The 70,201-nt window shown below is 45.6% G+C and overlaps 3 protein-coding genes across 6 annotated transcripts; 2 read left to right on the top strand and 1 right to left on the bottom strand.

Annotated features, from left to right (window-relative positions):
* Window positions 1-32,845: 32,845 nt before the first annotated feature.
* ATP5MC1 (ATP synthase membrane subunit c locus 1) lies at window positions 32,846-35,927 on the top strand. 4 transcript variants are annotated; one of them, XM_046675972.1, is made up of 5 exons: window positions 32,846-32,922; window positions 33,499-33,546; window positions 34,690-34,767; window positions 35,171-35,352; window positions 35,710-35,927. In XM_046675972.1, the coding sequence occupies exons 2-5, from the start codon at window positions 33,508-33,510 to the stop codon at window positions 35,822-35,824; spliced, it is 414 nt and encodes a 137-aa protein (XP_046531928.1). In that variant the 5' UTR covers window positions 32,846-32,922; window positions 33,499-33,507; the 3' UTR covers window positions 35,825-35,927. The 4 variants fall into 4 exon arrangements, with proteins under 4 accessions (XP_046531928.1, XP_046531931.1, XP_046531929.1 ...); XM_046675975.1 differs by having other exon boundaries at window positions 32,851-32,922; window positions 35,174-35,352; XM_046675973.1 differs by having other exon boundaries at window positions 32,890-32,992; window positions 35,174-35,352.
* Window positions 35,928-42,848: 6,921 nt separating this feature from the next.
* UBE2Z (ubiquitin conjugating enzyme E2 Z) lies at window positions 42,849-57,891 on the top strand. Its single transcript, XM_046674938.1, has 7 exons — window positions 42,849-43,267; window positions 45,256-45,328; window positions 47,475-47,662; window positions 50,005-50,116; window positions 53,008-53,120; window positions 53,833-53,923; window positions 55,872-57,891. Exons 1-7 carry the CDS (start codon window positions 42,945-42,947, stop codon window positions 56,040-56,042), a joined length of 1,071 nt encoding a protein of 356 aa, XP_046530894.1. The 5' UTR covers window positions 42,849-42,944; the 3' UTR covers window positions 56,043-57,891.
* SNF8 (SNF8 subunit of ESCRT-II) lies at window positions 56,865-67,749 on the bottom strand. The gene is made up of 8 exons (XM_046674939.1): window positions 67,604-67,749; window positions 67,189-67,239; window positions 65,167-65,305; window positions 63,340-63,444; window positions 62,636-62,708; window positions 61,553-61,694; window positions 60,564-60,638; window positions 56,865-59,523 (listed from the first exon to the last, which is right to left on the bottom strand). The coding sequence occupies exons 1-8, from the start codon at window positions 67,655-67,657 to the stop codon at window positions 59,386-59,388; spliced, it is 777 nt and encodes a 258-aa protein (XP_046530895.1). The 5' UTR covers window positions 67,658-67,749; the 3' UTR covers window positions 56,865-59,385.
* Window positions 67,750-70,201: the final 2,452 nt, after the last annotated feature.

Raw genomic sequence — 70,201 nt, 5'->3', positions numbered from 1 at the left:
GCAGACTAGTAGAGCATCATGGTAAGGAGCCCAGATTCCAGAACCAGACAGCCTGGCAGCAACGTTAGGCAAGTTACTCAGCCTCTTTTGGCCTTGATTTCCCCATTTGTAAAATTGTCACCCACTAGTTGCCCCCAAGGAACTCAAGGACGGGTTTGGAAGCATTTAACTGTTGTTCCAAATTGTTTTATCCTTTTCTTATGTTAAGGAGACGCAATCACCAACCACCGTGAACCAGACCTCAAGAGCTCTGCCTAGGACCTTTACCTTATTTTTCATGCTAAGATCTCTCCCGGAGGAGCTCAGGCCTTATTGTCGTAACCTGCAGTGTATGTGGAAGCGTGCTTTCCAGCTGAGCCTGCAAAAAACGAATACCCACCTCCCCCTTTTGAATATTCATTCCCCATCCGAAATAAATGTGCCTGCTTCCTTTGTTGGGGGACGCCAGTACTCTGGAAATGATTCCTCGTGGCCTCCTATTTGCTGCAAATCTACCTTACTTTGTGAGACAACTCCTTCTGGTGGAGAGTCTGATTTAGCTCGCCAGGAGGCAAGCCCACTTTGGGTTCGGTAACAAAATGACAATGATAATTATAGTCCCTACTTCAGCTAGATGAGTTAAAATGTGTAAAGCATTTAGAGCAGTGTCTGACACACTGACTGTGAGTGCTCAATAAATGTTGCACTCTGCCACTCAGTGAACAGCCCCGTGGAACGGGGCAGGCCATTTTGAACGAGGTACGGCAGAGCGATGAAGAGCACCGGGTTTGAAGTCAGATGGCCTTGCCCTCCGATCCTGACTTTCGACAACTTACTTAACCTCTCTGACCTCGGTTTCCCTATCTGTGAACCGAACCTAATGAATCCACCTCTCATTAGGGCTATTGAGAGGATTAAATGAGACAGTATACTCGACCGGCTTAGCACAGGGTCTGGCCGGAAATAAGCGCTCAGTAAGCGGCCCTTGTTACTACTGTGATTAACTCCCTGAACGTCAGTCCCTTCCTGTGTAAACTGGAGACAACAGCACCCCAGGAATTCTGTAAGGCCTGAAGGACGCGCCGTGTAGTTCCCTCTGCCTGTCTCCTGCTCTTTTGGGCTGCACCACCTACTGCGTGTGCGACCCTGACTCACCTGTCAAGCCCACTCAAGATGCTAGCTCTTCCAGAAGCCTTCCTGGGTCCCACCCAGTGCTTTCGAGTCCCTGAGCGCTTCTGACTTGAATTCAGAGTCACAGACTCTGTTCTTGTCTCCTGTCCACCCCACCCCTTGAAGCAGAAGACCCAGGGGACAGGCCTCTTCCTATTCGATATGTTCCCAGTGTAGGCACTGAGGTAAGTGCGGTACCACTCCTCTCCCCTCTTACCTTGAGATCAAGGAAGATGGTGGTTGAGGGTAGCCTTTGTTACCGGCTGTAATCTTCGTGGGCTTAGGCTCCAGAGCCCTCAGCAGGAAGAGGGGGACCTGGACCTCCACAGCCTCTGCCTCAGGTGGAGGCTGAGCTAATGAGCAGTGCCCTGAGCCCTCTGGCAGGGAGTCTGGGGTCCTCTTAACGCTCCATCCGCTTTCTCCCTCCCAGGGCCTTTTAAAGGGCATCCATCGGGGCATGCTCACATCATGTCAAAAATAGTAAGATGCGCTCACACCCACAAGAAATGTAACATATACGTAAACCACGTACAAGTGGAGGTGCAGCGATTGGTTGATGTTTTGTTTTATAGCCATTTATTTAAATATTTATGAATTTCCATTTTGCAATTTTCTTTTTTCATTTTGAAACCAATAACTTTTTTCCATGTTTCAACCATAGTCCCTAGACCCTAGGCCTCTGTCTAAGGGATGGGCCGGTAGTGCCTCCAGTGCTGAAACGGGCTTGGTTAGATTCTGGGGTCCCAGCGCTTGTCAACTCCAGAGCCCCATCTGGACCACGCCCACCCGACCGATCTATCTATCATCTATCTACCAATCATCTATCTATCATCTATCTATATACCTATCATCCATCCATCCATCTATCTATCTATCTATCATCTATCTATCTATCTATCTATCTATCTATCTATCTATCTATCATCTATCTATCTATCTATCTATCTATCATCTATCTAATCGATCGAGTTACCTAGGGTAGAAAAAGCGCTTTCGGGTGGAGGTTAGAGCAGCCGCTCGTGGTATGAGACTGCCCTCTAGAGGTTGCTCCAGGAAGGTGCAGGGGGAAGCCCCTTCTATTAGGCTATCAGCCCAACCAACAGCTCGGTGACATTTATTGAGCGCCGATCTATACCAGGCACCATGTACGTGTTCTGGGAAGAAAAGATAATACAAAGAGGAGTAAAGCTCATCCCTGTCGTCCGGGAGGTCACCATTTTGTAGCGGCGACTGCAAACACGTAAACATACGATTACAGTTCAGTGCAGTAACCCCTGTAATAGATGCGTGTATCAAATTCTACGGGATCACAGCGGGAATGGGAATCAGTCTGGGGCAGTAGAGGAAGGCATCACAGGGGAGGTGATATTTAACTTGGGCCTTGAAGGATGAATAAGAGTTTGACAGGCAGCACTGGGGAGGAAAGACATTCTGGGCAGAGGGAACCACATGAGCAAAGGCAATGAGCACACTGTAGAAGTGCAGGCTTGTTGGGGGACCAGTGAGAGGCGTGGTAGAGCTGGAGCGTGCATAGTATGGAATACTGCAAGACCCATCCAGAGAGCCAGGTGGGGCCAGACGGTGAGGAAGCTCCCACTGGAAAAACAAGGACGCGATGCTCTGTCCAGGACCCTGTGCCACACAAGAGAGAGGAACCTCTCTCCATTCCCACTGCCCCGGCTTGGTTAAGGTCTTGCACTGGGCTCCTTGTTTCTCCTCCCTTCCACTCCTACCTGTCTTCCACATTGCTACCTAAGGATGTTTCTAAATCATGGGGCTGCTCCTGACTTCTCTGTACATAAATCTCTTCATTGTCAAGTCAACGTGCACAAGACAAAGGCCAGACTCTCAGCCTCACATACAAGGGGGTGAGTGTGGGGCTCTTTCAAGTAGCGAGGACTTGAACCACGCTGAAGTTATTTATGTAACGGGGGTTTGTTATGAGGCCATGTGGGGAAGTCAGGAGGACAGGAGTCTCAGCCACCAAACAGCCCGGCCATGGGGTGACCAGAAGGTGACTGAGCGGTCCACAGGGCTGTAAGGCCGCTGCAGGGAAAGCAGTCCTTCACTGGCACACATTGCACATTCCTACAAAAGTGGGTGAGAGTGTGATGTCTCAAAGTTGAGCAATTGGCTTATGTGTTAGAGGAAAGAAAGTCTGGTCCCAGAGAGCACAGATATCTCAAAATACCTAAATATGGTTCAGAAACGGAATACAATAGTGACTAAGAGTATGGGTTCTGGACTCAGACTGTCCTGGCTCCATGACCTATTGCTTATGAGATTCTAGGCAAATTAGGTGACCTCTCTCTGCCCCAGTTTCCTTTCCTGTAATAATAGCTTAGTACCCATTTCGTACATTATTGTGCAGATTAAAAGCTTCACACATGCCAAGTGTTTGTAGCCGCATCCACATAATAACCGCTCAGTACGTGCTCTCTATTGTGACTCACGCAGGTCTTGGCGGGCGAGTACTGTTAAGTACAATTATTCCCGGAAGTAGCCCATTCTACACGTTCTCCCTTTCTTCCTGTCAGAAATAGAAACCCCACCCTTCAGCCTTGGCAGGTAAGTGGTGGCCCAGCCAGAGACCAGATTTCATCGCCCTCCTTGCAGCGAGCTGTGACCACGTGGCTTCGTTCTGGCCAATGGGACATGAGCAGTAGTGAAGTGTGCAACTTCTGGGTCCCACCTTAGAAGGAAAAAAGTTGCTTGCTCTTCACAGTTCCCCTTCCTGCTGACTGAGAAGTGGCCTAGACACAGAGACGGCAGCCACATGTTGAGATGGCAGAGACATGCTGAAAACCCCAGGCTACTCACCCCTCACTGCTCCATGAGACAGAAACGGTCTGTCTTACCTAAGCCACAGGATTCCGGGGCCCTTTGTTACAGCAGTTTAGTGCGTGTCTTTGATGAATGCAGCACCTTTTTCTAAAATAATCCTTCCCTGTTAGAAAAGTGGGCAAAAGGCATGAGGAGATAGTTTACTCACACACAGAAAAGATGTACAAATGGCCTTTATATATATGAAAATATGCTCAATTTCACTCACAAAGAAGAGAAATGCAAATGAAAACCACATTGTAATACTGTTTCTCATTTATCAGATTGGCAGAAATTCAAAGTCTTGACCATACTCCATTGGCGAGGCCGTGTGGGAAATAAGCACTTTCATTTGCTGGTGTGTTGTTGGTGTGACATAAGAAGAAACATTAACCTGGGATCTCTGCCACCCCCCACACCCCAACCCCCCGCATCATTGTCATCTTTGTCGACACAGAGCTCCTAAAACCCTTGAGATTTCCTGAGTGTAGGGGTGAGAGGAGCATATTTTGTTATTCACAATAACCCCTCCCAATCTTACCTGAGCTTATGCTAATGAGATGACTCTGGAGGATGGGGCTGGTTGCCAGAGGAACCAACCACCATCAGAGGGTTGGCGCTTTCAGCCCCACTCCCCAACCATCCCCACGATGCCCCCACCTTTGGGGAGGGCAGGTCTGGGGATTAAGTTAATCACCAATGACCAATGATTCAATCAATCATGGCTACATAATGGAATCTCCATAAAAACTCCAAAGGAAGGGGTTCCAGGAGCCTCCGGGTGGGTGAACACATGAGGGTGCTGGGTGGGTTGAGCACCTGGAGAGGGCGTGGAAGTTCTGCCATCCTCCCCACACACCTTGCTCTATGCATCTCCTCTGTTTGACTATTCCTGACTTGTATCCTTCATAATAAACTAGAAATAATGTCATGTGTTTCCCTGAGTCCTGTGAGCCATTCTAGGAAATTATCAAATCCTGGGACCAGGTCATAGGAACCCTACATTTATAGCTGGTTGGTCAGGATGGGAGGCCTGGACTCGTGACTGGCGTTTGAAGTGGGGGACAGTTTTCTGGGCAGTTTCTGAGCCTTTATCCTGTGGTGTCTGCACCAGCTGGGTGGTTAGCTTCAGAATTTAATTGAATTGCAGGACACCCAGTTGATGTCTAGAGAGTTGGAGAATTGGCTGGTGTGGGAAAAAACGCCGCACATTTGGCGTCAGAAGTGTTGTTGGTGTGAGGAAAAGAAACAGAGTTTTCCTTTAGCTGGTGGGAGTACAAAACCGTGTGTCCCCTATGGAGGAGGGTTTGGCAATCTCCAACAAACAAGGTAGGCATTTACCCTTTGATCTGGCAGTACCAGTTCTAGAATTTACTCTGAATATAACCCTCCCAACAATATGAAAAAGTGTACACACACTTTTTCAGCATTATTTGTAATAGCAAAGAATCAGAAATAGCTTAAATGCCCAAACCTAGGAGATTGGCTAAAGGAATTATGGTACATCCGTGGAGTGGAGTATTATGCAGCTATATATATATATAAAAAAAAAAGAATGAGGAAGTTAGCTTTGAATTGATATACAGTCATGGTCAGGATATATTGTTAAGTGAAAAAAGCAAGGTACAGGGGGCCGGCCCCATGGCCAAGTGGTTAAGTTCGCGCACTCCGCTTGGGTGGCCCAGGGTTTCCCGGGTTCAGATCCTGGGCGCGGACATGGCACCGCTCATCTAAGCCATGCTGAGGCGGCGTCCCACATACCACAACTAGAAGGACCCACAACTAAAAATACACAACTATGTACCGGTGGGGTTTGGGGAGAAAAAGGAAAAATAAAAAAAAAAATCTAAAAAAAAGCAAGGTACAGGGGCCGGCCCGGTGGTGCAGCAGCAGTTAAGCACACTTGTTCTGCTTCTCTGCGGCCCGGAGTTCACCGGTTCAGATCCCGGGTGTGGACATAGCACCGCTTGGCAAAAGCCATGCTGTGGTAGGCATCCCACATATAAAGTGGAGGAAGATGGGCACAGATGTTAGCTCAGGGCCAGTCTTCCTCAGCAAAAAGAGGAGGATTGGCAGTAGTTAGCTCACAGCTAATCTTCCTAAAAAAAAAGCAAGGTACAAAAGAGTGTATAGGTGGAGAGTGCTACCTTTCGTGTAAGAGAAATATTCTCAACCACAAATGGGATTAAGGGCAACAGGGCATTCAACACAGGAGAGCGACAAAGGGGAAGGTGACGGTGACAGCTGGACTGCAGGCTTAGAGAGTAAGCAGTCCAGATGGAGCAGGGGGATGAAGGGCTCTTGGAGGACAGGCTTGACCTTGTGGAGAAACATGGAAAAGCCATTGGAGGGAGAGGAAAGAATTACAAGTGGCTACAAAGAAAACTAAACAATGAAAAAATGAGGCAATTAATTCCAGGCAAGCCAAAAACTTGCTTAAGAAAGGAATGTAATAATAGTACACTATGTGGCTCAGCTGGGGGTCATAGTTATATAGTCACAAAATGTAGCCATTAACATTGAATTAACCGAAAGTTATGATACGTGGAGTGTGGAGGTGTGCAAGAGGAGAAGTTGGGTGGAAATGAAGGGAGCTCTATGCTCATCTACCATGATAATAAGTAAAATAGATGATGTCTAATGTTGAGAAATTAGGATTTAACAGTATAAGCATATTATTTACAAATACGGTGGTAATGCCAGAGGAAACGTGGTTGCCTCTGGAGTGTAGGACTGGAGGTGGGGAAGGGTCAGGCAGGGAATTGATATTTTCCATCACAACCTTTTAGTACCATTTGCTTTTTAATTATGTACACATATTACTTTAACTGGAAAAAAATGTTCTTCACTTTGAAAAACGATAAATGGAAAATTGCAAACTGGAGACTCATACTAGCAGTAGTAGAAGCTACGGAGGTGTGAAGGGGATTGGAGAACCTGGCCCTGTTCCCACTCGTGTTGTCAGAACACCTTCTATCCCTCTGATTTCAGCCAAGACTGCACAAAGGAGGATCTTACTGGCAATTATCTGACCAAATCCTGAGATGCTCGAGTTTTTAGGACAAAATAACGGACTTAACTTGGCTTCCCCCAGAAGCAGACCCTGGGTCAGTTTTTGAGGACAAACAGTGCTACTGGGTGACAATCCCAGGAAGTATGGGCTGGGAGGGGAAAGAGGAAGTGAAGGAAGGAAGCCAACACGGTGGTATGTTAATGAGCAGATGACTGCCGTGGGCAGCTGGCTCAATCCTGTGTGGAGCCCACCTCGGAGTGTCCCAACGGAGAGTGAGAAAGCCAGGGTATTTATCCACCGACTCCTCCCCACCATCGCTGGAAGGCTACCCCCAGTGTGAACTCCCAACAGCCGCCCTGGGGCTGGCCGGCCCCAGCAGAGCATGCCTCCGGTGGAGAGTCGCAGGTGCTTGATGTGGAGAACCAGCCGTCTCTTCAGGGAAGGGACATAACGGGGGAACCACGAACGCCAAAGGCATACAGGAGGGACACTGACGTCGTCTGCCAGAGGCCTGAAAGGAACTGAATCTCCTTTTCTTCTGTCGAGGGGTGAAGTTTCCCCAGAAGGGGCTGGGATGTGCTATATGGAGATGATTGAGAGGAGAAAGCTGGTGAGAGGGAGCATCCGCATTAAGCATCCTCCTTTCTGAGGCCCCGGATGGGAAGTCCCTCCCCTTGTACGGTTTGAAGGGACTTGTAAGATAAAATTACTGCCTTTCTTTCTCCATATTCTACTGCTCTTTTGAGCTCCTTCATTCATTGTTGCCTCGTTTGTGTTTGGTGAAGGAAAGACAGGCCCATCATTTTATAGGGTCTTCTGTTGTAATAGCCTGGAAGCCATCAGTTTACCATCCACCTATATTTCAGTAACTGCTAGTCACCCCTCACGGTGTCAGCTTTGTCTGAGGACTCTCTTCTGTCACGGCTGCTAGGCAAGCGCAGCAGTTCCTGGCATAAATCCAGACCACAATGTCCAGAGTGAGAAAAAGGATAACTCTTTTTTTTTTTGAGGAAGATCAGCCCTGAGCTAACTGTTACCAATCCTCCTTTTTTTTCTGAGGAAGACTGGCCCTGAGCTAACATCCGTGCCCGTCTTCCCCTACTTTATAGGTGGGACAACTGCCACAGCATGGCTTGCCAAGCAGTGCCATATCCGCACCTGGGATCCAGGCCGGTGAACCCCGGGACGCTAAAGCAGAATGTGCACACTTAACCGCTGTGCCACCGGGCCGGCCCTTGAAAAAGGATAATTTATCCATCTTGTACCTCTTTCTTAGGAACCCCCTGGCAGACTTGCCCTCATATATCATCGGTCAAACATGTTCACATAGAGGGACCAACCATCCAGCCTTGCCTGGAACTGAGGGGTTTTCTTGGATGGAGGACTTTCATGCTAAAACCAGACAGTCCCAGACAAACTGGGCCAGTTGGTCACACTCGTCCTATGCTGGAGTGGCTACCATTGGTGTCCTGCTCACATCACCCTTGCTGGGCTGGGGATTTCTCTGAGGGTTGACTACTAATGACTCACAACTGTCTTCAACTCCAAAGAGTGGCCTTCAGCTGAACCGGAGCCACCTCGCTATGGTGGCTACGGCGCCGCCAGGCCTGCACCTCCTCAGGGGAGTCTGTAGCCAGTGATTGACTCACAGCGGGCTACAGAAGGTTGGCCCCTCACTCCAAGGCGGGAGCAACTGTGCAGAGCAATTCATGCTCCGGAGCCCCCAGGAACTCCGATTGAAGCTAATCACCAAGCGAGACCATAGCCTTGCTTTCCTTTTCCCCGCTTTCCTCACTGCCTTCTCCTGAAGAGACAGGCAGTCTGTCCATCAGCCACTTGCACAAGGACCCCTGGCTCAGGCCGTGAACCTAACCTAAGACACTGACCGTTGCTAAACCAGGCGACAGCAAGGGAAATGGAATTGCCATGATTCACCTCAGGTACTGCCCCTGGAACTGGGATGGAGTGCCCTTCTGCTGACACATATGACACTGTGGAGAAGGAACACCCGGCCCAAACCAGTGGACGACTAAGAAAGAAAAAGGAGAGGAAGACAGGATTATTGATAGGGCAACCAATCAAACAGAGGCGCTGTAGCAAGTAACACTCTCAGGGGAGGGAGAGAAGTAATCCCGTCACCTGTGGGCCACTCATTGTATAAGGAGCAAAGTTTGGGACTTTACGACAGTTAAACCCCAGTTTTTGCCCCCTGTAAAATGCCCCTGTATCTTTATAATAAATCCTCCCAATTTTTCAATAAACTAACTTGACTTGGATTCTGTTACTTGCAACCAAAGAGTCCTGACTGACGTAGAAATGAGCATTCAGAGCAGAGTTCATTTAATAAAGCTTGAGAGAAACTGGACTCAGCTGAGTCGGGCGGAGGGGTGCAAGGAGGAATGTGTGACCACAAAAAGGGAAGCCAGCAGTCCTTGCTACGTGGCAGTGAAGTGGTTGGTTCAGCTCTTTGCTGTTGTCTTATGGCACTCAGCCCATAAGTCCACCGAGACCAGGGCCTCAGGTGACTTGATAGCACAACAGAGCGTGCTGGTTGTTGTCTGTGGACTTCAGTAATGAGCAGCCAGAGACAAGCTGCTGTCCAGCAACGGCCCACTTTAACAAAACATGGTGACGCCAGGGCGAACTAACTGAGATTGCTGCAGTCAGATGAAGCACCAGCCTTGAATCCTGCGGGACTGCGGTGTCAGCGTCTCTGATTCTCTACACCTCCGCACACCCAAGAAGGAAATTAGAGCGTTGATCAGAAAACGTAAGATCTTCGCTGCTGGAATGAGGGCGCCGATTCATCCATTGGACAGATAGTCACGGAGCACTTCCTCCCGGTCAGGTACTGTTCCAGCACAGTGAGCAAAACAGATGAAGATCCCTGACCTCAGGGAGCTCAAATTGTAGGAGAGAGAAAGATGATAAATAGTAAAGGTAACAAACAGTTACATTTTTTGTGACTTTTTTTTTTTTTTTTGAGGAAGATTAGCCCTCAGCTAACTACTGCCAGTCCTCCTCTTTTTGCTGAGGAAGCCTGGCCCTGAGCTAACATCTGTGCCCATCTTCCTCTACTTTATATGTGGGACGCCTACCACAGCATGGCGTGCCAAGTGGTGTCATGTCCACACCAGGATCCGAACCAGCGAACCCTGGGCTGCCAAGAAGCGGAACGTGGGAACTTAAGCGCTGTGCCACTGGGCCGGCCCCGTGACTGTTTTTCAGTGAGAGTAATTGTTTGTGAAAGGCACAGTAGAATGGTATGTTAGAAGGTGCTAAATACCATGGAGGAAATAATAGAGCAGGGTAAGAAGTTTGGAGAGAGTAGGGAAGTGGTGGTTGCGATTTTAAATAGCGAGGTCAGGGCAGGCCTCATGCAAAAGGCAAGATTTGAGCAAAAACATGAAAAAACTAGGGATTGAGCTATGTGGACTTAAAGGGGAAGGGCAAGAACATGCCTGGGCGTTCAAGCAACAGCCAAAAGGCCGTGGGGCAGGAGGGGAGCATGTGGGGGAGCTGTAGGAGGGGTCAGACAGACAGTGGGGGACCAAGTGGGACGGGGTTTCGGGGGGTCGGTTTTTACCCTGAGAGAAATGGGAAGCCACTGCAGGACTTTCAGCAGAGGAGTGATGTAGTGTTCTTATATCTTAAAAGGATCTCTCTGGCTGCTGGTTGGATGGGGACAAATGACAAAGAAGCAAGTGAATGCAGGGCAAGTGTCAGGAGGTCTCTGCAGTAACCCAGACGAGAAAATGAAGGAGGCTCAGGCTAGACCAGAGCACTGGAGGTGTAGAGAAGTGGTCAGATCCTGGATGGAGTTTGAAGGCAGAACCAGCGTGGTTTCCTGGCATTGAATGTAGGCTGTAAGAGAAGCCAGCTTTGTTTAAAAAAAGAACAAACACCAAACCTTAGGTCTCCCCAAAATATCTTCCATTGAGCCCCCTCTGCTGGACAGATATGAAATTGCCTCCCCTTTTTAAACACCTTCCAGATAGTGGTGGAAGGTGAGTGCAGGGTTAACCTCCCAAGGCAGATTAGAGGGGAAAGGCTCCCATCAGACACCTACACCCTGATTATTCCCCATCCGTACCCTGCAGCTAAGACCCTTAATTGGAGAGGAATTGATATAGACGAGCAGAGCGCCCTAGGCATGCCCAGATCTGAATCTTTACCAGGCCTGGGAATCATCCAAGAAAGACAAGATTCCTGGTTTGGGCTGTACAGCAGAGATCCCCAGATGAAATTCTCAGGCCATCAAGGTGTTATGGGAATTGTAGCACCAGAAAAAAAATATGTAATGGTGGAGAACAGAGGCCTGAGATTTTCTTCAACCAATGTTGCTGGACGACTCAGTCCGGACCACATAAAAAGGAGACCAGCAACCGTAGGAAGCCGATGGCCAACCTGCACAGCTCCCTACAGGAGTGGAGCAGTCCTGAAGGATGCTGGATATGCAAGGGAGGTCCTCCAAGCAGGTAGAGCCTAGGGACCGAGGAACTCAAGCCACTGCCTAGAGAGCGAGTTACACAGTGATGCCCATGAGATTTGCTGGTTCTGTCATGTACCTGCACTGACTTGTTCAGCAAGATACAGCACAGCCTCTGGACCAATGGCCAAGTATGGTGCTTTCATGGAGGCTCCCCGTTAAGCGTTTTTCTTAAGGGTAGGTGTTATAATTGTCCTTTTTTTCTTTTTTCGTTTCCCACTATCATATACAAGTAGTGATTAACGGTAGGTACTGCTAATCAGAACTAAAGTTGGGATTTTGTTATGGTCAGTAATATACAAGGAAATATACCTTATAATTGATGCTAACAGGAGCACGGGTAGTTAGGAATATTTTGTGTCAGGAAAAATTCAACAAAATTAGATGAACACTGACGACGGCTGTGCAACAATGTGAAGGTATTTAATACACTGAACTGTACACTTAAAAATGATTAAGATGGTCAATTTTATGTTATGTGTACTTTAACACAATAGAAAATTTTCGAAAAAAGTTAGATGAACATGTCTTGATCAGCAAAATGCTGGGAGATGCAAAATTGATGTAAAAAATAGATGGTACCATTTATTTCTTAAATCATATGAGAGAGAGGGAGGAATTAGGCTGGAACTCGGAAGAACTTTGTGCAAAGATAGTGACCGGGATCCTTAGGCTGAAGATCTAAGTTGTGGATAAAATGAAATCCAATAAACGCAGGTGGTCAAAAAGGTCTTGGCACTACACCTGCGTAAATGAACCAAGTGTCCGTGAGTCTGTCCTGATCCTTGCACCGTCTGAGAACTTTGCTGCATGGAAGGAAGCCCAAGTGAGCCTAGGGGGGAGCAATATATTCATTGTTTGGTTCATAAATGACAGGAAGATGTGGAGTCACACCAAGGCCAGGTCGAGCCTGAACTAGAAGACTAGACATCAGTGGGATCCTATGTACTTGAGAAACGGCTGCCTCGTTAAGTTGCTTCTGGATACTAGCTGGACATGGATGATTTTTAGCTTTGGGAAGAAGATGAGTTGTGGTTGTCGTTGAGGCGGTTGGGTCATGCTTGGTGGAGTCATCTTAGACTATATCGGGAGAAGGGATGTGTACAGTGTGCATGCGCACATGTGCTAGGCAACATGGCCTACAATGTAGTGGAGCCCTCTTGGGTGTCTGCCTGGCTATGAGCCTTCACTTCCACTACTCTAGATACCATGCCTCAATTCTTGGTATGGACTCCAACAGTTACATTTGAAAGCTTTTCCTTAGTTTATGTCTAAATGCATGGTTTTTAATGTTTTGATTTCTTATTTGATTATATTGTGGTCAGAGAACACAGTCTGCGTGATATTGATTCTTTGGTATTTATTGAAGCTTGCTTTGTGGCTTAGTAAGTGGTCAATTTTTATAAGTGTTCCATGTGTGCTTGAAAAGAATGTATACTCTCTGATTGCTGAGTGCAGAGTTCTGTATAAGTTCAATCAATGAAGGTAGTTAATTGTGTCGTTCAAATCCTCTACATTCTGGGTAATTATCAGTCTGCTGGATCTGTTAATTACCGGCAGAGATGTGTTAAATCTCTCACCAATGATGGAGAATTTCTGAAATTTCTCCTTATACTTCTGTCAATGTCAATTAAACGCATGCAGTTTAGAATTATTATATTCTCTTCATGCATTGAACCCTTTATTAATGTATACATGATCCTCTTTTCTGTAGTAGTGCTTTTTGCTTTAAAGGACATTGTGCCTGATATTAATACAGTTATTGAAAGCCAGCTCCTCTTGGCTACTTAAGAGCATTGCTCCGGAAGTCCTCTCTTTCTCTCCTTTATCGTCAATTTTTTCCATCTGTGTTGGTTTATTCCAATCAGCATAAAATCATGCTGCTAGGGCCCGCCTGGCGGCCCGGTGGCACAGCAGTTAAGTTCAAAGGTTCCGCTTTGGCGGCCCCAGGGTTCTCGGGCTGGGATCCCAGGTGTGGACCCACGCACCACTTGTCAAGCCATGCTGTGGCAGGCGTCCCAATATAAAGTAGAGGAAGATGGGCACAGATGTTAGCTCAGGGCCAGGCTTCCTCAGCAAAAAGAGGAGGATTGGCAGGAGATGTTAGCTCAGGGCTAATCTTCCTCAAAAAAAAAAAAAAAGAAAAGAAAAGAAAAGAAACCCCATACCCATTAGCAGTCACTCCCTCTTCCCCCCAGCCCCTGGCAACCACTAATCTACTTTCTGACTAGATTTGCATATTCTGGAGAAACTCCAGATAAATGGAATCACAAAATATATGACTTTTTGTGTCTGGCTTCTGTCACTAAGCATAATTTTTTCAAGTTCCATCTATGTTGTAGAATTTACTTCATTCTTTTTTTATGACCAAATCATATTCCATTGTATGGATATGCCACATTCTATCCATTCATCAGTTGATGGAAACTTGGGTTGTTTCCATTTTTTGGCTATTATGAATAAAACTGATAGGAACATTTGTGTACGAGTTTTTCTAGGGACATACATTTCATGTCTCTTTCTGGATACATACCTAAAGTGGAATTGCTAGGTCATACGGTAATTCTATGTTTAACATTTTGCGAAACTGTCAAATTATTTTCCAAAGTGGCTGCACCATTTTATATTCCTACCAGCAGTGCATGAGGGTTCTATTTCTCTACATTTTCACCCACACTTGTTGTTGTCTCTCTTTTTGAGCATAGCCATCCTAGTGGGTATGAAGTGGTATCTCATTGCAGTTTCGATTTACATTTCCCTGATGGCTAATGACTGAGCACCTTCCCATGTGCTTATTGGCCATTTGTATATCTTTTTGGAGGAACGTCTCTTCAGATCTTTTGTCCGTTTTTAAGTTGGATTGTTTTTATTGATGAGTTGTAAGAGTTCTTCGTATATTCTAGATATGAGTCCCTTATCAAATACATGATTTGAAAAATTTTCTTGCCTTCTGTGGGTTGTCCTCTCACTTTCTTTTTTTTTTTTTATTGGGTTCATAAGTCCTCTCACTTTCTTGATGGTAACCTTTGAAACACAAGTTTTTAATGTTGATTATGTCCAATATATCTATTTTTTTCTTTTGTTACTTGCGCTTTTGGTATCATATCTAAGAAAATATAGCCTAATGCAGGGTCATGAAGATTTACATCTATTTTTCTTCTAAGAGTGTTATAGTTTTAGCTCTCACAGTTAGGTCTGTCCTCCATTTTGAATTGACTTTTGTATGTGGTGTGAGATAGGGGTCCAGCTTCATCCTTTTGCTTGTGGACATTCAGTTTTCCCAGCACCATTTGTTGATACTGGTATTCTTTCCCCACATTGAGTTGTCTTAGAACCCTTGTTGAAAATGAACTGACTGTAAATTTAAGGATTTATTTCTGGATGCTTAATTCTATTACATTGATCTATTGTCTATCCTTACACTAATACTGTCTTGATTACTGTAGTTTGTAGCAAGTTTTGAAACTGGGAAGTGTGAGTCCTTCAACTTTGTCTTTCTCTTTCAAGATCGTTTTTGCTGTTCATATGAATTTTAGCATCAGCTCTTCAATTTCTGCAAAGAATCCAGCTGGGATTCTGGCAGGGATTGCTTTGCATCTATTGATCAACTTCGGGAGTCTTGTCGTCTTAACACTGCTAAGTCTTCCAATCCTCGAACCTGGGATGTCTTTCTATTATTTGTCTTCTTTAATTTTTTTCAATATTTTCTGTACTTTTCAGTGTACAAATCTTATAATTATTTTGTTGAATTTATTCCTGATAATTTTATTATTTTTGATGCTATTGTAATTGGAATTGTTTTCTTAATTTCATTTTTGGGTTGTTCATTGCTAGTGTATGGAAATACAATTGATTTTTGTATATTGATCTTGTATTCTGCCACATTGCTGAACTTGTTTATCAGTTCTTTTTTTTTTTTTCTTTTAAGGAAAATTAGCCCTGAGCTAACATCTGTGCCTATCTTCCTCTACTTTATATGTGGGACACCTGCCACAGAATGGCTTAATAAGCAATGCCATGTCCGCACCTGGGATCAGAACCGGCAACCCTGAGCCACCGAAGAACAGTGTGCGAACTTAACCACTACACCACTGGGCTGGCCTGTTTATTAGTTCTAAGAGAGTTTGGGGGATTCCTTAAGAATTTCCATATACAAGATCATGTCATCTGCACACACAGATAGTTTTACTTCTTTTTTTTTTTTTGAGGAAGATTAGCCCTGAGCCAACATCTGCTGCCAATCCTCCCCTTTTTGCTGAGGAAGATTGGCCCTGAGCTCACATCCATGCCCATCTTCCTCTACTTTATATGTGGGATGCCTACCACAGCATGGCTTGCCAAGCAGCGCATAGGTGCGCACCTGGGATCCGAACCGGCGGACCCCAGGCCACCAAAGTGGAAAGTGAGCACTTAACCACTGAGGCACCGGGCCGGCCCCGCTTCTTTTCTGATGCGAGTGTCTTTTATTTCTTTTTTATTCCTAATTTCCCTGGCTAAACTCTCCCATACAATGTTGAATAGAAGTGATGAGAGCAGAAATCTTTGTCTTGTTCCTGACCTTAGGGGAAAGCGTCCAGTCTTTCACCATTAAGTATGATATTAGCTGCGGGTTTTTCATAGATAGCATTTATCGAGTTGAGAAAATTCCCTTCTATTCCTAGTTTATCGAATCTTTTTATCATGAAAGGATGTTGGGTTTTGTCAAGTGCTTTTTCTGTATCTGTTGAGATGGTCATGTGTTTTTTGTTCTTCATTCTGTTAATATGCTTCACTGCATTATTTTTTTTATGTTAGACAAACCTTGCACGCCTGGAATAAATCCCATTCAGTCATGTCATATGATCTTCTTTATATGTTGCTGGATTTGGTTTGCTAGTATTTTGCTGAGGGCCCTTTCATCCATATTCATAACAGATATTGATCTGTAATTTTCTTTTCTGGTGATGTTGTTATCTGGTTTTGGTATCAGGGTAATACAGGTCTCATAGAATGAGTGAGAAGTGTTCCCTCCTCTTTTATCTTTTGTAAGAGTTTGTGAAGGATTGATGTTAATTCTTCTTTAAATGTTTGGAAGTGGGGCCAGCCCCGTGGCCGAGTGGTGGAGCTGGTGCACTCCACTTTGGTTGCCCAGGGTTTCACCAGTTCGGATCCTGGGCCCAGACCTAGTACCGCTCATCAAGCCATGCTGAGGCAGCGTCCTACACAGCACAACCAGAGGGACCTACAACTAGAATATACAACTATGCACCTGGGCGCTTTGGGGAGAAGAAAAAGAAGGAAAAAAAAAGAAAAGATTGGCAACAGATGCTAGCTCAGGTGCCGATCTTAAAAAAAAAGAAAAAATGTTCGGAAGAATTCACTGGTGAAGCCATCTGGGCCTGGGCTTTTCTTTCTGGAATTTTATTTTTTTGCGACTAATTCAGTCTTTTTACTTCTTATAGGTCTGTTGAGATTTTCTAGTTCTTCTTGAGTCAGTTTCTACAGTTTGTGTCTTTCTAGGAATTTTTCCATGTCATCTAATTATCTGATTTGTTGGCATATACTTGTTCATAGTATTCCCTTATAATTCATTTTATTTCTGTAAGGTCATTAGTGACATTTCCTCTTTCACTCCTGATTTTACTAATTTGAGTCTTCTCTCTGTTTTTCTTGGTTAGTCTACCAAGATTTGTCAATATTGTTAATTTTTTCAAAGAATCAACTTCTAGTTTTGTCGATTTTCTCTATGATCTATTCTCTATTTCATTTATTTCCATGCTATCTTTATTATTTCCTTACTTCTGCTTGTTCTGGGTTCGGTTTTCTCTTCTCTTTCTAGTTTCTTTTTTTTTCTTTCTACTTTTTCTCCCCAAATCCCTCCAGTACATAGTTGTATATTTTAGTTGTGGGTCCTTCCAGTTGTGGCATGTGGGACACTGCCTCAGCATGGCCTGATGAGCGGTGCCATGTCCACACCCAGGATCCGAACCAGCAAAACCCTGGGCCACCGCAGCAGAGCATGCGAACTTAACCACTCACCCACGGGGCAGTCCCTCTTTCTAGTTTCTTAAGGTGGAAGATTGTTGATTTCTTAAAGTGGAAGGGTTGTTGATTTCAGATCTTCCTTCTTCGTTTTTTTTTAAAGATTGGCACCTTAGGGGCTGGCCCCATGGCCGAGTGGTTAAGTTCACATGCTCCACTTTGGCAGCCCAGGGTTTTGCTGGTTCACATACTGGATGCAGACATGGCACTGCTCACCAGGCCATGCTGAAGCGGCATCCCACATGCCACAACTAGAAGGACCCAAACTAAAAAATACACAGCTATGTACTGGGCAGACTTGGGGAGAAAAAGCAGAAAAAAAAAGATTGGCACCTGAGCTAACATCTGTTGCCTATCTTTTTTTCTTCTTCTTTTTCTTTTTCTCCCCAAAGCTCCCCAGTACATAGTTGTATATTCTAGTTGCAGGTCCTTCTGGTTGTGCTATGTGGGACGCCACCTCAGCATGACCTGATGAGTGCTGCCATGTCCACGCCCAGGATCCAAACCAGTAAAACCCTGGGCTGCTGAAGCAGAGCATGCAAACTTAACCACTCGGTCATGGGGCTGGCCCCTCCTTCTTTCTTTTTTTTTTTTTAAGATGTTATTTTTTTCCTTTTTCTCCCCAAAGCCCCCCAGTACATAGTTGTATATTCTTCATTGTCGGTCCTTCTAGTTGCGGCATGTGGGATGCCACCTCAGCATGGTTTGATGAGCAGTGCCATGTCCGCGCCCAGGATTCGAACCAACGAAACACTGGGCCGCCTGCAGCAGAGCACGTGAACTTAACCACTCAGCCACGGGGCCAGCCCCCCTCCTTCTTTCTTAATATAGGTGTTCTACAGCTATAAATTTACCTCTAAGAACAGCTTTAGCTGCATCCTATAAGGTTTGGTACATTGTGTTTTCATTTTCATTCATTCTAATTTTTATCTGTCACCATATATATGTGCCCCTTTATACCTATCACCCACCCCCAACCCCCTTCTCCTCTGGTAATGACTAATCTGTTCTCCTTATCCTTGTGTTTATCTTCCACATAAGAGTGAACTCATGCAGTGTTTCTTTTTCTCTGTCTGGCTTATTTTACTTAACATAATACCCTCAAGATCCATCCATGTTGTTGCAAATGGGATGATTTTTATTTTTTATGGCTGAGTAGTATTCCATTGTATACATGTACCACATCTTCTTTATCCATTCACCAGTTGATGGGCACTTGGGTTGCTTCCATGTCTTGACTATTGTGAATAATGCTGCAGTGAACATAGAGGTGCATAAATCTCTTTGAATTGTTGATTTTAAGTTCTTTGGATAAATACTTTGTAGTGGATCATATGTTATCTCTATTTTTAATTTTTTGAGAAATCTCCATACTATTTTCCATGTGCTGCACCAGTTTGCATTCCCACCAGCAGTGTATGAGAGTTCCCTTTTCTCTCCCACATCCTCTTTTTCTTTCCCACATCCTCTCCAAAATTTGTTATTTTTGTCTTGGTAATTATAGCCATTCTGTCAGGTATAAGGTGATATCTCATTGCAGTTTTGATTTGCATTTCCCTAATAATTAGTGATGTTTAACATCTGTTCATGTGCCTGTTGGCCATCTGTAAATCATCTTTGGAAAAATGTCTGTTCCTATCCTCTGCCCATTTTTTTTAAGATTGGGACCTGAGCTAACACCTGTTGCTAATCTCCTTTTTTTTTCTTCTTCTTCCTTTCCCCAAAGCCCCCCAGTACATAGTTGTGTATTTTAGTTGTACGTCCCTCTGGTTGTGCTATGTGGGACACCACCTCAGCATGGCTTGAGGAGTGATGCCATGTCCGTGCCCAGGATTTGAATTGGTGAAACCCTGGGTGTAAGAACTTAACCACTCAGCCATGGGGCCAGCCCCCACCTGCCCATTTTTTGGTGGTGGTTTGCTTTTTGTTGTTGAGTTGTATGAGTTCTTGATATTTTTTGGAAATTAACCCCTTCTCAGATATATGATTTGAAAATATTTTCTCCCAGTTGGTGGGTTGTCTTTTCATTTTGTTCCTGGTTTCCTTTGCCTTGCAGAAGCTCTTTAGTCTGATGTAGTCCCATTTGTTTATTTTTTTCTTTTGTTTCCCATGCCTGAATAGACATGTATTTGAAAAGATGCTGCTAAGCCAGATGTCAAAGAGGGTAATACCTATGTTTCCTTCTGGAAGTTTCATGGTTTCAGGTCTTACGTTCAAGTCTTTAATCCATTTTGAGTTAATTTTTGTGTATAGTGTAAGATACAGGTCTACTTTCATTCTTTTGCATGGGGCTGTCCAGTTTTCCCAACACCATTTATTGAAGAGACTTTCCTTTCTTCATTGTATGTTCCTGGCTCCTTTGTCAAATATTAGCTGTCCATAGATGTATGGTTTTTGTTTCTGGGCTTTCAATTGTTCCATTGATCTGTGTGTCGTCTTTGGGTCAGTACAATACTGATTTGATTACTATAGCTTTGGAGTATATTTTGAAGTCTGTGATTGTAATGCCTCCAGCTGTGTTCTTTTTTCTCAGGATTGCTTTGGCTATTCAGGGTCTTTTGTTGTTCCATATAAATTTTAGAATCCTTTGTTCTGTTTCCATGAAGAATGGCATTGGGATTCTGATTGGGATTGCATTGAATCTATAGATTGCTTTAGGTGATATGGACATTTTAACTATGTCTATTCTTCCAATCTACAAGCATGGAATATCTTTCCATTTCTTTATGTCATCTCCAATTTCTTTCAATAATGTCTGATAGTGTTCAGTGTATAGGTCTTTCACCTCCTTGGTTAAATTTATTCCTAGACATTTTATTCTTTTTGTTGGGATTGTAAATGGGCTTGTATTCTTGTGTGTGTGTGTGTGAGGAAGATTGGCCCTGAACTAGCATCTGTTGCCAATCTTCCTCTTACTGCTTGGGAAAGGTTGTTGCTGAGCTAACATCTGTGCCAATCTTCCTCCGTTTTATGTGGAATGCCACCATAGCATGGCTTGACGAGTGGTGCTAGATCTGTGTCGGGATCTGAACCCACAAATGCCAGGCCACTGAAGCGGAGGACATGAAATTAACCACTATGCTGCCAGGCTGGCCCCATGTATTCTTGACTTCTCTTTCTGCTAGTTCATTACTAGTGTATAGAAATGCAACTGATTTTTTTTTAAAGATTTTATTTTTGCTTCTTCTCCCAAAGCCCCCCGGTACATAGTTGTATATTTTAGTTGTGGGTCCTTCTAGTTGTGGCATGTGGGATGCCACCTCAGCATGGCTTGATGAGTGGTACCATGTCCACGCCCAGGACTCAAATAGGCAAAACCCTGGGCTGCCGAAGCAGAGCATGCAAACTTAACCACTCGGCCATGGGGCCAGCCCCGAAATGCAACTGATTTTTGTAAGTTGATTTTGTACCCTGCAACTGTGCTGTAGCTGTTGATTATTTCTAATAGTTTTCTGATTTCTGGATTCTTTAGGGCTTTCTTTATATAGGATCATGTTGTCCAAAAACAGCAAGAGTTTCGCTCTTCCTTGCCAATTTGGATGCCTTTTATTTCTTTTTCTTGCCTCATTGCTCTGGCCAAAACCTCTAGCACTATGTTGAATAAGAGTGGTAAGAGTGAGCACCCTTGTCTTCTTCCTGTTCTCAGAGGGATGGCTTCCAATTTTTCACCATTGAGTTTGATGTTGGCTGTGGGTTTGTCATATGTGGCCTTGACTATGTTGAGGTACTTTCCTTCTATATCCATTTTATTGAGAGTTTTTGTCATAAATGGGTGCCGGATCTTGTCAAATGCTTTCTCTGCACATATTGAGGTGATCGTGTGATTTTTATTCCTCATTTTGTTAATGTGGTGTATCGCATTAATTGATTTGCAGATGTTGAACCATTCCTGTGTTCTTGGTATAAATCCCACTTGATCATGGTGTATGATCCTTTTAATGTATTGCTGTATTCAGTTTGCCAATATTTTGTTGGGGATTTTTGTATCTATGTTCACCAGCAATATTGGCCTGTAATTTTCCTTCTTTGTGTTGTTCTTGTCCAGTTTTGGTATCAGGGTGATGTTGGCCTCATAGAATGAATTAGGAAGTGTTCCATCGTCTTCAATGTTTTGGAATAGTTTGAGAAGGATGGGTATTAAATCTTTTTTGAATGTTTGGTAGAATTCTCCAGAGAAGCCATCTGGTCCTAGACTTTTGTTTTTGGGAAGTTTTTTTTTTTTTATTACTGTTTACATCTCTTTACTTGTGATTGATCTATTCAGATTCTCTATTTTTTATTGATTCAGTTTTTGGAGGTTGTATGAGTCTAAGAATTTATCCACTTCTTCTAGGTTATCCAATTTGTTGGCGTATAGTTTTTCATAGTATTCTCTTATAATCCTTTGTGTTTCTGTAGTATCCATTGTGATTTCTCCTCTTTCATTTCTAATTTTATTTATTTGAGCCTTCTCTCTTTTTTTCTTGGTGAGTCTGGCTAAAGGTTTGTCAATTTTGTTTATCTTCTCAAAGAACCAGCTCTTAGTTTCATTGATCAATTCTACTGTATTTTTAGTCTCTATTTCATTCATGTCTGCTCTACTTTTTATTATTTCTCTCCTTATGCTGACTTTGGGCTTTTAAAAATTATGTTTCTAGTTCTGTTACGTATAGTTTAAGATTACTTGTTGGAGAGTTTTCTTCTTTGTGGAGATGGCCCTGTATTGCTATAAATTTCCCTCTTAGAACTGCTTTTGCTGATCCCATAAGAGTTGGCATGATGTGTTTTCATTTTCATTTTCATTTGTCTCCAGGTATTTTTTAATTTCTTCTTTGATTTCTTCATTGATCCAATGGTTGTTCAGGAGCATGTTGTTTAGTCTCCACATATTTGTGACTTTCTCAGCCTTTTTCTTATAGTTGACTTCTAGTTTCATAGCATTGTGGTCAGAAAAGAAGCTTGATATGATTTCAATCTTCTTAAATTTATTGAGGCTTGTCTTGTTTCCCAGCACATGGTCTATCTTTGAGAATGTTCCATACGCACTTGAGAAGAATGCGTATTCTGCTGTTTTTGAATGGAATGTTCTCTATATATCTATGAAGTCCATCTGGTCTAGCTTTTCATTTAAGTCCACTATTTCTTTGTTGACTTTCTGTCTGCATGATCTATCCATTGATGTAAGTGGGGTGTTGAGGTTCCCCACTATTATTGTGTTGCTGTTAATTTCTCCCTTTACGTCTGTTAATAGTTGCTTTATACACTTTGGTGCTCCTATGTTAGGTGCATATATGTTCATAAGTGTTATGTCTTCTTGGTGGAATGTCCCTTTTATCATTATATATGGCCCCCCTTCGTCTCTCATTGTCTTTTTTTTTTTTTGAAGTCTCCTGTGTCTAATATAAGTATGGCAACACCCACTTTCTTTTGCTTGACATTTGCTCAGAGTATCATCTTCCATCCCCTCACTCTGAGTCTGTGTTTGTCTTTAGAGCTGAGATGTGTTTCCTCAAGGCAGCATATTGTTGGATTTGTTTTTTTTTAAAGATTGGTACCTGAGCTAAAATCTGTTGCCAATGTTATTTTTTTTCTTCTTCTTCTCCTCAAAGCCCTCCAGTACATAGTTGTATATTCTAGTTGTAGGTCCTTCTGGTTGTGCTATGTGAGACACCACCTCAGCATGGCTTGATGAGCAGCGACACATCCGTGCCCAGCATCTGAAGTGGCACAACCCTGGGCCACTGAAGTGGAGCACATGAACTCAACCACTCAGCCTTGGGGCCAGCCCCTGGGTTTTGTTTTTTAATCCATCCAGCCACTCTGTGTCTTTTGATTGGAGAATTCAATCCATTTACATTTAGAGTGTTTATTGATATATGAGGGCTTAATACTACCATTTTATCTCTTGTTTTCTGGTTGTTCTATATTTCCATTTTTTCTCTTCCCTTGTATTTCTGGCTGCCATTTCAGTTTGGTGGTATTCTGTGATGGTTTTCTCTTTATGATTTGTGTCTCTGCTCTGATTTTTTGTTTAATGGTTACTGTGAGGTTTGTATAAAAGATCTTGTAGATGAGACAGTCCGCTTTCTGATAGCCTCCTATCTCCATTAGCCTAACCAAGTTCCATCCTTTTCCTCTTCCACTTCTAAGTTATTGTTGTCACAAATTATTCTGTTTTGTGTTTTGAGTTTGTGAGTAAATTGAAGTATTTATAGTTATTTTTGATGCTTTCCTTCCCTTTATCTTTTATGTTATAATTGTTTGCTAACCTGTTCTGATAGAGAGCTGCAATTTTCAGATTTTGTCTATCTATTTATCTCTTTGCTCAAGGCTTTGTAAACCTTTGCCTTTTTGTTTCAGGTATGAGGGCATCCTTGATCATTTCTTGTAAGAGAAGTCTAGTGGCAATGAACTCCCTCAGCTTTTGTTTATTTGTGAAAGCTTTTCTTTCTCCATCATATCTGAAGGATAGTTTCACTGGATAGAGTATTCTTGGCTGAAAGTTTTTGTCTTTCAGTATTTTGAATATATCACTCCAATGTCTCCTAGCCTGTAAGGTTTCTTCTGAGAAATCCACTGAAAGACTGATAAGAGTTCCCTTTTAAATCATTCTCTCTGCCTTGATGCCCTTAATATTTTTTCTTTGTCATTGGCTTTTGCCAATTTTAGTATTATATGCCTTGAAAAAGGTCTTTTTGTATTGATCTAAGTAGGAAGTCTATTGGCTTCATATATTTGTAAGTCCAGTTCTTTCCCAGGTTTGGGAAGTTCTCAGCTACAATTTGTTTGAACAAGCTCTTTGTTCCTTTCTCCCCTCTTCTCCCTCTGGAACACCTATAATCCTTACATTGAATTTCCTAATTGAGTCAAATATTTCTCAAAGAATTTCTTCATTTTTCTATGTCTTAGTTCTGTCTCCTCTTCCACCTGGTGAATTTCTATTTTTCTGTCCTCTTAATCACTAATCCTGTCCTCCATAATGTCATATCTGTTTTTTAAGGTTTCTAGGTTGTTTTCTATCTCATTCATTGTGTTCTTCATCTCCACAGTTTCTGTTTTCGGGGTTTTTGTTTGTTTGTTTGTTTGTTTTAGAGTTTCAATCTCTGGTGAAGTATTCCTTCTGATCATTACTTTTATTCCTGAGTTCATTGAACTGTCTTTCTGAGTTTTCTTGTAACTCATTGAGTTTCTTTATGACAACTATTTATTTTGAAGTCTCTGTCATTTCAATTTAAATTTCTGTGACTTCAGGATTGGTTTCTGGAGACTTGTCATTTTCCTTCTGCTCTGAAGTGTTACTTTAGGCTTTCATGGTGTGTGATGAACTGATCCTTTGCTGAGGCATTTGTAGTAGTATCAGGTCGTAGATTCCACCTGCCACCTCTGGAGGCAGCGTCTGAACCTGCAGCATCTGCTGGAATTTGTGCTCATAGGGCTCATCTGCATTTGCCCACTGGCCACAGCCAATTGGTGGTTCACACACACACAAGCAGGACACTGGTGTGGAACTGCTGCCTCGGCCAGGGACCAGACAAGCTGGTGCACTAGGCATAGGGAGACGGCACTTCATTTTGCACATGCCAGCTTGCTCGGTGCTCACAAGTGGTTTGCCTGGGCTGCTTTGTTTGGTGGGGGCGTCCACGCAGTGGCTGAGCTGCACCACTCAGTATGGAGTGTTCCTCTGGGCTGGGCTGTAATTCTGAAAGTACAAGCATTTGCGCAAGCTTGCCTGCCGCCCACACCTCCTCATACAGTCATGCACAAGCTGCTATGTGACAACCTGTGACCTAGGACACTGCTGCTGGGGAGGGGGAGAGGATCTGCTCTCCTCCTTCCACTGCTTCCTGGGGACCCAGTACCCCCCACCTTCAGATGTATGGCTGGGTGGATCTCTCAGATGTCCTATTGTGCTTTGTAGGGAATCCACTGTTGGTTAATGAATGTCCATTTGGTTGTAACTTAGTGGGGAGAGACTAAGGAAACAACTCACTCTGCCATAATGCTGTCATCACTCCTCCTCTTGTCGTTTCTTTTACTGTATTTTTTGAGTTCAGCCTGGAGTTCATGGGTTCAGATCCTGGGTGCAGACCTACTCACCGCTCGTCAAACCATGCTGTGGTGGCATCCCACATGCAAAGTGGAGGAAAATTGGCACAGATGTTAGCTCAGCGACAATCTTCCTCAAGCAAAAGGGGGAGAATTGGCAACAGATGTTGGCTCAGGGCCCATCTTCCTCACCAAAAAATAAAAAAGCATTTATATTGCCTTTTATATTTACCTATATATTTACATTTGCTAGTGCTCTTTATTTCTTCATGTGGCCTCTACTTGTTGTCTAATATCCTATCATTTCAACCTGAAGGACTCCCTTTAGTATTTCTTGTAGGACAGTTCTGCTAGTGATCAATTTTTTCAGTTTTTGTTTGTCTGGGAGTGTCTTAATTTCTCGTATCATTTTTGAAGGATAGTTTGCTAGATATGGAGTTCTTGGCTGACAATCCTTTTCTTTTGGCACTTGAATATGTCATCCCACTGCTTTCTGGCTTCCATAGTATCTGGTTGGAAATCAGTGGTTAATCTTATTGAGGATCCTTTGTCCATGATGAGTCACTTCCCTCTTGCTCTTTTCAAGATTCTCTCTTTGCTTTCATCTTTTGACAGTTTGGCTATGATGGGTCTAGGTATGATACACTCTTTCTTTGATAATCTCATCCAGTCTCAGAATGTTAAATGCCAACTATTTACTGATGACTCCCCAATATAGATTTCAAACCCAGACTCCTCCTGGACCCTGTACTCATGTATTCAAATGCCTACTATCATCTTCTCTTGAATGTCTAACAGTCACCTCAAACTTAATATGGTAAGATTTCAGTCTTAACCCCACTTTCCAAAAACAACCCTGCTCTAATCACAATCAAACCTTATCTCAGTTAATGGGGACTCTATTATTCCAGCTGTTCAGGCTAGAAACCTTGGAGTCATCTCTAACTCCTCTCATTTTCTCAACCTCATAATCCATTAATAGCATTTCTATGGCCTCTACCTTTAAAATAAAACCAGACTCATATCACTTCTTACCACTTCCACTGATACCATCTTGGTCCAAGCCACATCATCTCTTATCTAGATTATTACAATAATCTCCAGCGGGTGTTCCTGCTTGTTCCCTTGCCTCCCCATGTCCAACTCAATATTCTATTCTGAGTTATCCTTTTAAAACGTAAGTTAGACTATGTTGCTCCTCTACTCAAAACCCTCTAAGGGGTCACCTTTTCACTCAGAGTAAAAGCCAAAATTCTTATAAGGCCAACATTTACAATGCCTCCTCTCCCACCCCACTACCACAACCATCATCTCTCCAACTTCATCTCTAATGACTCTCTCTCTTGCTCCCTTCTCTCTATTCAAACTGGCTCCTTGCCATTTCTAGAATGTGTTAATCATGCTTCTGCCACAGGGCCTTTGCACTTGCTGTTCTTTCTGCCTGGAACACTTTCTCCCCAGATAGCCTCATTCCTTATTCCCCCTCCTTCAAGTCTTTGTTCAAATGTTACCTTCTCAGTGAAATTTTCCATTGTACATAAATTGTTTTTTCTCTGTGGTAGCTTTTAATATCTTTTCTTTGCAGAGTAATCTGTAGTTTTGCTAAAATGAGAACAGGTGTTGATTTTTCTTTTTCATAGTTGTCTTATTTGGGATTTGTTGAGATTCCTAAAGGAGAGGATTCATGTCTTTCATCAGTCTGGAAATTTCTAAGCCATTATAATTTCAAATATTGCCTCGTTCCCTTTCTCTCTATTCTTTCCTTCAAATAGTCTAATTAGATGGATGTTAGCTCTCATTCTGCCCTCTGTGTTTCTTGACCTCCTTTCCATATTTTTTTTAAAGATTTTATTTTTCCTTTTTCTCCCCAAAGCCCCCCAGTACATTGTATATTTTAGTTGTGGATCCTTCTAGTTGTGACACATGGGACACCGCTTCAGTATGGCCTGACAAGCAGTGCCATGTCTGCGCCCAGGATCCAAACCGGCAAAACCCTGGGCCGCTGAAGCAGAGCCTGCAAACTTAACTACTCGGCCACAGGGCTGGCCCCTCCTTTTTATATTTTTGATCTTTTGTTTCTCTGTGCTACATTCTGAATAATTTCCTCAGACCTATTTTCCATTTTGCTAAATTTTCCTTCAGCTGTCATTAATCTCTTGTTTAACCTATCCATTAAGGTTTTTCTTAATTTCAATTACTATATTTTTCTTTCTTTCGTCCTTTCTTTTTTTTTTTCTTTTTTTTTTTTGAGGAAGATTAGCCCTGAGCTAACATTTCCTGCCACTTCTCCTCTCTTTGCTGAGGAAGACTGGCCCTGAGCTCACATCTGTGCCCATCTTCCTCTACTTTATATGTGGGATGCCTACCACAGCATGGCATGCCAAGCAGTGCTATGTCCACACCCGGGATCCGAACTGGTGAACCCCAGGCTGCCAAAGCGGAATGTGCACACTTAACTGCTGTGCCACCGGGCCAGCCCTATATTTTTCATTTTTAGAAGTTTCATTTATTCCTTTTTCAAATCTGCAAGTTCCTTTTTATACCATCTTGATCTCTCTCATTTTTGTTTTTTATTCCTTATGTCCTTGATCATTGTAAACATACTTATTTTCAAGTAATAACAAACACATCTGTGACACCATGTGCCAAGCACTGTTCTAGGTACTTTATAAATATTAATTCACTGCATCCTCATAACAACCCTATAGAAGGAAATGGAGACAGACAGAAGTTAATCGACTTGCCCAAGATCGCCTGGATAGTAAGTCGAGCATCTGGACTAGAGTCTAGGCAGTCCCGAGGCATTTTACACTGTTTCAGCCCAGGAACATCCCCTGTCCTGAATCACTTTTTTTTTTAAGATTTTATTTTTCCTTTTTCTCCCCGAAGCCCCCCCAGTACATAGTTGTGTATTTTTAGTTGTGGGTCCTTCTAGTTGTGGCATGTGGGACGCCACCTCAGCATGGCCTGATGAGCAGTGCCATGTCGGTGCCCAGGACCTGAATTGGCAAAACCCCTGGCTGCCGAAGCGGAGGACGCAAACTTAACCACTCAGCCTCGGGGCCAGCCCCCTGAATCATTTTTATTGCCACTTCCTTTGCCTGGACATTCCTGGACCACAGGGTATAGATTTGAATCCAAAGCCAACATAAAGTATAGTCTTGTAGTTATAAACTCTTGGGAAAGTTTTTTCCACCCAGAGCCTGGAATAGGCAGACAAGCTTCCTTGTTACCTCCCTGTGGATGGATTATTTTAAGTCTACCCTTCAAAGGGTATAGCCTTGTGTGTGTGTGTGAGGAAGATTGTCACTGAGCTAGCATCTGTGCCAACCTCCCTCTATTTCATGTGGGACGCTGCCACAGCACGGCTTGATGAGTGGTGCTAGGTCTCCACCCAGGATGTGAACCTGTGAACCCTGGGCTGCCGAAGTGGAGTGTGCGAACTTAACCACTAGGCCACTGGGCTGGCCCTATAGCCTTTTGAAGATCTTAGCTTTACTTGGAAATTTCAATTCCAACTCCCTATCTGACACAGGCCTCAAACCCTTCTGTCTCCATGAGGGATTAAAACTCAAGCCACTTCAATTTCTGTGACTAACAGCCCTTTCTCTATCCCACTGTATTCCCAGCCATGCTGGCTCCAGTTTAATGCTACATGTTTACTGCTCTGGTTATATGTTCTCTCTCTGTTTGGGGACCCTAAGGACTTTCCTTATTTCTTATGAGCTCAGCTATGCATTTAAAAGCTAGCATTTATCATCATGAATCATCTCTTCCCTTCCCGCCAGCCCTTCCCCCACCAAAAAACCCTCCTTTTATATGTGTTACCATTGTTGCTACAGAATATATCATCACCAGTTGGGTCATTTGGCAGAGGAAGTCTTTTTTCGGACTGTGGGAAATTGGTAATTTGGATATAATACAGAATACATTTTCTTTTAGCTGTCAAAAACAGCTATGCATTAAAGGCTATGCATTTAAAAATATATTTGTGATATTTTATGCAGCATTTTTAGCTGTTGTGGCAGGAGGCTTTTCAGAATATTTAGTCCAGCCATATTGCCGGAAATGGAGGTGCAGCATCATATTTGAGCTGTCCCCTGGCCGCAGCTGATTGGTCTAAGACTGGATATGCCAACTCTCCTGGGCTTTTATACATGTGGTTCACTCTGCCTGGAATAGCCTCATCCATTCTCACCCTCTCCCTTCACATATCTAGCTAACTTATATTTATCTTCAAAACTCAGCCCAGAAATGTTTTTTTTTTTTCCCTAAAAGACCTTCCTTGGTTCTCTCCACATGGGGTTCGTCCCTCCCTTCTTTGTATTTTGCAGGTAGTTTTCTTGTGGTGCTCATTAAGACAACAGTTTTAATTAATTATTTACATATTTATTTTCCTGCTAATTCTGAGTTTCTTTAGGGTGGAAACTGGCCCTATTTATCCATGTATTCCCAGCACCAAGTGCCATGCTTGGAACTGTTAAGTGCTCAAAAATGTTTGCTGAACTGAATTCCTAAAGTGAGAGTGAGGACTGGGCTTGAAGGAAGAGAGAAGATCTGAGATAAGACTCTAGCTGGAAGAGGTGGGTTTTGAAGAGTCAGAAATACCTTGGGAAGAGGAAGCCGCTGGTTTATAATCCACAAGTTTGCCCTTTGCCGCCTTCATCAAAAGCATTTCTGCCAACTCGGGAATTCTCTTGGAGTTCCCACAGAAGTTTTCTGGCCTCCTCCAAGCCAGCTGGTATAACTCCCAAGATGTCAGCTCTGGATTTGAGGTTTCCCAACTACCTTCCACTTCACCCAGCCTTTCTGGTAATTAAAAGATCACCTCCACATATACTATCTCACTTACTCCTTATAACAATCCTGTTGAAAAAGGAGTATCTCCCTTTTATAGATGAAGACAGAGTCTTAGAGAGGTTAAGAGCCTTGCCCCCCAGGGGCCGCCCCAGTGGCGCAGTGGTTAAGTGTGCACGTTCTGCTTCAGCGGCCCGGGGTTCACTGGTTGGGATCCCAGGTGCGGACATGGCACCTCAAGCTGTGGCAGGCATCCCACGTATAAAGTAGAGGAAGATGGACACGGATGTTAGCTCAGGGCCAGTCTTCCTCAGAGGAGGATTGGCAGCAGATGTTGGCTCAGGGCTAATCTTCCTCAAAAAGGAAAAAAAAGAGAGACAGACTTGCTCCAAATCATCCAGCAGTGCTCCAAATCATCCAGCAGTAGGTGGCACTGCCAGGACTTGAATCCAGCTTGCTAAACTCCAAAATTTGTGTTCTAAACCTGACACCGAACTGCCTGATTTCCAGGAGGTCACAGGAAAAACTTGACAACTTTGAATGTGTGCTATGAGTACAGCTATGTGACAAATCTGTATGTGAAAACAAAATTAAGAAATATAGCCAAAGTCAGGGATGATCCACACGAAAATATAACTCGTCCTAGAGCACTCACAGAAAGGGAATATTCACCAACCAACAACCTAGGCCTGGCATTTATTTTGTCTCAGATTGCTGTAAGGGAAACAGCATTAACCCTGTTTTGCAGGTTCTTCAATTTTAGGGAGGCCCACGAGCTAATGGTTAAGAGCTTGTGCTTTGGACCCAGACAGACCTGGGTTCAAATACTGACTTTACCTCTTACCAAATAGGCCAAACGGGAGAAAGATGCTCTGTAAAATGGGGAAACCTGTCAAACAGGCATAATAATTCCTGCTTAAAGGCTTGTTGTAAGGATTAAATTACATAACAGGTGAAAGCACCTGACACAATGCTTTGCCACCTGGGGAGGGCTCAATAAACAATAGCTTCTAATAGTAAAGCCACAAGAGATTCTGTAATCTGCTCAGAGATACACATATCCATTTACATGGCAGAGTCATGATAGGAACTCAAATCTGTGTGATTTCAAAACTCCATTAGTTCCATTACACTATGCTGGCAGGCTATCTTTGGCCTCAATCTTAAAATATTTTTCTAAGAGTCCAGAGTTCCGATTTCCCAGATTAGTATAATTTTTAATATTTTTGTTATAAATTTAATACATCCTCACAAAAATATAAATGAACCTTGTTACATGGTCCAGAACTATTAAAACTTAATTTTCTTCCAATCTTTTTTCCATATTTTTTTCACAGTGGTATACAGTTTTGCGTTTTTCAAGCCTTACATCAAGAAAATTTCTCACTGTAAAACACTTGCCAGAAACATGATTTTAAATATCAGCTTATTTCATCAAGTGAAGATATAATTTATTTAACCATTTACCATTTACTTGTTTCCAATTTCTACAAACTCTGCAACGTACATCTTTTGAAGAGAATCTTTACATTTCTGACTTTTAATTCAGGATAGATTCCTGAAGAAGTGATGTTCGTGGGTCCAAGAGGATGTAGTTTAAAGGCTCTCAATTTCCCAAGAACTTCTGGGCCTTTCAATAAATAAACGTCAAATTGCTTTCAAGAAAGGCTTTCTAATTCATACTCTGACCAGCAGGTTAGGGGAGTGCCTGGCTCACATAAATAAATAAATAAATAAATAAATAACTGCTCTTTCGATAAGTGCGAAATGTTGCGTTTAAACTTCTAGTTCTTTGATTAATGAAACAACAGTCTTTCCTTTAATTTATATTGTTTCTTTAATGAATTGCTTGTTCCTATCCTTTGCCCGTTTTTCTATCGAGGTAGGAAGTGTTTTATCCTTAGAATGTTGTTTTCACAATATAAGAAATACTTTAGAAAGCATCCGGTCGGTGGTCCAGGACTGCTGAACACCGGCAGAAACCCACAAAGGCGCGCTGGCCCACTAGCGAACTTTCAAGGCCAGCTGGCCGCCTTTACGCTCCACGGCGGCAACAAGCTTTCCACAAATCACCAGGGCGGGAATTGCTGCAAAGGCGTTGGCTCTCCCAGCCCGAGGAGGAACGTCTCGCGGGATCTCAGCCGTCCTTGGGGCTTCCGACCGGACTACAAATCCCAACATGCAAAGCGCCTCAAGGTCCGAGCGCCCGAATGAAGGCTCAGGGCCAAGGTCATGTGTCTGTCTGCGTAAGCCGTCCGGTCATCTCTCCCCCGCCTTTTCTGCGGCTGCCACCTTGGCCGCCATTTTGTGCGGGAGTTTATGGAACCTCTGAGTCCCACCGACTCTATGGTCGAGCATTTCAGAGATCGACCAATCGGAAGCCAGATATAGGAGGAAAACCCCGCCTTCACCCGCAGGGAGGCGGGAACTGCCACGAAGCTCCTGTGGAGAGAGAGGAAGGAGCTGCGGAAAACCAATAAGAAAGGAGGGGTTGAGGATGTTAACCAATGGGGGTGCAGGAGGATTGCGGCCAATGAGAATGGGGGGACCCCGAGACACGTGGGTGGGGGAGCTGAGCGCTGGGACCTAGAGCTAAAGCTGGGAGGTGAGTCAGTCACCTTGAGCGGGGCGAGCGCTGTGGTCCGAGCAGGGGCAGCGGGGCAGTGGGAGTGCAGGTGACTTGGGGCCAGAAGCCAGCGATCGGCAGGGGTGTGGGCTGGGCTGTGTGGACGGGCAGTTGCCCCTAGGTCCGGGCGAGGCGATGGGCGTTTATAGCCTTAACAATTAATGTTAGTTACCAACGGTAATGGGCGATTAACTGTCCCGCTGAGGCGGGCCGAGGACTGCTGCGTAAAATGGGCAGGACACTGCACGGCACCTGCACGGTGTCTTCCTCCAGTCTGTCAGGAGACCATCCTCTCGCTACGTTTCCCTCCTGGGGCTCGGGCCTCCTTCCTCTACTTCCCATCTCCGTGACCTTCCTTTGCAGACCCGCCGCGCTGAACGTAGTGGACTGGGGAGTTCGCGCGGACACTCTGACCTCTAATGCCCTCCTCAACTGGGGCACAGTGCAAGGAAGAGCGTGGTCCAGGGAGGACGGGCGGGGGTGAAGGGGACGACTGAAGGTCGCCACCATAAGCAAACAACGAGGCTGTCAATGGGATTTTTTTTTCTTGTGCAGACTGAAAAAATGCAGACCACCGGGGCACTACTCATTCCTCCTGCTCTGGTAAGCTGCGTCTCCGGGGTGATCTGTAGTGCCAGATGTGGGAGCCATCAATGTTTAATGAATGAACTGAGGGGAACTTGGCCCCCTGTTGATGTTGGCTCTTTGGGGAGGCTGTAGGATGTGATGCAGTTGACCCCCGTTTATTTGGATCTGTAAACCAAGCTATCTTGGTTTGGAATGTGGTCAGAGAATCTGGATCTGACCTTTACCCCCGCTCTGGCTTGGCTATAGTCAGCCCTCTGAAGCAGTGGTTCTCAGCCTTGGCTGCACATTAGAATCATCTGGGGAGCTTTGAAAAATCATGCCCAGGATGCACAGACTCTGAGAATGGAGGCAGAACCCATGCATCTGTGTTTTTTAGAACTCTCCAAGAGATTCCAATGTTCTGTCAAGTTTGGGAACCACTGCACTAAAAAACATTTCCAGAAAGCCCTATTACAAAGGGCTTCCCTCAGATGGCTGTTTCAGGAGCCTCACCAGGCTTACTGTCCACTCCACTCAGGGTGTGTAACAGTGAGTACCATTTTAGCAAAATAAGATTTCGCCCTTCTGATTCCTTTGGTGATCTGAGTACAAACCCTTCCTGTACCTGGTTTGATAGTAGTCTGGGTTTTTGTTCCATTCTGGGCTACTGGATGTTAGGGCTGTGGCCATTGAAGTGAACTTTGGTACCCAGAGTTAAATGGGAATACTGCCACTCCTGAGTACACCAAGGTCTCAGGCCAGCTGTCTCTGGTGCAGGCCTAGCTGGGAGAAACAGGAATACATCAATTGACCTTGAAATACATTGGGCTTTTCTGTTTATAATATTTGTAGTCTTCTTTTTTTTTTTTTTGAGGAAGATTAGCCCTAACATCTGCCGCCAATCCTCTTCTTTTTGCTGAGGAAGATTGGCCCTGAGCTAATATCTGTGTCCATCTTCCTGTATTTTATATGTGGGACGCCTGCCACAGCATAGCTTGAAATGCGATGCGTAGGTCTGCACCCGGGATCCCAACAGGTGAACCCTGGGCCACCAAAGCGGAACATGTGACCGCTGCACCACCAGGCTGGCCCCTGTAGTCATTTTGGACTGGAGCTCAGCAATTAGTTGGTTTTTTTTCCATGCCTGACTTGGCAGGATGTGTCTTTCTGATTTTACAGGTCCGCTGTTGTACCAGGGGTCTAATCAGGCCTGTGTCTGCCTCCTTCCTGAGTAGGCCAGAGATCCCATCTAACCAGGTAAAGGAGTATGGACCATCTGATGAATTTCCCCAGACAGGGGTCCTTCAAGTTAGCTGAGTTGCCTTTAGGCCAAAGTGGGAGGAGAGTTAGAGAATCCGTGGTGTTTTAATAGTTCTAAGTTCCCCAAGGTGAGCATTGTGGGTGAGAAACTTGTAAAAGTGAGGTTTCCCTAACCGCGAGATTTCCCTAGCCCCATCTGGAAACAGACCCTAAGACTAATTCCCAGCATGCTCTGCGGTCTGAGCATTCTGTACTTGACAGGCAGTTTGCCAACATTTCCGAGCTCAGGTGGGTGGGGTGAGGGTGTGGAGTCAGCCACCTGTCCTTGTGCCTCACTATCTCCTTGCTCTCTCTCTTCCTCTCTCTCCTTCCCCACTTTCCTCTCTCCCCTTCCTTTTAGCAGCCTTCCTACAGCAGCTCCCCACTCCAAGTGGCCAGACGGGAGTTCCAGACCAGTGTTGTCTCCCGGGACATTGACACAGCAGCCAAGTTTATTGGGGCTGGGGCTGCCACAGTTGGCGTGGCTGGTTCAGGAGCTGGCATCGGAACAGTGTTTGGCAGCTTGATCATTGGCTATGCCAGGTAAGTTTGAGAGTGGCCAGGAGCATCTCCCACCGTAAACTCCACCCTATTTTGGGGAAGCCTCAGCAGGAGGAGCTCCCTCTAGCTTCTGGTTGATTTCACTTACCTCTTGTTTTCTACAGTGACCTCTGAAGCAGAATTTAAATATGTTTCCAACCTGGCTCACTTAAATTTACCATGTTGGTACTCTGCTTGCTTGTCCAAATGCCTCTCCCAGTTTGAGCGCTCCCCATTATGCAGGCTAGGCCCTCTCATAGTTTGAGCATTCCCCGTTTACCTAACCGACCTGGGTCCTCCAGCACCTGTGCCCTCACCCCTTCCTTTCCCTGCGCTGTCATCGATCTCTGTCCCTGGCAGGAACCCGTCTCTCAAGCAGCAGCTCTTCTCCTATGCCATTCTGGGCTTTGCCCTGTCTGAGGCCATGGGGCTCTTCTGTTTGATGGTCGCCTTCCTCATCCTCTTCGCCATGTGAGGCTCCATGGGGGTCACCTACCTGTCCCTGCTGCTTCGACTCCAGGCCCTGCCCAGTGCTGGAGTGTGCTAAGCTTTACCATTAAACACAACGTTTCTCTAAACCCATGTGCCTGTGCCTCTGTCCTTTGCCCTTGGAGAGGGCCTTGGTGGAAAGATGGGACAAGGGAAGTGGGATTGGGTCAGCCATTGGTGATTAGGAACTCCTCAGGGCCAAGCAGTAGCGCCCCCATGACTGTAAGAACATGGAGGGTTCTCTTTATCTCCCAGGGAGAGCATGGATTTGTCTAAGTAATGATATTGGTGCTTTTTCCCAAATTAGTATAATAACGTATAACATTTTTGCTGGGGTTTTATTTGCACCAGGCTCTATACCAAGTGTTTTACGTTTGGTAGCTCCACAAGCCTATGAATGATGAGTACAATGATTATACCTGTTATACAAATGAGGGAACCCAGGCTTAAGGAAGCAAAATAACTTTCCAGCATCGCAGAGCTGGTAAGGGGCAGAATGGGGATTGCCCCTCAGGCCAGCCTAAACCTTTAACTGCTGTGCTGTCTCATCTCTTTTCATTTTGGCTACACAATTGAGGTGGCACAAATAGGGAAACTTGGTCCCAGAGAAGTTGTCTAGCACATTAGCCGCAGAGGTACGCCTCCAACTGTTGCATTTAGCCTAACACAATTGTAAGTTTCATTTTCGTTCTCAGTTAGCCTTTGTTAGGTGTTCTCGAGAAACCAGGTGAGGTACACAGTTTCTGTTCCTGGAGAATTTACAATCTTAACTTTGCTAGGGATAAAAAGGGTGTTTGGGGTAAACCAACTCACGAAATGCTTAGAGAGCTTCACACAGCGTCCTCCTCGTGGTCTCAGTCTGTGCCCAGCAGGCTCCCCTGGCTTGGCTAAAGTGGGACTAATTACCCAGGTAAAAGAAAGCTAAGCTGATCGATCCACATTTGCTGCTTCTCTAAGCCCTAGCAGGAGCAAAACATGGACAGGATGAACAGAGATGCTGGTAGACGTGGCCGGTCTCAGATGGTTTCAAAAGGAATAATAACAAATTAGTGGGACCCATTGGGTAGAAACGTTATACCTCAACTTACTGCAAAACTGTGAAATACTGAAACCAAGAACATTTCTGATTAGCTTTAAGAACACCTTCCAGCTGAAGGGCAACTAGCAAAGGGTTAAACACTAAAAAATGTGTCAATAAGAATGGATTCAATTTACATGCAATTTAAAGACAGTCATGCAGGTATTTATGTGCGAAGCATCATCCTGGGAGTCTTGGGGAAGGCAAAGAAATCTAAGGTCCTTCCCCTTGAGAAGTTTGGGGCATCAACAGAGTGGAAACGGTACTGAATGATGCCATACGTTATCGAATATGTGGGTACAGACGCTATGTGCTAAAGAAGAGGGAAAGTGAGGAGGCTAGTGCTGTAATAACATCAGCTGACACTTGAGCAGGCCAACGATTCCATCCACGTCCATCTAACATTCAGCAGTCATGGTCTTCTACCACAGGATTTCTCGACCATGGCACATTCGGAGCCAGATAATTCATTGTTGTAGGGGCTGTCTTGTGCATCATAGGATGTTTAGCAGCATCCCTGGCCTCTACCCACTAGACACCAGTAGCAACCTCTCCCCCAGTTGTGACAACCAGTTGCCAAATATCAGATGCTTCCTAGCTGGGGGGTAAAATCACTCCCAGTTAAGAACTACTGGTCTACCCTAAGCCGCCGCTTGTCCTCTTAGCCTCTTCACCTTGAGTAACTCTCAGGTTGTCCATAGCAAGCTAGTGATAGAACCTGAAGCAGAGCCCAGGAATCTCAGAACCAAAGAGAAGGAGTGGAACTGAGGTTGAACTGGCAGCTGAGGTATCGCCTAGGGAGCAATGGATTAACTGGTAATGCTTTTACGCAAATGGAATGCAGTATTCCCTTGGGATGGCAGGTTGGCATCCTCGCCAGGTCACTACCCATCTGGTGGTAATCAAGGAGCAGCCCCCAGGGAAGGTGGTTGCCTTTTCCTTCCTGTGAAGCTCCAGGAACCTAGTTTTTGCTAAGGGGCTGGTAAGAATTTCCCTTCATCATGGGCTCCAAATAGCCTTGGAATTGCTGGACTTAAAAATCCAAATCAGCAGGGTTGGGAATGTGTGGGCCTATGGAACCCTAGAGAGTCAGGGAGAATGCTCCCCCACCCCCAACCAGGCTAGTTCATCCATTACCATTGAGGTTCTGTATCTAGGGTCTATGGTCCATAGATGGAACCAGTTCGCTTAGTGCAAAATATTTGCAGCTGGATACAGAGGTGCATTGTTCTTGGAAGAGGTTCCAATGCTTTCATTACAGTCTCAGAGGGGTAGTGATCAAAAAAGAATCAGTAACTACCACCTTAAGAGTTCAGCGTGGAAGCAAAGAGCATGGACTTGGGAGTCAGAGGGGAGTGCGAATCCCAGCCCTGCCATTTTCTAACAGGGAAGTTAATGATCTCCCCTGAGCCTTGATTTCCTCATCTCTAAAATAGAGATAAGAGGGGCTGGCCCTGGGGTATCGCAGTTAAGTTCCCACGCTCCCCTTCAGCAGTGTTCCAGGGTTTGCTGGTTTGGATCCGGGGATCTGGGGGCAGACAGCCACACTGCTTATCAAGCCATGTTGTAGCAGGCGTCCCTCATGTAAAGTAGAGGAAGATGGGCACAGATGTTAGCTCAGGGCCACTCTTCCTCAGCAAAAAGCAGAGGATTAGCAGTGGATGTTAGCTCAGGGCTAATCTTCCTCAAAAAATAAATGAATAAAATGGAGATAAGAACAATTCATAGTGATTGTGACAACAAAATGACATAATACAGGTAAGTATATGCAAATAATGATAATACATGTAATATATATATACAGTATCAATGAGATATATGTAATATAAAGATGTATTGAGAGATACATAATAAGATGACACATAATGCATGCTGTATTAAATTTTTAAATATAACTATTATTACCTATAATCACCAGGTCTAAGAGTTGATTTCTCCTTTTAGTCCAGGGTTTGTGACCTGGATGGGAACTCTTCATCAATCCCTGGCATTGAGCCCTAGACAAAAGGCTAGGCCCAGGAGCGACAGGGCTACTCCAGAGGGCAGTAGGACACAGGACTTTGGGGTAGGGGAGGAGAAGGTTCTTCAGCACGTATCTTGTTAGAGGTTGAGGCACAACAGTGACCTGAACTCTAGGACACTTGCTGGCCCCTGTCCCTGAGGGAGGGCACTTGCCTAGTTGCCATGAGCAAGGTGCTACCAAACTTTGTAGCACTAGGCGATGGCTCAGCGCAGTGCTGGCGGTGCTGGGGAGGAGAGAGGTGCTGATCCAAGTTCCTGCAGGAAGACCTTTCCGTTGTGTCAGCCGTCCCCAGAGGGCATGGGAGTGCCTCCAGAAGGCACGCTCTTGCCCTCTGGCCGAGCTGCCAGTGAAAAGCAGCCAGGTGTTGGCTTGAGAAAGTCAGTGAGCACTGGACTAAGCAATGCCAACTTACAGCATTCTGCTAGCCTCTCTCTGGCCCTTCCTCTTCGCCAGCTTAGAGGCCTCCTAGAGTTCCCTCTGGAGGTGGTGAGCCGGTCCTTTAAGTGGCTGCCACCCTCTGCAGCCCTTCAGGCATTGATTTGCACATTCTTCATGTGAACTTGGCTCAGCCCTTTGGAAAGAAAATGAGCCTGTCTGAGGAGGAGGGGATGAAATCCTAAAGATTCAGGGCCAGGGGAAGGGCAACTGGCTACCGTGTCCTCATTTCCATTCTGTTCACCAATCCTGCAGACGCACTGAATGTCGGGTCCTAGAGATACAAGGTGGGTGCTCCATGCTTCCTGCCCTGGAGGACATCATAAGCAGTAGCTAGACAGATGAGTAACCAAACCACTAAAATGAAAAGTAGTATGAGCTATAATAAAGGGATTAATTAATTAATTGTGGAGTAATTAAAAATGACTAATTAGGGGCTGGCCTGGTGGTGTAGTGATTACGTTGACGTGCTCCGCTTCAGCAGCCCTGGGTTTGCAGGTTCGGATCCTGGGTGCGGACCTAGCACTGCTTGTCAAGCCATGCTGTGGCAGCATCCCACATAAAGTAGATTGGCACAGATTTTAGCTCAGGGCCAGTCTTCCTCACACACGCACAAAAAAAAGACTAATTAATAATAATAATAATATGCCTGGAGGTGTTAAGGCTTAGAAGAAAAAGTAATATTCCAGCCAGCCTTGAAGATCAGTAAGAACAGTAAGAGTTAATACTCATTGAACATTTACTCTGGCTGGGTATTGTGCATATTCATTACCATATTATCTCTTCTTTATAGCTACTATTATTTTTACCAATATTACTGATGAGGAACAGAGGCTCAGAGAGTTTAAATAGCTAGGATTTCCCCTGGTAGACTAGAGGGAAAGAGTATTCCAGCTAGAGAAAATATGAGCAAAGCCCTAGAGGAGAGAAGGTATGTGGGCAAGTGAGGAGCCAGTTATTTGGACACTGCTTGCCACTTTGCAAAACACTTCTGGAAATGTCACACTTTATCCTCAGAAACCGCCCGCCCCCCCCCCCCCCCCCCAGAGGTAGCATTTATCACCATTCTATGGATGCAGAAATAGGCTCAAAGAAGATATTTGCAGAATAGTACAGATCAAATGCTTGAACCTCTTCTATCTGAATTTAAGGTAAGTGTTGTATGCCCCATCCTAATGGACCTTGTCCTTGAAAACAATGGTCCAGGAGTGAGGAGGGGATGCCCTGAGGAATCCTCACCCCATGGGCCATCTTTAGGCCTCTGCAGTCTGTAGCCATGGAAGAGTCATAGAGTAGTGTTTTTCTTTGTGTGTGGTTACCCAGCAAGCTGACTTTTGACCATTTTAATAAATAATACCCAAGCAAAATTCTAGAATCCTTCAAAAATGAATGATGCGTATAGCTTGAATAGGCAATAGATGCACAGCATAACATTTAAAAGGCACAAATAGGGGCCAGCCCAGTGGCGTAGCAGTTAAGTTCGCCTGTTCCACTTTGGCAGCCCAGGGTTTGCTGGTTCAGATCTTGGTTGCGGACATGACACCGCTTGGCAATAAGCCATGCTGTAGTAGGCGTACCACGTATAAAGTAGAGGAAGATGGGCACGGATGTTAGCTCAGGGCCAGTCTTCCTCAGCAAAAAGAGGAGGATTGGCAGCAGATGTTAGCTCAGGGCTGATCTTCCTCAAAAAAACAAATAAAAAAAATAAAAGGCACAAATAGGTATATATAAACATACACATCTTTTTGGCCCACCTCATCAACAGCCAAACCATCCAGAGGCAACTACTGTTACCAGTTTGTTGCATGTTCTTTCAGAGACATTCTGGCATCTTTATTATAGAGTGGTAAAACACTATACCAACAAAACATGAAATCTGTATAAAATATCTTATTGATTCATCTTGCTTCATGTAAGCCCCTAAGCTGTACCAAGGCCCTGTGCTGGATTCACAGATAATACATGGTCTTGAGCCCCAAGAGTATGTCTCTGTGTGCGTGTGTGTGTGTGTGTGTTGAGGGGTAGGGTGTGGGAGCAAAAGGTACTAAAGGACCATAATTAGTACAAGGTAAAGTGAGATAAGTGTGGGAGAGTTCCAAGCTGTGACGGTACCGCATAGTGGTTAAAACTTTTTCTCTGGAGTCAGATAGACTTGGCTTACAGCCCCAGTTCTGCCGCTTGCTCTCAGTGTGATCCGTGTAAGTGATTGAACCTCCGTAAGCCTCTGTTTATCCATCTGTCAGAACGGACTAATAATAGTACTTACTTCACAGGGTTGTTGAAAACAATAAATAAGACAAAGTATACAAAGTGCTCGGCACATATTAAGCACTCAATAAATGTCAACTAAAAAGATAAATTTTTAGCTCTCAGTGAATGTGACGATTATCATTCCAGTCCATAGTCCCTTACTGGAAAATCCACAAAGCTGTGACAACTTGACTTCTTTTTTTAAAAACAAATTTGGTGGCAAAATATAATCCAAAGCGCGGCTATTCGTCCGATGTATTATGAATATTCATAAGCGTACCCAAATTATTATGAATATTCATAAACTTTGCTGCAGAAATATGTTTGGTGACTGGATGCTGCCCCAGGCCCCGCTAGGAGTGTTACTCTAAATTCTGAAACACATGTGGCCCCAAGGCTTCCCGGATCCGAATATAAGCCTGTATTCTCTCTGATGAGAAAAGGGAAAGGTTTTTTTAGACGGCTTGTTTTTTTTTAGTCCATAGTATTATTTTTCATAAATCTCAGGAAAGTCCTGAAGAATCCTCCTAGGATTTAAACTCACAGCCCCTTGCTTCCTGTATATTCAAGGACTTGTGGGAAAAAAAAATACTGAGGTTGGAGTCAGGAGGTCTGATTTTCTTCCCTTTACCAAGCTCCTCTATGTCTGTTTCATTATCCCTATGGCAACGCCTAGCAACACTGCCTGGCCCTTCATAAATGTACTCTAAAACGAGGTAGTTTTTCACTCGCAAGTTCTGATTCCTTCCTTCCTCTTGATCCTGTTGCAGGCAGCGGACAATGGCAGCCTGCCCTCCGTGGGTGAGGGTGCGGAGAGAAATCAGAGCCTTTCGCACACGAAGGGCCCTAAGCGAGTCAACTCATCTCGCCAGCACCTCCCTACAGGGGAGCTGGATCCCCAGTCCTACCCCATGGGCACATCTGAGGGCCGCTCTTCTTAAGAGGAAATATGGTCCTCCCTTCCTCCCCTTTCAACACTTGAAAATAAAATATTTCACGGAATTGGGCCCTCAACTGCACCGAGGCGTCCCGACACGCCTCAGAACCTCCCCAGCAAAGCCCAGGACCAACGCAGGCCCAGAATCCTCGCGCAGCCCGCTAGTTCCTCCCCCGCCCGCCGTGGAGGACCGTGGGTGGACGCTCTTGCAAAGCGCCTCTCGCTGGTCGGGGCGGGGGTGGGCGGAGCCAGCGCGGCCCGGGCTGTGGAAGCGGAGGGTGGGGACACTCTGGCCCGGCTCTCGGTGGTGCGGGAGCGGGAGGGAGCAGCGGCCGCTCTGGTCGGCGGACGTGCTGCGGAGCAGTCCCGGAAGCGAAGCAGCGATGGCGGAGAGTCCGACTGAGGAGGCGGCGACGGCGACGGCGGGCGCCGGGGCGGCGGGCCCCGGGGCGAGCGGCGTCGCTGGTGTTGTTGGCGTTAGCGGCAGCGGCGGCGGGTTCGGGCCGCCTTTCCTGCCGGATGTGTGGGCGGCGGCGGCGGCGGCGGGCGGGGCCGGGGGGCCTGGGAGCGGCCTGGCTCCGCTGCCCGGGCTCCCGCCCTCGGCCGCTGCCCACGGGGCCGCGCTGCTTAGCCACTGGGACCCCACACTCAGCTCCGACTGGGACGGCGAGCGGACCGCGCCGCAGTGTCTACTCCGGATCAAGCGGTGAGCCGGGGTTTTCCTCCCCCAGCCTGGAGCTCCGGGGCTCGACCTTCCCCGCCCCCCACCCTTTCCCACCGCGACCCCCCCGCTGCCGCCGCGCTCCCCTCGTAGCTGCCCAGCTCCCCGGCCCACGTCTTGCCAGCCCCGAGAGTCCGGATGCAAGTCCCGTCTCCCCCCCCCCCCCAGCCCCGCAAGCACCAAACCCCTGCTCGCGTGCCCGGGGCCGACCCCGCCCCTCGGCCACCTCCCGAGAGCCCTCCGTCTCCGTTCCGGACACCCTCCCCCATACCTGCCGCCCGAAACCCGACCCTTTCGCGCTTCACTAACACCCCCTCCTGCCCTCCGCGCCGCCCGTCTCCCCACTTCCCCACCCCAACCTTGCTAGATGCTGCACGAGGCCGCACCCTTCGATCCCCCCTGCCGTCTCCTCCCCAGCCCCGTTTGTAACACATAAACAGCTTGCTTTGCCGGCCTCAAACTCGAGGCCAACCTTCTTTTTCTTTCGCTTCTCCTCAATCCCTCTCCACATGGTCGTCTCCCCGAGTCTAGATCGCTCCCCTCACATACCCGCAATCTTCCCTTGAACCACTTTTCTAGAACCCCCAAGCTGTCCACTCTCACACCTGTTCCAGGAACTCAGGCTTCTTCCCCGCGTCTCACTCTGGTTTGTAATATCCCAACTCAAGACTCTTTCCTGTAATTTTTCTCTGGGCCATCTGGTTTACTTTTCTGAAGCGAGTATACCCAATTCAAATAGAGGAACATAGGCCCAAGTTCTTTCTGTGCTTATTTCTTGGGTGACTGATCTTAGATCATATCATTTATTAAATAATATGTCTGCAAAAATGCTTAGCATAGTACCTGTGGGATGGGAAAGGGGTAATGTTTTTTAGCTGCCAGTTATCCTGAAACCTGTTTCCTGGTGACCAGACTCCTCTCGCCATGCCCCCATCACAGTCATCCTCCTCTAGGTAACCTCCTTGCCAAGTTCCAAGTCCCTTCAGGTGTCTCTGCCTACCTCTCAAGGTTGTAATAAAAATTAAGCAGCACGTTCTGTGTAAAGTACCAGGCCCAGTGCCTGACACAGAACGCCAACTCCATCAGGGTTGCCACCTCCAACTTGAGAAAAACTCAGCTCTCCTTCTCAACTCTTGTGCTCCCTCAGCCATTTCAGTCTTCCAATCCTGACATGCCTTTGAGTTCTGCCAGCACTTCTTTGCTCTGCTCTGCCACTTATTTGCACTTTTTTATGTCCCTATGTATCCTGCCAGGTCCCTAGACTTTTCCCACCTAGAATGTTCCTTCTTTAGACTCTTGTCCACAACTGATCCCTTCTTGTTTATGAGATAGCACGTAGAAATCCTCTCATCTTCTGCAGTAGTCACTACGTGTCATCTGCCAGGTGTGAGATTCTGGGCAGTTTCAGAGGGTCCCCTCCACACTCTGAAGAGATCTCCACCCTATTAGTCTCCTGGGTGAGGAGACCGTTCTGATGCCCTGCCAGCTCACTGGCCTCTTATAATCCCCTTGCCAACAACGGTCTACTGTGTGGTTTATGGAACTGGTTTTTTAGCGGAGTTGACTCTGCCATCCCAGTTACTGAAACATCTTCATTTAGCATTCAGCCGTAGTACCTGGGAATCTCGGAGGTGGGGAGTGAATGAATTGCCATGTGGGAGGAAGTGAGAGTGAATGGGATGTGGCTTTTCCGGGGTGACATCTGATGCCATTGGGATCTCTGATTCCCCCCCCTTCCCTCCCCTCCCCCTGAGGAAACAATGCCTCTTTGATAATAATTTGCTCTCTGCTTGCCTGACAAGTACTCAGCTGAGATTTCTCAGCCAACAAGACAGTGCAAACATTTATGGTACCAAGCACCACTTTCTCGAACCCTGGCCTCATTGAGGTGATGACAACTGTTCTGCTCAAGGGATTCCCCTTTTTTCTCCTCTCCCTCACTCCCTCCCCCACCCCCTCTTGGTGTTATACAGGGATATCATGTCCATTTATAAGGAGCCTCCTCCAGGAATGTTCGTTGTACCTGATACTGTTGACATGACTAAGGTATGTAACTTGGTGGGGGTCGGGGGTTATCGGGAAATTGGGCCCATAAACTTGAAAGAGCGTAAAAGAGATTATCCAGCTCACATCCCTGGTTACGTAGATGAAGAAATCAAGACCCCGAGAGAGTAATTGGCTTGCCCAAGGTCACACAGTGAGATGGAGCAGAGTCTTGAACAGGTGTCTATTATTAGGGTGCCAGTAGGTCCTGGTTGCCTTGGAAAATCCCAGTTTACACCTATCGTCCCAGCTTAACTATTGGTATGGCACTTTTTCACTCTCAGATATGCTCCAGTTTGGATCTTAAGTTATACGGTCACCCTGTTCATTTTACTACCCAGCTCTTCCCCATCCTGCCTCTCTTGACCTTTTAAGATGCTATAAATCAGATGCAGAGAAGGTTGGAGATGGGGCAAGCTTGAGTGAACAGTGTTGTAGTTAAAGGGCCTTGTGTAGGCTCCTCTCTGTGCTGCCTGGTTTAGAATATCCCTTCCACCCCAAAGATCGTTCCTCTCTTGTCATCCACACACAAGAGCTTCAATTCCCTGCACAGATACTTTCTCTGTTATTGAGCGCTGTATGCTCAGAAGTGAATTTTCGCTTAAACTGCTGTTGGGAAGAAATCAGATTTTCTAAATCTAGTGTTGTTTAAATGAAAACTCATAGTTTCAGATTTCTTACAATAAAAATTTAGACTTTGTATCATTGGCACGTCTGTTTTGTTTTGAGTAGGTTTCCCTTTAAATTGACTTTTTCTTTTTTGTGGTTGCAAATGTTTTTCCTGGGACATCTTGTCCTCAGTCAAGTATCAGTGTTAATATGCTAGTCCCTGGGGCCCCAGAACTGATGTCATGTCGATACCATTTGAGCTGGCTCTTCCAAGTGACTGACGGCTAAAAGATCATCCAGAGCGCCACCGGGCAAGGGAGGGACTGCAGACTGAGGCCTTGGTCTGCAGGCCATTTGCTTTTGCTGTTTAAATTCTGAGCAGACTTAAGTGCCCAGGAGCCTTTGTAGAAGAAATCTAACTGAGTCAGTTCAGGTTTTCCTCCCTTCGGGAAGGGAAATCTTGTTTAATAATCATGGCTGGAGGGGGGCCGGCCCCACGGCTGAGTGGTTAAGTTCATGCGATCCGTTGTGGCGGCCCAGGGTTTCACGGGTTCGAATCCTGGGCGCGGACATGACACCACTCATCAGGCCCTGCTGAGGCGGCGTCCCACATGCCACAACTAAAAGGACCCACAACTAAAAATACACAACTATGTACCTGAGAGCTTTGGGGAGAAAAAGGAAAAATAAAATCTTTAAAAGAAAAAAAAAATCATGGGCTGGAGGAAGAGAATTTAATGTTCTGTTGTAAGTGCTGCTGATTTTTTTTTTTGAAACCTACAGTATTGGGGAAAGTTCTAGGTGTGGTCTAATGGCTCCAGGTGGACCCTGAGTCTTCCCCATTTTTCTTTATATCTTTGACACAGCCAGATGCTGCCTGAGCCTCACCCTCCACAGTAGGTTTGATGCTCTGCGGAGGAGGCAGACACCCCAGGCCTCCGTCACCACCCTCAGCTCTGCACTGTTACTGGCACTGGTGCTGTGGCCTCCACTCCCTTTGCTCTTTTCCATTCATCTTCCCTCCTCTTTGTGCCACATAAATGGAGGGTGGAGTTGCATCATACGCATGTTTAACTAGGCAAAGCCAAACGTGTGTACTCAGTAAAAATATGTATTATTTTCTTAAAATTAAGCATGCTAGGGTAATATTTTACAGATGCGTATTATATTTTGCACATTGGTGTTCTATTCCTGTGTTATATGTAACACCAATCAGGAAAGCCTGAACAAAAACTGTACGTTAAGGGAGTTTTAAGGGACACTCAAGGGTGATTTTGACTAGATTCAGTTTTTCACGTTGGGCTCTGACTTCAGAATGTAACCCCTGAGTAAGTTGCCACTACACTGTAGTGGGATTTCATAAAATTCCAAACATATTTGTTAGTCTGAGTGAGCACAGGCTGTTCCTTCTGCATGGTGAGGACATGGAATATGGATACCAGATGAGGGTCCTGCTTCTGGCGTGGGTAGCAAGTGGAAGCCAGGAGGGGTTGGGATGGGACATCACCTCACGATTTTGAGATGGGGTTTTATTTTGCAGATTCATGCATTGATCACAGGCCCATTTGACACTCCTTATGAAGGGGGTTTCTTCCTGTTCGTGTTTCGGTGTCCGCCCGACTATCCCATCCACCCACCTCGGGTCAAACTGATGACAACGGGCAATAACACAGTGAGGTTTAACCCCAACTTCTACCGCAATGGGAAAGTCTGCTTGAGTATTCTAGGGTAAGAGGAGACTTCTAAGTGGCCAAGTTGGTTGTTAGCAAATAATTACTCCAGGCCAGCCTTTATCAACCAGGGTTCCTCATCTGAACCACAGAACACAGAAAATGATTGGAGTGACTGTTTCCTTAATTCTCCCTGGGATGGTGCATGACTAGTATCATTTTAGATGCAAAACAGAAGTTAACTCATGACATGCAATGGATGCTTTAGTGAAGTGGTTCCCCTGAGCAACAGCAGCAACACCTGGAAACTTGTAGCCGTGCAGATTCTGAGGCCCCACCCTAGACTTCCTGTATCAGAAACTCTCAAGAGGGGGCCCCGCGATCTGTGTCTTACAAGCCTCCAGGTGATTCTGGTGCACACTCCAGTTTGAGAACCACTCCCTTAGGGCATCAAGGCTTAATTCTCTTCCAAACAGGTTGAGAAAGGCTGCATATCTGTGCTATTCAAGATTGTGGGTGTCTGTCTTCTGAGTCTCTCAATGAGTGGCTTTGGAGGCGGTGGTGGTGATAATGATGATTATGATATTTTAACAACTGAATGAAAAATGTCTGAGTTTGGAAATCACATCAGCTATGAAACACAAGTTTAAAGTATATTTTGTTTCTGGTCTGGGTTCTACCAAGATTTCACTTCATGTAGTTATCATCCATTCCCTTTTAATTGCCTTAGGAGTTAAAAATTCAGAATGGAAATGTCTTCTAGCATTTTCTGGATTGGTCTTTTTAGTGTGGTCTGAATTTCCCTAGGGCAGAGAACAAATGCAGGTTGAAGTTGAGAAAGTTGCCCAAACTGATGACATTGTTTGCTTTCTTCCTGTCCGGTACATTTCCAGGTTTATGTAGGGAAAAGGCAGCTGAAACAAACTGGAGACATGATTCTTTTTTTCTAATCTCTCAGATCCAGGAATGTGTTCTGTGATTATGGCATTGAGGGAGTCTTTTAAAGGAGGTTGTCCTTAAAGAAGTTGATTGTCTCATTAGTGTATATAATTGTCTGTGCTGGTAGGATACTGCTATATATAACCCACAGTGGTGAGGAGATTTAGTTGTTCCTGTATGAAATTTGCTCATGAAAGTGTTTTTGTATTAGGTTCTCCTTCATTAGACTAATATAAAGCTATTTTGAGCAAACATCAGCTCACAGTAGACACAGGGGAAGTAAGGTGGTGGGGTAAAAGTGGCAAAAGAGTGTTGGGTGGAAAAGGAGAAGCTACCTTGAAATTGAAAATTTGCCACGAAGAGTCACAGTAGAAGATTCCCATGCGTTCTCAGTTGACTATATTCACTTTATCAGCTTCATTCCTTTCCTCCCTACCTAGAAAAAAATTCTGGGCTGATTTACTGACAAAGAAAATTTAACAAAAGTTCACCCTGGTGACTTCAATCCCCGACTTTGTGAAGCTTTAGAGCGCACAGGGTCTGGAGTTCCTGGGGGCGCAAAGCTGAGAGGAGAGCAGGCTCTGATGGAGGTACTGTTCAGCCTCACTCACCTGGGCTTTCCTCAAGTCCAGCAGGGGAAGGGAGGTGGCCAGTTAACTTCAACAAGCCGGTCCTGGCTCAAGGTGTGGTCAGCTTTCAGCTCAGGTGCCATCTTTTCAATTAAGTGAGCTAAGAATACATTGTCGTTAATGTCCAGGTTGCCCTCCTTCTCCCAATACTTGGTCAGGTTTGTGAAAGAGCGGAGCAATTGTGCTGTGTTCAAGATGTTTTCCATGTATCATTTTTAGACACCCCCCCTCCCCCAAATCTAGAAATGCCCCTTATTCGTTTCCTGCCTGTTGGCAGAGTTCTCTAGTCTTCAGAGAGTTTGACATGCCTTGGGGGTTTGATACAGAACTGGATCCCTGATCATCAACCTCACCACATGACCTCTAACCAGATGGCTTCGGTCCCCTCTGTGCTCAACTTCTCTCTCCTCACTAACTCCATTACCACCTATAAATAAATAAGTAAGCTCTTTGAGATGCACAGAGGTTAACATTTAGACTGCCCTTGGAGCTGTTTTCTCACCCTGTTCTTTTCATTTTGGTGAACAGAACTTTCCCTGGCTACTGTTTCTTTCCTAGCCCAAAGAAAATCCCTTCAAAGTTACCTTGCTTACTTTACTCTCTTTGCTTTTGTCCCACTTGATAAGAGGATTAGGCAGTTGACTGATTTCTGGTGAATGAGGGTGAGACAGAGGCTGGGAAAATCCAGAGTATTAATAGTGAAAGAGAAATGTTGAGTCACTCGTGATGGTGCTGCTGGGTCCCAGAGTACTTGTGCGCTGGTCTTTCTGTGAGGGCCTTTCCCATCTCTCTCGGCCTCATCCTCTTCCCTGCCCTCTGGTGTGTTTTGCAGTACATGGACTGGCCCTGCCTGGAGCCCAGCCCAGAGCATCTCTTCCGTGCTCATCTCCATCCAGTCCCTGATGACTGAGAATCCCTATCACAATGAGCCTGGCTTCGAGCAGGTAAGGCCAGATGGGCCAAGCTCTGGGATGTGCAAATTGGGTTTTAAGAGATCTGGGAGGTCTGCTTAAGGGACTTTTTTCCTTGACCTGGCTCAGCCCCGTGTATTAAATTTGTCACTGTGGGAGAAAAAAGGAGCTGGCATGTGTGCTCCTTAATAATGAATTTTTTTCCTTGTAAGTTACAGTAACACTGTCAAGTTAAATCCATTTTACTTGGATTAATCTACCATGTGGAAGTCAGTGGAGTCATTTGGAAATTAATTCTGAGCCTACTTTGGGTTCTTCTATTTGCCTCCATTCTCCAGTATCACTTTAAGGTGTTCCTTAGTGACTACTGCTGAGCCAGACATTCTTCTGGAGTTATGAAGTTACTGTTACCTGCAGGGCCAAAAGAGCTAGTGATTAGCTAAGACAAGAATATTTTAGTCAACACTGCCAAAGAGAAGGCAGAAGAAACTCACATTTTCCAAGAGTATGCTATATGCCAGACGCTGTGAAGTTTTTATATATAATTTCTCACTTAATCCTGATACTAACTCTGTGAGATAAATATTATCCCCGTTTTTAAATGAGGTAATAGTGGTTTATACAGGTTAATTAACCTTCACAAGGACACACAGATGAGGTAGGACCCAGGATTTGCCCTGGAGCCCAGAGTTCTTCCCTTTTTCCCCAGTGACTTCCAGGATTACTCAAGAGCACAGGAAAAGAGTTCCAGTGATATTCCCAAAAGATGAGGATTCAGTCTAGGTGATAAAAACAGTGTAATTCATTTGAAACTGTAAGATAACACTAACGTTGATGATTCTTTTATGAACTTGAACAAAGGAAAATGCCATTTAAGAATGAACAAAAAGGGGCCGGCCCTGTGGCTGAGTGGTGAAGTTTGTGTGCTCTGCTTCGGTGGTCCAGGGTTTCGCCAGTTTGGATCCTGGGCATGGACCTAGCACCACTCATCAAGCCATGCTGAGGCAGCCTCCTACAAGCCACAACTAGAAGGACCCACAACTAAAATGTATAACTGTGTACTGGGGAACTTTGTGGAGAAAGAAAAATAAAAAATAAATCTTTAGAAAAAGAATGAACAAAAATTATTCCCTAAACCATCCTTTCCAAACAAATGGTGTATTTGATTTCAGGAGTGAGTAGAAATGGAATTGGACCCATTGGCTAAGCAAGGAGCTGATTTTTAGGTCTTTCCTTGTTTGGAAATTCAAGAAATGTGACTTTTATTCCTAATAGTCCCAAATGTTCTTAGTTCGCAGCACCCTCTCGTCTTGGTAGGTTTTTCACAATTCCCCAGGCAGAAAGAAATGCCACACTGTTCCATTTGTTAAGTAGTTAGGCCAAACAACTTTCTTCTTTTTTAAATAACCGTGATAACTTCATGATAGGATGTGTACAGCTGTTGAGCACCACACAACTTTTTAAAATCTTGGAATCAGATTGGACTCACTTCTGTTCCCCATTGTTTTCATAAGCTACTTGCTATTTATGAAAGTAGTGACTGAAAATCCAGCTTCATAAAGATAATGTGTCATCAAAAAGAATATAATGCAGTTTTGTTTTGTTTTGTTTTTTGAGGAAGATTAGCCCTGAGCTAACTGCTGCCAATCCTCCTCTTTTTGCTGAGGAAGACTGGCCCTGAGCTAACATCCGTGCCCATCTTCCTCTACTTTATATGTGGGACGCCTACCACAGCATGGCTTTTACCAAGCGGTGCCATGTCCGCACCCGGGATCTGAACTGGCAAACCTTGGGCCGCTGAGAAGCGGAACGTGCGCACTTATCCGCTGTGCCACCGGGCGGCCGCTGCAATGCAGTTTAACATTAAAGCTGAACCACTTACCTGCAGCTCGGAGCTCTTGTGTGTGACGGCTGTTGAATACTTAGACAGTTTAAAATATCCCACAGCACCCCTGTGACTTCACTGTGGTGCATTTTGAGAACCATGGTGCTAGGCTGAAGATACGTATCTTTCCTGTTCATCATCCGTTTTTATCAGAGGCCAAGGGTCTGGTTGACTGGGGTTGGTGGTAGGAGGAGCGCTGAAGAGCAAAGGGAGAGTTAAAGGATGAGAGACTATATTCCCTTTTGTTCACACCTGCACATTCATATTAGCTTTCTAGACCAAAGTTGGAGTTTTTCTTTTGAAAATTTCAAGTTCTGCTTCTGATACATTTATAATAGTTGATTCAGTGATAGAGGGACCCTACAGATATGTAAAGGAGTTAACCAGGAAGCATCCTGATATCTATGGGTTTTTTTTTTTTCTGAGGAAGATTAGCCTTGAGATAACATCCACTGCCAGTCTGCGTCTTTTTGCTAAGGAAGACTGGCCCTGAGCTAACATCCGTGCCCATCTTCCTCTACTTTATACGTGGGACACCTATCACAGCCTGGCTTGCCAAGCGGTGCCATGTCTGCACCCGGGATCCGAACTGGTGAACCCCGGGCCGCCAAAGTGGAATGTGTGCATTTAACTGCTGCGCCACTGGGCCAGCCCCTATAGGTTTTCTAGACTGAGACTTCTGATGTCTTTTATACTTTTTGTCCCACCATCATGCTTCTATTTGGTTGTTTCCCATTTAATCCTTATCTGAGAGGCCTTTTAGTTTAGACTTAGGAAAATTTGATGGATCTACTTCGCTCTTTATAGGTCGAATGACCCATAACAGAGGATGGGTATTGGTATGAATGAGGGGAGGTGAATGGTCTCAAAAATAAAGGCTTAGTTGCTCTTCGTACATCTGTGGTACAGTAGGAAAGGTATCCTTTCATTTCATTAGCTTGGGTCACATACCTGATACTAATCCTGAAGTTTCTTCCCATTAGCTTTTCTCTTTGTCTAAATTTTGTACTTGGACACTGTGGTGTCTGTCACGTTACAGGAAAGACATCCAGGAGACAGCAAAAATTACAATGAATGTATTCGGCATGAGACCATCAGAGTGGCTGTCTGTGACATGATGGAAGGAAAGTGTCCCTGCCCTGAACCCTTACGGTATGTGTCAAGACAGCCCACTTGGTACTTGGTATTCCTTTGGAGATTTAGCTCCTTCGTACCTTTGAGAACCTTTGGGGCAAAGTCCAGTGTTGGGCACCAGAGGGAGATAGAGAAGGAGGAAAGGTGCAGTTCCTGCTTTCAAGAGCAAGTGGCTGAGGGTTACCCAAGAGGAAGTTCAGAGCTGCTCTGTTCCTGGAGAGCGCCAGGCCTGATGGGAAAGACCTAGTGGCTGCCTCAGGGAACACCCAGTTTGATGAGGACCAGGACATGGTAAAGACATTTAACTGATCTACAGCCAAATGAGGTGTAGAGCTCTTCATGATAAACCCATTTCTTAGCATTCAGGTTTATTTCTAAGTGTTAAAAGAAGATGATCAAAGAGTTAATGAAACAAACTTTCTAGAATTTCAAGTAAGGTTTGGGATTAGGGGTGGCCTATGGGAAAATAAATGAGATTGAGCAAGTCATGAGTTGAAGTTGGGATTTGAATGATTGGTATTAACAGTCTTTCTCATTTTATAATCCCTAAAGTATAAGGGAAGTCAACTGTGGGCAGTCAGCTGTTATTTTTCCATAGAAAGATTTTTGTAGGAAACCAAATCTGAGCTTGGGAACTCTAGCTGTTTAGTTTGGCCTTAAGGTTAGATGGTGAAGAGGTCACTGCTTCCCCACCTTCTTCCTAACTTAAGCTTCTCTGCTTGTTTTCCAGAGGGGTGATGGAGAAGTCCTTCCTGGAGTATTATGACTTCTATGAGGTGGCCTGCAAAGATCGCCTGCACCTTCAAGGCCAGACTATGCAGGTAATGCAGCCCCTGCTGCTGACTGCAGAGGCCTTACGGCAGACCATGTAAAATCCCCCGTAATGTGACATCTGCATCTGTCCTAGAATTCAGAGCCAGAAGGAACCCGGTTCATTTGAGTAGCTGAGGCCCAGAGAGGAGACTGACTTGCCTAAAGTCACGTGGAGTCGGTTCTGAATTCCTGCATAAAGTAGATACTCATGAGTGGAATCGGAATCACCCTGCTTTTATCCTGAAACTCCCTCCCTTCTTGTTCAGTAGTCTTTTTCCAACCAAGCACATTCAGCTCTCTCAGAATCTTGGGACTATAAGAGTCATCTATTAGAATTTCATCCCTAGCACAGAGGGGCGCTAAGAGGAAGAGGGCTTAGGGAAACCTTGGGTATGCAGTGCTACATGTTGAAAGATTTCTATTACAAGGATGGTAACCACTTGTTCATTCTGTGCCTCTACTGGGGAAATATGCTTCCACTTCCAATAGAAATGCAGAATTTAGGCTTGTTTTAAAGAAGAGGTTCTTATTAAACCAAATTGTAAATCAGCTCACATATAAATGAGCTGGTTAGTAAGAAGGTGAGAAACTTTCCTGTCCCGAAGGACCGGTCCTTGTGTCTTTTGGATCATTTACAGGTGGTCTTGCTTAGAAACGTGGAGACTTGGATGAGTGACTAAGACCTGTTAAGGTTTTCTCCAGCTCCTCTTGGGCTGTTTCCTCCACCCACCCAACAACATCAGCAGTAGGAGTAAATGTCTTGTTTCCTCTGGTGCTGCTTAGAAATGGTAGTTTCCCTATCCTTCCTTCAAGGCCTTCCCACCCACCTGCCACATTGAAACTCAAAGGGCAAGGCCGGCTCAGGATTAACTTGTTTCCTGCCCCTTTTCTGAGAGTATGTTGAAGAGGATGCACACTGTAGTGTGTTCCCCATCAGGACTTCTCATTGCTGGTATCCAGCAGCATTTTCAATATTCAGTCTGTGAAGGAAAAATAACTTTGATGAGGCAAGGAAAGGGAGGAGCAGCATCTGGGGAGAAGGAGAGTGGGTGGAAATGGAGCCAGTGATGAAAGGAGGAAGATTTGGAAGATTGACAGCTCCAGAGTAAGTGTGGAGTTCAGCCTTTGGGGAGTGTAACCTTCGGAAGTGAAAAATGAAGGCTGTAGTGGAAGGAGTTTATGTGGGAGAAGCAGACAGAATGTGAGAGGAAAAATCATGTACCTTTCTGTGACTGCCAAGGAAAGAGGTCTCCACTTGTTTGAACACTGGCAATGCTACTTTGCTGCCGCAGTCCCTATATAGCATTTTAAATTCCTTTTTTTATATCCTCCACCCCATCCTTAGTTATTTTTGAGACTTTGACAGCCCCTTTCTACATAATGTTTGGAGATGTTTGATCTAATGACAAGGACTAGGATTGAGGTTAGGTGGCCCTGGAGTGATGCCCAGAAACCTGGACAAGAATGTGGTGACGGTCCCTGGGGTGCTTATCTGGAAGTCAGAACTCCTGAGTTCTAGACCTACCTACAACCTTAGAAAAGCAAATTACACTTTTTGAGTATAGGAAATAAAGAATAATTTTTCCCTTGTATGGTTTTTATGAGGTTAATTGAAAACATAGGCACACGTAATGATTACATTCCTGCTTTTTAATTTCTTTTCCCTATCTATCTTGCTTTTACTGTGGCCCCTTCTGCATATTGGCTTGCTTTTGAGGAATGCAAACACATTTTAATGTCAGCCCAAGTCGGACTTCTCTGGGGTGGTAAACATGCCATGATATTCCTAAACAAAGATTATGTTGTCTGCTGTTTGGAGCTATCTGTGCTGTGCCCTCCTCTATTCCCGTGACTCAGAAGTTGAGCATGTGTTTCACATGGGTCCAAAGCCGCTGTCTCTAGGGTGAGCCACCCAGACTTGAATCTTCCATCCCGCTTGTCTCCTTTCCCCCACAGGATCCTTTTGGAGAGAAGCGGGGCCACTTTGACTACCAGTCCCTCTTGATGCGCCTGGGACTGATTCGTCAGAAAGTGCTGGAGAGGCTCCATAATGAGAACGCCGAAATGGACTCTGATAGCAGCTCTTCTGGGACAGAGACAGACCTGCATGGGAGCCTGAGGGTTTAGACCCTGCTCCCTTCTCCCCTCCCCCCACTCGAGAGTCCCAGCAAAGTCCCTTCCCCCCACCCCAGGGATGGAGAGGCACTGTGTATCTCCCTCCAGACGTGACATCATCCTGCAAGATGGCAAGAACCAAGCAAGTTTGGATCCCAGAGTGTGGGAGTGGGGAGGCTGTTCCGGATCTGACCTCCTTGGCTCTCGAACATTTGGGGCTATGTTCATCCCATATCAGGGGCCAAGGTACCTGTGCAGGAGCACCTAGGGCGAGGGTCTCTGGCAAAAACAAAACAACGAACACACCTCTCCACGTGGCCAGCCCCTTAGGGATAGGTGGGAGGCAGAAACTGCAATTCCAAGAGGGAGTGTGCCCAAATGATTTATGGGGATACCTGGAAGGGAGCTTGGGGTGGGGGGCCGTCTGTGACACTTAAGCAGTCTGGGTGGTCGTCTGTCTGTCTGTCTGCAGTCTTGAAGCAGGGCTTCCCAATGCCCTTTTCCTCCCTGCCTCTCTTCCTCCATTATTTCCCACAGGCCAGCATAATTTTGTTTTTCCTAATTTATAGTCACTGTTCTAGACAGACCAAAGAGAAGGAACAGTGGTGGAGTCTAGGCTGCTGATCAGTAAGCTTTACCTAGCACCTGAGCACCTTTCTCCCCTGCCCCCCGTTTCCTCACCCCTTCCTAGGTTTAAGACAGAAAGTAAATGTGACTGGGACTGAACTGAGGTCTTGGTAAAGCCTGCACAGGCACCGTAAGAAGCTGAAAATGCCGTTTGTTCCCACAATCACTGATTTGAAAAGTTCCCAACACAGGCAGCTGCTGTGTGTATGGGATTAGAGCCACTACATAGAATAGTCTCTTACAGATTTTCATAAATACTAGTCACAATGAGGGTATTTCTCCTGGGGGTGGGGTGCGGGGGAAGACTGATGCTACTCCCATTGTATTTTCTTTGGCTCTCCTCGTGTATTTTCACCCCAGCCTGTAGCCCCCCCCCCCCCCCCACTTTATTGCCCAGGGACTTGTGGGGAGCAAGGGTAGCCAATGGCAGAGGGGATTGGGGCTGGGACTCTGGAGACCCCTCCCCCCCTCCCCTCCCCCTCCCTCCCAGCTGCTCTTTGTCACTGGCTCTGATGGGTGTTTGCCTGGCTGTGTCGCTTCTCTGTATTTAGCTGCAGTGATCCTTTGGCTGGTTGGCTCAGAAAAATGTGCTTTAGGTGCCCTGTGATACTGGGCATCAAGGGAATCCATCCTTCCCCTTTCTGATGTGTTCTCCCGTACTTTCCAGATTTCTTACTGTTATGGTTCCCAGTGGGGTATTGGCGATCCACATGACGCAGGGCCTCAGTCAGTATCCAGCCACGCGTCAGGGAGAGGATAACTTGTACCTGCTCTGCCCGCTGCTTTGCAGGCCTCTGCCTTGTGGATCGTGGGACTTCCTTGAGGGGGTTGGGCACAAAGGAGAATGTCCTACTTGGGAGGGCAGGAAGCAAAGAAACTGGACAGGAAGTGGGCTTGGGAAGCGGAAGTTTATCTTGAATACCTGAAGGCTGGGTCTCTAAACAAGGAGACCCAGAAAGGAACCCTGCTTCCAATTTTCCTCTTCCATTCCCGGAGCTAGTACAGGGCTTAGAAGAATGCCCTTGGTCTGTTGGTCCAGTGTTGTCCGTCATCCATTTAAGTGTTCCCACTTTCAAGTGACAATCCTCTCCTTGGCCCTGCCATGGGCAGAGCATGTCTGGCATACCGGCCTGACTTTTACGCCCTAATCTTGAGTTGAGGAAATATATGCACAGGAGTCAAAGAGATATGTCTTTATATCTGACTGTACATAAATGAAGTTTTTTTTTTTTTCTTTTTGGTGCAATAAAGTTTGTTTTGGCAGAAGGAGGAAGCGCCTGTGGGTGTGGGAGGGTTTGTGAAAAGGAAGAATGGGATCATCTGACAATCACACCTCTCACCTAGGCCTAAAACTGTCAGGGAGAAAGTGTTCAGTGAATTGTGTAGAAGCTGAAAACTTGGGTTACATGATGTAGGTGGAAGCAGGACTAATGGTGACAAGAGTTTCCCACCAACCAGAAATAGGGTCCATTATTTTTGAGGCTGTAGCTCTGGCAGTCAGGGAGAGGAATGCCATCTTAGCGTCAGTTGCTTCCAAAGAAATGCCTATTAAGAAACTGGGAAGTGAGTATGTCCCACAAGGACAGGCAAAGGTAGAGATGGGCTTAGACCACATATCCCCTGCTAAGGGGTGGATTGTTAGTGTGGATAATCCAAGCCATTGGGTTTTCAGTTTTCTGATACTAAACCTGCCCTTCTTAAGAATTGAGCATTCAAACTATGAAGAGTGGGCTCCCAGCTCATCACCGCCTTCCCTACTTGCTGTTGAAGGCTCCTGCGTTTTAGTGCACAGGTTTTTCTTGGCTAACCCTGTGTTTTGGAAGAAATTACACCAAGTATCCTGCCAGCTTGTGCCATGCAAAGCCATGATACAGAAAAACATGGACTCTGGGGTTAGTGGACCTCCACTCCAGCTTTGGCTCTGCTTGAGTTGGTGGCCCCTGGTAAATTAATTCGATTCCTCACCTGCAAAGTTAAAGATACGTACTTAACTTTTAAGGTTGCTATGAGGATTAAATGAGGCGTATATAGAACTGGGCATAGGGTAGGTGTTCAGTAAATGATTCTCTTTCCCAGTAAGGCTAGAGGGACGTGATCAGTATAGGAGGGAAAGCTAGTAGGGAATTTGAGCAATAGAATACCACATCCACTATTGGTTGATTCCCCTCGAATTCCACTGTTTTCTTCTCTAACCAGCATTTAACACTGACCTCTATTTCCTTCACACTCAGCCGAGTCTGCCATAACCTGGAACCTCTACAGAGGAAGCTGGAAGAGACTGAAAGAGTGAATGTTACTTACTGGTCTGTTAGGGTCTTGTTGAGATAAGGAACATTTCATAAGGAAAAGGTTTGAATTAACAGAGGCTGTAATTTATGTCTCAGGGCTACAACGAGACTAGAATGTCTAGCCAGGAGACAGACGGCCTTCATTCAACCCCAGCTCTACCAGAAACTTGTAGATGGCCTGTGCAAGTCATTTTATACGTGCTCACTATTATCTGTTACTCAGGTTATCCTTACTGGATAAATGAGGTTTTCTCCAATAAAGATGCAATGTGAAGGCACTTTAAAAAATAAAATAATGGGTAAAGAATATTGAGGGAAGAAAAAACTTGGAAGATTTTTTCTTTCTTTTTTTTTTTAAACAAAGTTGTCCAGGTTTTATTCACCAACAGCTCCTCCCTCTTCTCCCTGTCTGCCGTGTGCCCCCTCCCGTGCTCCCAGAGTCAGGGGAGGGCTTCTCTGGCCTCCTCAGCGGTGATCTCCTGGGAGTAGAGGTCAGTGAAGAGAGCGGGCAGCCAGTAGTGGGCCTCGCCTGGGGCCTGCAGGTCCAGCCAGGCCAGCCCTTCTTTCAGCAGGTGTTCCTGGAGGGGAAGGGAGGAAGAGTCGTTTGAGAAAGGGGAGTTTCCACAGGTGGGATAGAAACAATCCCCAAAGCTATTTTGGCTTCACTGGGGTTTTCAGACTAAATCCACGAGTGCCTTCACACATTTACAAAACCAAACTGGAGTGATCTCTTTGGCCTTGACCTTTGCCTGAGGTGTAAAAAATGGCACCAAGTCACTTAACCTGTGCTGCTGAGAAAGAGGGTAAAGACAAGTAGAGTGATGTGGAAGGAATGTAGGGCTACAGAAATATTTGCTATATGGCCTTGAACAAATCACTGACTCCTGTTCCCTAAAGCAAAATGGAGATCACTATCTATCAGTTAACTTACTAGGTAACAGGCAGATGTGGGTAAACCTTTCTGGAGAAGAAAATGTAAGAGCCATATTAGTATTAGAATGGACTCAGTTTTTACAGCTGGAAATAGGCTCAAGATGGGTTGGTTCTGCCCAGTATCATTAAGCAGATGTTGGTGATCCCCACTTTCAGATGGAATTAAGTCTACAGTTAACTGCCTGGATAAGGAAGGTATTGAAAGCCAGGGCTGCCACATTTTCATGCTACTCCCTCTTCACATCAGTCTTAGTATCATGAAATTTGTATATATAAAACTATATAATATGCAATATAATAGCATATAATTTTAGCTGTGTAATTATCATAAGTAGTTAATAGTTCCCTTCACTCTGCACTAACAGTCTTACTTCCAGTACAAACTATATTAACCATCTGACCTAGCTCTAGAGGTCAGGAAGAGGGAGCAGGTGTTGGTGACTCCCCAGTAGCAGCGGCAGCCTGATTCTACACACACGCCAGGGTTTGAAGCCTGCCTTTGTGAGTTCTACCTCTCAGTGCCGTCTTCACAGAACTGCTGCGGGTCACTTCTAGTGTGGCAGCAGCAGCCTTTAAGGCAAGAGGCCAGCAGAGTGAGGCTTAAGCTCCTACCTGTGTGGTACCTATCGACTCACCCACTCCCATCTGGGGCCTGTCTTTCTGGGCCATCCTGCAAGTCACATACCAGCACTTGCCGTGCTCGCTCCGTCTCCCACTTAAGACTGGCTTTGACATCACTGACAGTCACGTAGCCGTTTTTCTGAAGCAAGGAAGAATGGGGAGTAAGTTAACAGTGTGCTTTCCCTTGGAACCCAGGGACAAGTGATTTAACCAGACAGAAGGAAGAACTCCCCTTGGGTGAAGCCTAAGTGAGCACAGAACAAGAACGTTTTAGAGGTCCCAGGAGAGAACAAGTGATTTTCAGGGTGACAGAGAGAGGTTGAGGGGTTCGGTCTTAAAAAGTAGTGTCCTTGGCACTGAAATATTAATTCAGACTTTCTCACAGAACTTGAGTATGACAAGAGAAGATTCAGAATGATTAACTGGTAGGAAGGAATGGTGATAATCATAAACTGTTCATAATCTAAAATATTTACATATTCGGCCTTTGCCCTGCCTCACCCTACCCATTCCCCGATCGAGAAGAGCCCCTCCCTTATTTAGTTTTGTTCTACATTATAGAATTAAGAAAACTGAGTATGTCTTCCCTAAATACATGATAAGAATTTGGGGGAAGATGGTATATGTTTAAGGCACGCTGAGGAACAGGGGCATGGCAAACAAGATTAAACATTTGTTTTGAAGAATCCATAAAGTAGTTTTAAGAAGACATCAAAGAATTTGTCTACCCAAGGAAATATAGTTAGTTGTCTGCATGTCTGTCTACTCCACTAGACTGTAAGCTCCTTGAGAGCAGGAACTATATGGTTCCCATCGTTCTATGCCCCACAGCCTAGCCCAGGGCTCTGCACCACAGCTGCTCAATAAATGTCTGCTAAATAAGCACAGGTCTGGATAATGCATCCATTAGACAGTTTCAGCAAGACCTGAAGGATGGGGAGGAGATCAGAGCTGCTTCAGAATCCCCTCCCAGACACCCTTACGTGCATGTGCAGGCACCCACGAGCACACACGTGCCCCCACACACACTCTCTTGGCACACCAGTACAGTACCTCCGCCAGCTGCAGCACCACAGTGTGATCCATATTGAGCTCTGCTGGAACAGACTGAATGAGGTAAGTGCCACCCACAGGGATGATACCGAAGCCAGTGCCAAGTGCCTTTAGTTTCTTGATGGCCCTGATCAGGTCGTCTCTGAGGTGAGGAAGAGCTGCTTAAAGATCCTTGGCAGACCAGACCTAGCAACAATGCAGTTTCAGCTCTGCCCTGGGCAGGATACCCTGAGAGAAAACTTAAAAGGCTGCACAATATTTAACTATGTCAGTAAAAAGGCAGGGTTAAAGGGCACCAAATGGTGCTTGGACATTCAAGGGAGATGGTGTAGGAGCCAGGCTCTCCACTCAGCAACCCATTCCAACACCAGACACAGGTCAAAATATGCCCAAAGGAGCCTCTCAGGCAATGTGCTTGAATGAGCTGAACATAAGAGACAATAGGGAGTAGTGTGAACTATGGCAAAATAGAGAATGCTTACCCATTTTAAAGGGGGCAACCCAGCGATTATTGCCATGTGGAAATACAGCCCCAATAAGGCCAGGTTTTCCGGTTTCTTGACAACTAACTCAAATTAGGGAAAAAGAAAACCCACAAAACAACGTGTGGACCACATCTTCAGCCCACATACTGACAAGGCTTTTTCACCTTTTCTCAAATTGGAATCACACATAGAGGCTGGTGAACCGAGTCAATTTATACCCCATCTTCTGACCCCTAACGCCTTCCCTAGCCTTTCTCAGAGCCTGCTCTAGTCTCCTTGACCTCAAATCATCTCAAGAGTGCACACAACCCTAAGTATGTTAAAAAACTACATATGTATACATGAAAAAAACGCTTAGAAGGAAATATGCCAAAATGTTTAACAGTTGCAATCTCCCAGCTGAGAAATAATGGGTGGTTTTTGGTTTTTTAATCTCTCTCTGTATTTTCAGTTTTCTAAAATAAAAACATTTTTTTCTGATCATAAAGAGGAATAAAAATGATTCCTAACCTAGATATACGAGCGATAGGGAGAAAACATTTCCATCTGATTTTTAAAGAGCTTTCTATACTCCAAGGGGCTAGAAGGCAAGACTTACTGGCTGACGTCCTGGGCAAATTTGCCCCTTCCTTTCAACACCTGCTGATGGAGCTCCTCCAGAGTTATGAGACCTATTGGAGAGCGGGCACAGAAGGCAGATGCAGGATTACCTCTGTGACTAAAACAAACAAAAACAGCAGCAGCAGCAGCTTTGAAAAACCATAAATGCTCTCTTGACATCAAGGCTGTGTCTATTCACAGCCAGTGATTTCCAACTGCTTTTAAGTTTTCTTTCTTTGTTACCCGACTTCAACACAGACCATTCCATGTGCTTATTAAGATGACTCCGCTGGATAACCATTTTTAAGGTAAGATTTTTGGGAGCACAGAGACTCATCAGAGAGTCGCCACACCTTGGAGAGGCAGCGCAGGCCTGCAGTTACTAATGAGCAAATCATAACCCAGGGACATCATGCGTCAGGGAGAAAGGCCTACATCCTACCTCCCTACTATTTTCTGTAATGACCAGGGGCTAGGTCTTTGGAGAATAGAGACAATCATTCAGGAAATTCCATTTCCCCTTGGCGACAGAGACCTGCCATGGATTCAACTGCATGAAGCAGCTAAGATGCTTCTCAAGACCAAACAGCTTCTCGAGCCCTTACTGGTCTGCAGACTGCAGGATGGGAAAGATCATCTTTCAACGTTTTCTCCCTCTCAGAGAAGGCCAAAGTCCAAGCCACAGGACCTAGCCTCTCTCACCTCCATTCCGGTGCTTCAGAGCCAGGCACACTTCAATAATCTGGACGCCCAGCTCATAATAGAAGTCTCCCACGCCGAGCATCTCAGACCAAAATCCCTTTCCCGCTAAAAGACAGGAAAACAAAAGCTGGGTTATTCATTAGTTCCACCTTTTCTTTCAAAGCCAGATGAAACACTATCTGATGGGAAGCCTTCCCTGCCTGGCCTTAGACCCTTCTGCTCCACTGACTACTCACGTTCCTCAACACGATCGGACTCTCGGTGGCTCCCGTTAAAGAACGGGCTCAGACAGTTCTTTTTTTTTTTTTAACCATGCAACAGTATCTTTTATTGTGTATGGCTTTTTAAAATTATTTCTCAATCTCTCCATACACAGGCAAAAATAAGGGTACCATTTAACATACTGGAATTTGCAAACTTGATCACTGACTAGATAAGTGAAAATTATCCCTAAAACATGCTTAACCAGGAGGCCAATTCATCTGCCAACCTCCAAGCACATGGAGATGAACATGATAGACAGACTGGCCCCCATCTGAACCTTCATTCACCACCATTCGGTAACCGTTCTTCAGGCCCAGATCAGCAGCACATTTCTTGCCAACAATCATTAAATGTCCAAGAAGACTTTCATCATCATCTTCTGCTACAGAAATCTGGGATATATGTTTTTTGGGTATCACCAGAAAATGTGTTGGCACTTGAGGGGAAATGTCATGGAAAGCAAGGCACTGGTCATCCTCAAAAATGATTTTGGCTGGGATTTCCTTGTGAATGATCTTCCCGAAGATCGTGTCCCCACCAGGCCGAGTGGCCTGAGCCTTAGTGATCTCATCTGCCATCTCAGCCTCCCTCCCTCGCAGCCGCCTGGGGAGAAGCTCAGGAAGAGGGAGGGTGAGACAGTTCTAAAGGGTGAGCAGTCTAAAAGGCATTTCTATTTGGCTGCTACTTCTGGCCCAAGATTCTATAAAAAATGAGTTTTCCTTTCTCAAAGCATACAGTGAAATGTAATGGGATACATGGTCTACACGAGGCTAAGAGAAAGACTATGCAGACCTGGCATTCAAAAATCCACTGAAGGGGCTGGCCCCATGGCCGAGTGGTTAAGTTCTCATGCTCCGCTGCGGTGGCCCAGAGTTTTGTCAGTTCAAATCCTGGGCGCGGACATGGCACCGCTCATCAAACCATGCTGAGGCGGCATCCTACACGCCACAGCTAGTAGGACCCACAACTAAAAATACACAACTATGTACTGGGGGGCTTTAGGGAGAAAAACGAAAAATAAAATCTCAAAAAAAAAAAACCACTGAAGACAATATTTTCTTGAGTGACAAATCCAAGTTACAGAGTAGTAATTATAGCATAATCCCATATAAGTAAAAAAAAGTTTATAAATATGACAAAGGTGTCTAGAAAGATATATTTTAAACTGTTAACAGTACTTGATCTCTGCAATTAAGGAACAGGGTCAGGAACTTCTACTTTCTCTTGTTTTTTCTCCTTTGTTGATTGACTACATGATCACATACAACTTTTATTAAAACTCAGTATTTTTTAATAAAGAGAAAAAATAACCATAACAAAATTCCACAGTAGATCGTTCAAGGGAAGATCATGTACACTGACTCCTCAGCCTGCAGTGCAGCCTCTCCATCTTTCCCATCAAACTGCACAGCCATCCTGCTAGGTACTCCCGAAAGACTGCATCCCCTGGATCTCCCTGTAGGCCCTTCTAGAGGATACCCCAACAGTAGTGATGACAACGAGGTGAGCTTCTGTCCCTTAGGAACCCAAGGAGACACTGGACCCCTAGAGACAACTCCTTACAGGCCAGAGGATCCACCCCGATGGTGGCACACATGTCCTGGAACTGCACCCGGAACTCAGGGTTCTTCCGGATTTCCTGCTTGTGCTTGCTGGCAAATTCCTCCAGGTTGGTTTTGAACATGTCCAACTGCTTTGACATCTGCAGGATGCACAAGAGGGAGATTAGGGGCAGCCCAGCCAGGTGATAATCAGATGCCAAAAATAGGTCCCTTGCTCAGTGGCAGGGCAAAGGCTGAAATAACCCGTCTCCTTCAGGCCTAACATCATGCTGTTCACTGTTCCCTTTCTTGCTATCCTTGCCTCTCCTTCACAGTAGTGTCAGCAGAAATGAGATGCTGTCATGTTTCCTCAATTCTAAAACACACTTTTTCACATCTTCTTGTTCTAAAGTCAGGAAGCATCTAACGATGTGCACGTCTAATGTGGTACTTCTTTTCTTTTTCCCAGAAAAACTGTTATTAAATTTAAGGTGCACCTAATAATCCATTTTGTCTTAAAAATGAGGGAATGCAGGATTCACCCAGTGGGAAATCTTCAGCCACTGACAGAAAGGAAGCCTGGCATGAATTAGGTGTGCAGTGTTCTTTCATCTCTGACTCATGGACCTCCTTGGGCATCAACTCCAGATAAGGAATCCCTGAGGGAGGGGTGTGGGTCTACCGGACTACATTCCAAAACTAAGCACAAATGGTGTGGGGATTTTCCTACATCCTATCACCCCTTCTCTTTCCCTAACTAACGAAGCCTATCTTCTACCCCAAGAGTAACCACTCCTGGGCCAGCATCTCCTCATTTGCTACATATTAGAAACTTATGAATTATTATAATCACCATTTCTAATTGATTTGCGCATGTCATCTCCCCTGTGAGTGGGAGCTTTTGAAGAGCAGAGCCTGGGTCTACTCTCTCTCCTCAGTTCAAGGGCCCACTTCCCTGCTTCACCGCCTCCTCTTCTTCACGAGGCACCGTAACTGAGTAAACTCAGGGCACGGACAGAAAAGGGAAGCGCTAAGAAGGAACCCGTGCAGGAGCCGCAACCCCATCACTCACACACATTTCTGGTCTGCACCTAGATATGATGGTGGTGGCAGAGGGTGCCACAGGTTAGGCAATATTTTCATGTTATTCTTAGGCATTTAAAATAAAAACCCCAGAAGACCGAAATCAAACAGCTCTACCACTTACTAAGCATATAACCTCGGATAAATTACTCAACACTTCAGTATCCTCAATTCTAAACTGGGAAGAATAGAGTTCCTTCCTGACAGAACTGGGAGGAGAAATGAAAAACATAGTGTATGCAGGGGCCGGCCTGTGGCCGAGGGGTCGAGTTTGTGCTCTGCTTCAGCAGCCCAGGGTTTCATCCGATCAGATCCTGGGCGGGGACCTAGCACTGCTCGCAAAGCATTCTGGGGCAGCGTCCCACACAGCAGAACCAGAAGGACCACAGAAGAACTAGAATATACAACTGTGTACTGCGGGGCTTTGGGGCAAAGAAAAAAAGGAGATAGTATATGTAATGAAAATGGGGGCCAGCCCAGTGGCACAGCAGTTAAGTTCACACATTCTGCTTTGGTAGCCCAGGGTGCCCCGCTTTGGACCTACACACTGCTTGTCAAGCCATGCTGTGGCAGGTGTCCCACATATAAAGCAGAGGGCATGCATGCATGTATATATGCACATATAAAGAAGATGGGCACACGTGTTAGCTTGGATCCAGTCTTCTTCAGCAAAAAGAGGATTGGCGGCAGATGTTAGCTGAGGGAGGGAGGGAGGAAGGAAGGAAGGAAGAAAGAAAAAAAATGGGCACGTGCCTGGGACGATATAAGCAAGTAATCACTCAAACATGTTTGTTACCATTGTTATTAGCAAGTCCCCTAAAAGATCTCAGCAGCCCATAAATCGAGGTTTGCCAAAATACTCTATTTTTAGTTCAATCCAAACAATCTAGTTTATATCAAAGGTGCCCTGTCCAGCCTTGTCAGGTCTCCCTTCCTGCCTGGAGCCCTCCAACCGACTCACCTGGGCCAGCTGGTCCTCAGCCAAGACAGTCCCTCGCTCCTTATATTTGGCCTGTCAGACAAAGAGACCGACATGAGTTGAGAGAGTGGGCGCTGGAGGCTCCCACTTGCACTGCCTCAGCAGAAGTATGAAAAGAGGAGGGTCTCTCTTAAATGGTTTTTCTTAGGGAGAGGGATGAGGAAGTCGAATAGACGACTCGTCTGTAGTTAAATTTGGGGAAGCAGGGGAAAGGGCTGGTGGATCTGGGGATGCTGACATTCCAATCCACCGGAAGCTAGAGAAACTCAGTTTCCAGGGACGCGAGAAGCCCGTGTCAGATTCTGTCGGGAGGCGATGAGAGGCTACAGAGCTCTGCTCCGAGAGACGTCGCTCTGGCGGGTCAGGGGCGGCCGTGGGTCTTCCTTCTTGCCCTCACCTCGGCAAGCTTCTTCTTGGCGATGGCGCCGGCTCCCACCCCGCGGCGGTGCATCCCCGCCCAGGGCCCGCGGGCCGCCCCGCTGCCGGGACCCCAGCTCCCCGCGTCCGGAGATCCGCCGCCGGCTCCCCAATGCGGAAGCGCGGGCCGCGCGTCATCTCCGCGCGCCGGAAGTTATGCGTCCACTTCCTTCCGCGGGGCCGAAAGTCTCCCTCCGCCAGGGGCCCGGCGGCCCCGCCTTCCGCGGGTGGCCCAGCTCCGCGAAGCTTGGCGGCGGGGAGGGCGGGCGGCCGGGATGCCGAGAGCCTGTCGGCTTTGTGCGGCCTCATGCTCCGCACCGTCGTGGACGCCTCGGACCCTCCCTCCCTCCCTCGACGGCCCCTCCACCGCCATCGTCTGGAGGCCAACAGTGCTCATTAGCTGCCTACTAAGTGTCAGGTCCTGAGTTGAGCACCAAGGATTCCGTATTGAGCATAAAACAGAATCCATTCCACGCTGTTGGAGCTTCCCTTTTGGAATCACGCGCAGAAATTCTGACTGGGAAAGGCCTTACGGTTAATAACTTGGACTCTGGAGTTAGATTGCCTGGCTCCATAGTTCACTTCCACTGCATATGGTCTGGTAACTTCAGGCAAATTCCTTAATCTCTTGTGTCCCACCTTCTACAGTTGTGAAAGAGTAGTACTAACGCATGAAGTCATTGTGAGGATTAAGTAAGAAAATAGATAACAAAGCATTTAGTACAATGCCTGGCACATAAATAAATATCAGCTGTGATTGTTATTCGTCAGGTTTGGGGTGGAATCGGTCATCTGTTTGTTTAAGAAGCTCCATAGGTGATTTTGATAACGTACTGAGTCTAACAAACAAGGAGCTAATGGAGGATTCTTAAGTCAGCGAGGAATAAGGTCAATTTTTTTTTTCTTTTTCTCCCCAAAGCCCCCCGGTACATAGTTGTATATTCTTCATTGTGGGTCCTTCTAGTTGTGGCATGTGGGACGCCGCCTCAGCGTGGTTTGATGAGCAGTGCCATGTCCGCGCCCAGGATTCGAACCGACGAAACACTGGGCCGCCTGCGGCGGAGCGCGCGAACTTAACCACTCGGCCACGGGGCCAGCCCCTCAAATTTTTGTTTTAAAAAATTAGTGGCAACCTAGACTTAATTAAGTCGGTTATAGCCGTCCAAACTAGAAATGCGGGCCAGAACTAAGACAGTGGCAGTAAGGATAGAGAGAATGGGACAGAGTCAGGACATATTAAGAAGGTGGAATGGGAAAACTAAGATCAGGGCAGAGTGAGTGGGAAAAGTCAGCAGGATGCTCAGTTTCCTGGCTTGGGCAACAGGGTGGTGCCATTGGGGGTGGGAGGAGACCAAGGATGAAGTTGGGCAAATACTTATGAGTAGTTTCTGAATATATTGGACTTGAAGTCTGTGAGGCATCACAGGAGAAATGGCCAATTGTCATTTGGATGTACTGGTCTAAAGTTCTACAGAAAGAGCTAGACTGGGCTGCAGATCAAGATGAAAGCATGAATGTGAATAATATTACCAGAGAGGTTTCTGTTTGTTGTTGTTGGTTGTTTTTTTGTTTTTTTTTTTTTGAGGAAGATTAGCCCTGAGCTAGCTACTTCCAGTCCTCCTCTTTTTTGCTGAGGAAGCCTGGAACATCCGTGCCCATCTTCCTCTGCTTTATATGTGGGACACCTACCACAGCATGGCTTGACAAGCGGTGCCGTGTCTGCACCTGGGATCCAAACCGGCAAACCCCGGGCCGGCAAGAAGCGGAACGCGCGAACTTAACCGCTGCGCCACCAGGCCGGCCCCCTAGAGACGTTTCAAGTAAAAGGATAAAAAAGGATGGGAGCAGAGATTGGTGGCAGAATATTTAGTTGCCATTTTGGGCCTTGAGGGATGAGGGAACCATGAGCCCAATGAGCCTGGGTCCCTGAGAATTTTGTGGAGCAGAGCTGTCACACCAGCCCAGGGCTGCCTGCTTCTGGATGTTTATGAGAAAGAGAGATAATGTTCTATCATGCTAAAGCTACTGTTATTGTGTGTTTTCCTGTTATTTGAAGCGGAATATAATCTTAAAGGATGCAAGGACCAAAGCTAAAACAATCATTCAGCCTTTCAGAGTCATACCTTCAGATTCACTTTCATATGTACCCTGAGACACTAAACTCAGATAGCATAAGCTCCTATAAGACACAAACTTATACTTTCTCCGACACAGATTTGTCCCCTCCAACACATACTAGCCTTTTCAGACACAATCTCGTACCCACTGACCACCTCCAATATACCTACCCACCCCCTCCATGAAAACACTCTAGCCCTATACATACACACACTGATTCTTTTTTTTTTTTTTTTTGAGGAAGATTAGCCCTGAGCTAACTACTGCCAATCTTCCTCTTTTTGCTGAGGAAGACTGGCCCTGAGCTAACATCCATGCCCATCTTCCTCTACTTTACACGTGGGACGCCTACCACAGCATGGCTTGCCCAGCAGTGCCATGTCTGCACCTGGGATCTGAACCGGCGAACCCCGGGCTGCCGATAAGTGGAACGTGCGCACTTAACTGCTGCGCCATCGGG

The sequence above is a fragment of the Equus quagga genome, chromosome 11, assembly GCF_021613505.1.
Source record: "Equus quagga isolate Etosha38 chromosome 11, UCLA_HA_Equagga_1.0, whole genome shotgun sequence".
Lineage (NCBI taxonomy): Eukaryota > Metazoa > Chordata > Mammalia > Perissodactyla > Equidae > Equus > Equus quagga.
The sequence above is the reverse complement of the archived record's forward strand: the minus strand, read 5'-3'. Positions and strand labels throughout refer to the sequence as shown.

Bases quoted from the DNA above. Each gene is read 5' to 3' on its own strand.
- SNF8 (XM_046674939.1), bottom strand. From the start codon at position 67,657: ATGCACCGCCGCGGGGTGGGAGCCGGCGCCATCGCCAAGAAGAAGCTT. The intron at 63,445-65,166 runs GTAAGGAGTTGT...CCTGTCTTTTAG, and splicing joins CGGGGTGGATCCTCTGGCCT to CGGGAAAGGGATTTTGGTCT. The intron at 62,709-63,339 runs GTGAGAGAGGCT...GCTCTCCAATAG, and splicing joins TCTGAAGCACCGGAATGGAG to GTCTCATAACTCTGGAGGAG.
- UBE2Z (XM_046674938.1), top strand. From the start codon at position 42,945: ATGGCGGAGAGTCCGACTGAGGAGGCGGCGACGGCGACGGCGGGCGCC. The intron at 45,329-47,474 runs GTATGTAACTTG...TTTATTTTGCAG, and splicing joins ATACTGTTGACATGACTAAG to ATTCATGCATTGATCACAGG. The intron at 50,117-53,007 runs GTAAGGCCAGAT...GTCACGTTACAG, and splicing joins ATGAGCCTGGCTTCGAGCAG to GAAAGACATCCAGGAGACAG.
- ATP5MC1 (XM_046675972.1), top strand. From the start codon at position 33,508: ATGCAGACCACCGGGGCACTACTCATTCCTCCTGCTCTG. The intron at 33,547-34,689 runs GTAAGCTGCGTC...CTGATTTTACAG, and splicing joins TACTCATTCCTCCTGCTCTG to GTCCGCTGTTGTACCAGGGG. The intron at 35,353-35,709 runs GTAAGTTTGAGA...TGTCCCTGGCAG, and splicing joins TTGATCATTGGCTATGCCAG to GAACCCGTCTCTCAAGCAGC.